General features: G+C 42.0%; 3 protein-coding genes and 1 pseudogene across 8 annotated transcripts; 2 read left to right on the plus strand and 2 right to left on the minus strand.

Annotated features, from left to right (window-relative positions):
• The first annotated feature begins 982 nt into the window (after positions 1-982).
• LOC110534381 (claudin domain-containing protein 1) lies at positions 983-8,216 on the plus strand. Of its 5 annotated transcripts, none has more exons than XM_021619223.3 (5): positions 983-1,249; positions 1,780-2,350; positions 2,876-2,983; positions 5,497-5,634; positions 5,800-8,216. In XM_021619223.3, the coding sequence occupies exons 2-5, from the start codon at positions 2,065-2,067 to the stop codon at positions 6,018-6,020; spliced, it is 753 nt and encodes a 250-aa protein (XP_021474898.1). In that variant the 5' UTR covers positions 983-1,249; positions 1,780-2,064; the 3' UTR covers positions 6,021-8,216. The 5 variants fall into 5 exon arrangements, with proteins under 5 accessions (XP_021474898.1, XP_021474899.1, XP_090043375.1 ...); XM_021619224.3 differs by having other exon boundaries at positions 1,007-1,249; positions 1,783-2,350; XM_090187249.1 differs by having other exon boundaries at positions 1,216-1,338.
• A 1,853-nt stretch (positions 8,217-10,069) lies between these two features.
• LOC110534382 (N-acyl-aromatic-L-amino acid amidohydrolase (carboxylate-forming) B) lies at positions 10,070-21,752 on the minus strand. 2 transcript variants are annotated; one of them, XM_090187247.1, is made up of 8 exons: positions 21,611-21,752; positions 19,636-19,743; positions 18,341-18,561; positions 17,502-17,697; positions 15,072-15,165; positions 14,828-14,935; positions 13,003-13,118; positions 10,070-10,489 (listed from the first exon to the last, which is right to left on the minus strand). In XM_090187247.1, the coding sequence occupies exons 3-8, from the start codon at positions 18,559-18,561 to the stop codon at positions 10,292-10,294; spliced, it is 933 nt and encodes a 310-aa protein (XP_090043373.1). In that variant the 5' UTR covers positions 19,636-19,743; positions 21,611-21,752; the 3' UTR covers positions 10,070-10,291. The 2 variants fall into 2 exon arrangements, with proteins under 2 accessions (XP_090043373.1, XP_090043374.1); XM_090187248.1 differs by having other exon boundaries at positions 18,341-18,564.
• Positions 21,753-28,443: 6,691 nt separating this feature from the next.
• On the plus strand, positions 28,444-56,627 carry LOC110534383 (neuromedin-K receptor). The gene is made up of 5 exons (XM_021619228.3): positions 28,444-29,214; positions 43,438-43,626; positions 46,119-46,269; positions 50,300-50,496; positions 50,762-56,627. The coding sequence occupies exons 1-5, from the start codon at positions 28,847-28,849 to the stop codon at positions 51,078-51,080; spliced, it is 1,224 nt and encodes a 407-aa protein (XP_021474903.3). The 5' UTR covers positions 28,444-28,846; the 3' UTR covers positions 51,081-56,627.
• A 3,343-nt stretch (positions 56,628-59,970) lies between these two features.
• Positions 59,971-60,683, minus strand: LOC149980117 (ecto-ADP-ribosyltransferase 5-like; annotated as a pseudogene).
• Between the last annotated feature and the right edge of the window lie 265 nt (positions 60,684-60,948).

Here is a 60,948-nt window from a genome sequence, read left to right on the forward strand (position 1 = left end):
TACCTGTACACAGCCAATGTGTAAATAGCACACCCAACCACCTCATCACCATATTATTACTTACCCTCTTGCTCATTTACACCCCAGTATCTCTACTTGCACGTCATCATCTGCACATCTATTAATGCTAGATTGTGATTATTTAGCCTCTAGGGCCTATTTATTGCCTACCTTCCTACTCTTCTACATTTTCACACACTGTACATAGTTTTTTCTATTCAATATTTAATTTTTGTATTATTATTATTTTTTTGTGTGTTATTGACAGTACGTTTGTTTATGTGTAACTCTGTGTTGTTGTTTTTGTAGCACTGCTTTGCTTTATCTTGGCCAGGTCGCAGTTGTAAATGAGAACTTGTTCTCAACTGGCCCACCTAGTTAAATAAAGGTGAAATAAAAATAAAATAAATGAAATTACACATATGGAATCATGTAGTAACCAAAAAAAGTGTTAAACAAATCTCAAGATTTGAGAATCTTCAAAGTAGCCACCCTTCGCCTTAATGACAGCTTTTTACACTCTTGGCATTCTTTCAACCAGCTTTACCTGGAATGCTTTTCCAACAGTCTTTAAGGAGCAGTTTCACTCTGCGGTCCAACTCATCCCAATCCATCTCAATTGGGTTGAGGTCGGGTGATTGTGGAGGCCAGGTCAGGTCTAACCACTAGGCTACCCTGGGGCGGCAGGGTAGCCTAGTGGTTAGGTTGCAAGTTCAAACCCCCGAGCTGACAAGGTACAAATCTGTCGTTCTGCCCCTGAACAGGCAGTTAACCCACTGTTCCTAGGTCGTTATTGAAAATAAGAATTTGTTCTTAACTGACTTGCCTAGTTAAAAAATATATATATATATATTTGGAATGCAACCAGTGTATTGAACAGCGAATGTGTAGGCATTCATAGAATCACGTCACTGTATAGAACGGCGAACGTATAGTCAAAAACTACAAAGCCCATGTGGTAGTGGTACACTAGACGCTGTCTGTCTGATGATGCTGCTTTGACAAAAGAACCCACACCCCTCAATAGTTACCACAGCCACGAAGTCGTATTTCTACAATATTCATAAAATCAGATTTTTTTTAAACCTAACCACACTGTCAACCTTATACCTAACCTTAAATTAAGACCAAAAAGCAAAAAAAAAACATTTTTGTTTTCATGAATTGTTTTGCATATTTTGGACCAATTCTGACTTTGTGATTGTGGTAACTAGTGAAAGCCTTAAATCATCCGGAAAAGGAACGCTGAGTGAGTTGAATAGCTATTTAGTATTTGCTTTCAACGTTAGTATCGTTTAAATTCATCTGCTAGGCATTACATTCGTCAATTATTTAAATGTATGTTGGTTGTTTTCATTCACAACAAATATTATTTTTTTTTCAAGAAACATGCCGCTATCGTGGCGGTTTTGCACCAGTTAACGTTAGCTAGCTAGCAATATTAGCCTTTGATGGCAGTCGGTAGATAAAAGGCAATATATGTACTTTTTTGCCACTTTCCTCATAGCAGGGAAATAGATTTCTGTTTAGTAAGCTAGGCAGATAAATGTCATTACTTAATCATTATTACCATATGCTTATTTGCATTCGCCTTAGCAAGATACTGACAGCTAGCTAACTCCCTTTAATTTGTGCTTATACCGGTAACTTTGCTGCTTGTTAGTTAACGTTACAGGATCTTGCTGTCAGAGCCAAAATGTGCCAGTCTAAGAACTGCATTCAAATGTAGGTGAATGACAGTTTGAAATACATTTTCTTCTGATTTGTTCTCCTTCAAAGCAGTGACGCTGGCCTACTTGGTGGTTGTGAGGACCTGGACTACAAGGAAGGCACAGAAGACGACAGGCTGGAAAGCACTAAAACAATCATCATGCTCAGGAACTGTGCTTTCAATGTTAAGGACATCACTGCCATGCTGTCAAGTTCTCACTGACAAGCTGACCTCTTATAGGGCCCTTATCCCCTACTTTTTAACTTCATAGGAGGGCAGAAGTAGACATTAACAAATGAAGTAAGAGGGAAATAATTTTCACCCACAAACAGACACACTCTTGAATTGAAACCATGGTGGATAACCGCTACGCTACGGCCCTGGTCATTGGCTCTGTTCTGAGTCTGCTGGCCACTGTCTATCTCTCCATTGCTGTGGGAACACAGCACTGGTACCAGTACCGAAGTCCACCCGGCAACCATGAGGCCAGCAACGCTTCGGAGCTCCGCGAGGACTTCATCAACGGAGAGTTTGATGAAAAGACCTACAGCGACACGCTGTTCCGCCTCAACGGCACACTGGGGCTGTGGTGGAGGTGTGTGCAGGCGCCAGGCCAGTCACACTGGTTCAAAGAGCCTGGTAAGAACCTACACACACTAGAGTGGAGGAGCAGGGTCACTGACTAAGTCACATTGGTTAAAATCATCTGCTAAATGTCATTTATTATATTACTATATATTATTATGATTATATATGAATATATTATATTTATTACAGCATTCATTGCAGGTGTTGGTACAGAAACGGTGTGCTGGATAGACAGGTGGACCAGTTACACATAGCTGTGCCAATCAGTGTTCAACACCATGCTAATATTGTATTATAAAATAAAGGCCTCCTTTTTTCTGATACCCACACAGGAGCAACACTGGGTTTGATATTAGTATAAATATTTGGTGCTTACTTCCAATGAGTCTGGGGTTCAATATGATCGCAGGTTGTCGACAATGCAGCTTTTTAAAGGCAATCTCTGATTGAGTGGACATCTGCCTCGTTTAACCGTGAATGCAAACGTGTGAACATTGCCTTTTAAAAGCTGCAATGTCGACAACCCACATCAGATTGAATCCCGGTCTAACTCTGTCTCTTCTCTTGTATTCTCAGATCCTAAGATGGTAACACAGTGTGTGAGCTTCACTCTGCCTCAGCAGTTTGTACCCAAGTACAAAGACCCAGGGAATCACAACACTGGGGAGGATGTGCTTCGGACATGTGAGTCTTGCCTTGCAGCCACACACACATACAGTGCCTTTGGAAAGTATTCAGACCCATTGACTTTTTCCAAATTTTGTTACAGCCTTATTCTAAAATGGATTACTTAAAAAAAAATATATATATCCTCAGCGGTCTATACACAATACCCCATAATGACACAGCGAAAACAGGTATTTCAATTTTTTTTGCTAAAAAATGAAATACCATATTTACATAAGTATACAGACCCTTTTCTACTAGACTCAAAATTGAGCTCAGGTGCATCCTGTTTCCATTGATCATCCTTGAGATGTTTCTACAACTTGATTGGAATCCACCTGTGGGAAATTCAATTGATTGGACATGATTTGGAAAGGCACATACCTGTCTATATAAGGTCCCACAGCTGACAGTGCATGTCAGTGCAAAAACCAAGCCATGAGGTTGAAGGAATTGTCCCTAGAGCTCAGAGACAGGATTGTGTCAAGGCACAGATCTCGGGAAGGGTACCAAAACTATTTCTGCAGCATTGAAAGTCCCCAAGAACACAGTGGCCTTTCTTAAATGGAATAAGTTTGGAACCACCAAGACTCTTCCTAGAGCTAGCAGCCCAGCTCTTTGGCTTACTCTTTGGCCTGAATGCCAAGTCTGGAGGAAACCTGGCACCATCCCTACGGTGAAGCATGGTGCTGTGGGGGTGTTTTTCAGCGGCAGAGACTGGGAGGCTAGTCAGGATCGAGGGAAAGATGAATGGAGCAAAGTACAGAGAGATCATTGATGAAAACCTGCTCCAGAGCGCTCAGGGCCTCAGACTGTGGCGAAGGTTCACCTTCCAACAGGACAACGACCCTAAGCACACAGCCAAGACAACGCAGGAGTGGCTTCAGAACAAGTCTCTGAATTTCCTTGATTGGCCCAGCCAGAGCCTGGACTTGAGTCTGATCGAACATCTCTGGAGAGACCTGCAGCAACGCTCCCCATCCAACCTGACAGAGCTTGAGAGGATCTGCAGAGAAGAGCAGGAGAAACTCCCCAAATACACGTGTGCCAAGCTTGTAGCGTCATACCCAAGAAGACTCAAGGCTGTAATTGCTGCCAAAGGTGCTTTAACAAGTACTGAGTAAAGGGTCTGAATACTTATTTAAATGTGATATTTCTGTTTTTTTATTTTTAATTAATTAGCCAAAATTAGAATAAGGCTGTAACCTAACAAAGTGGGAAAAGCCAAGGGGTCTGAATGTTTTCCTAAGGCACTGTACATACACAGAATGTATAAACATACTGTAGTTCAAACAAGGTTCACTGGTTTTATTTAGTTTAAGTTTTATTAAACATTTTTTTCGTTTGTATATTATTTAGAATCTGTTTTAGGGACAGAAAGTAGACTGTGCGTGGGAGGCTAGGAGACTTGTGTTACATAGTTTTTGTGTATTTTGAGATGTCACGTCTTGCCACTGTGGGGTGGGGATGCGTCAGGTGATGGGTCAAGTCATAGGTTAGGTTTTAAAGGTAGACTCCGCCAGTGAGATGATGTAGATGCACGAAGTAAACCAGTAGTAGTGGGTCAATTTCCTCAACAACCAGCAGCATTAAAGAGCGAGGCTAAACTTCTCAGCTGTTTTAGTCCCGTAGCTACCACGTTGTAGAAGCGTGAAGCTCACCCGTATGTATACATGCACAGCTACTTTGTGTTAGAGCAAAGTCTTCCATCACGCTCATTGGATGTGATCGAGTAGTAAGGCTAACGAAGCCGACTGTTGTCGATGAGTGAAGTCTGGGGAGGTACATCTGTGACATTTAGTGGTTTTCAAACAGCAAGGCTCAGATCAACATGATGGCAGTGTCAACAAACCTGCGATTGTTTAGCTTTTTTTTTACATTTATTTTTTATGAAAGTTTAAATGAACTTTTCTAAACTCCCATATCACACACTCACCAGCAGAAAACATAGGCCTAACGTGTACAATGAATTGGTTAGAGGGGTCTAAAAGATCACTTTGATTTGTGTCCCCTTTTCTGCAGTTGCACCTCTGACTTCACTCCTCGACAGTCGGTTGCTTGAACCTTACCACTCAAACCCAATCTGTAACCCACCAGATTCAGAGGCTTGAAAAACCTGTTAGAATTTTTCCCAAAAATTTAGAGAGAAAAAAACGGAACATTTGATTTTATTTGTGTTGTTTTTGAAGTCGTATAAATTTTAGTTTTTCAAACAGGTTTGTTAATTTTATTTCAGTTTCCGGATTAGTTTTCGTTTTTCATTTGCTATAATAACCTTGGTTCAAACTGTGTTTCATAGAAATGAGAGTTTGAAACTTGGTGGTTTCCACTGTTTATTGTTACTGACAGTCATGTGAACTCATCTCTTTCCCTTTCTCTCTCAAGCAAATAGACACAGTAATACATTGGTTTGGCATTATAAAGCTCTTTCTTCAGATATTGTTCATCTGTCTACAAATCTATAAAAATAACTTTACTGGTACTGCACTTTTCTGACATTTCTAAATTGGTTTCTCTCTGTGTCTGAGCAGACCTGTGGAGGTGCCAGTTCCTGCTGCCTCTGGTGTCCCTAGCCTTGGTGTTCATCAGCGGGCTCATCGGTGTGTGCGCCTGCCTCTGCCGCAGCATCACCCCCACCCTGTGTGTAGGAGTGCTCCACCTGCTGGCAGGTTTGAGAACTACATGGATAATCACAATGCCTCTCAACACCCTTAATCCCACCACACACAAACACACTTTACACCCAACAACACATGTAAAAAGTGCTAAGGGATTCATGAAGGTTAAATGTACAATTGCATGAAGTTACATTCATTGTTGTCCTTCCCATCCAGGTCTGTGCTCCCTGGGCACAGTGTGCTGCTTCCTGGCTGGCATGGACCTGCTCCAAGGGGGCTCAGTGCTTCCCGACGGTGTGGACGGCTCCCTGGGCTGGTCCCTCTACCTGGCACTCATCTCCTCACCGCTGCAGATGATGGCGGCCGCCCTCTTCCTGTGGGCCGCCCGGAGCCACCGCCAGAACTACACCCGCATGACTGCCTACCGGGTGGCTTAAAGAGACAGGGGTTTATTTCATATGTCAGGGTTGCGTTCAGTAAGAGCATAACGTTTTGAAATGGAAAATGTGAAGTTGTAGTGTTTCCAGTCACATGCGGACTCCAATTTGTAGAAGGTGAGATTGTTTCTATGAAATGGCTACGTTTCTAAACATTTTACAAACTGCATGTTTTACTGAATGTGACCCTAAACGGCAGTCTACACAACAATGATTCATACTCCTGAGGGGTGTCCTACGAAGCAGATTTGAGTAGTTAGTTAGCAATGTAACTTTGGTCAAGTCTGAGTTCAATTCGGGATACCAGTCATACAAAAGTGGCTCATCTTTTAGCCAAATACGTACATTTCTATGGCAACGAACCCTTCAGAACTAACCTGCTCCGGGGCAGACTAACTTGCAGCTAACTCCACTTATCCTGAATAAAATTACTGAGCCTTGAGTTGAGGACCAATGAAATCAGATTCCCCTCTATCAACGATTGCGTTGTCATCCCTTTCATTTGAGGAAGACAAATGATTCAATAATTTCATCAAATGTTTTGTTTGTGTTGAAAAAAAGAAATGTATTACTTTACACATTTAGTAATAACCGAATGCATTTCAAACTTCAAGCAATGTAACACTTTTGTATATAACATCATAAATATTTTTTTGGGGGGGGTTGGAGTGGGAAGAAAGTGCTTGTGCGTGGACGAGCGCACCAAAGACGGCATTCGCGAGAAGTAATAAAACGAAGATGGCTGGTTAATTTTGGAAAACGCTGAGTAGTTTTAGCTTGCTTCGTTGGACACCCCTCTGCTCTTGGAAGGCGTCTGTCTTCGCCCAGCACCGAAGCTGTTAAAGGTCCTGATCTGGGTCACGTTCAGGGGGGTGCAATGTACTGAAACATTGTGAATAGAAATGGGATAAATAGAGCTGACATTTCTTACTCGTCATGTCAGAATATCCGAAGGCTCCACAACGTTGTGCCCTACTGAACACAACTCGAGTGATTTAGTGCCGGGCTGGGACAAAAGCCTGCACACTTTGGCCTCGCCAGGACGAGGCATGAAGAGCACAGGGTGGCCCAATCATTCACTCTGAAACAGCTACGGATTTACAGTGTTGTCGTCATGACAATCCTCCCCGTTCCTATACCTGAATGACAGATTTTAGGGTGACTGAATCTTCACAACACCTTAACTACACCCCACAGGGTGGCCTAAACGATCACTCCACCTTAAGCACAACTGTTTGACAGCTGACACTAGCCAATAAAACCTCAAACGAGACATCACCTGTATAAACATATCCTAAGAGATTCATAGAGACAAGTGGTCAATTTGATTTTACGATTCATTTCTCCCCAGCAGCATGTACTGTATGTGCATCAGGTATAACAAAACCTGTGGTTGATTATGAGAAGGTGAGGTGCGTTTTCTACATTTTTTTCTTGAAACCATTTGTTTGTAGGTGCATCTTTAGCAATGCTTTTTTTTTATTATTATTCAAGTAAACAACAGTTGGAGTCATATTTTGCCTTTGCTTCTGTTGCCATCTCTACCATTTATGAATGAAAGCTTTTTGCATCACTGCATGGATAGATAATCCTAGCCTTTTTTGTGGGTTTTCCTCAACTAAATGTTTTTTTTTTTTTGTGGTTTTGTATTATGTGATCTATAGCGCGTTGTAGTGACATGACCCCATTTGCCTACATTTCATTTTTTTTGTTCAGCAGATGAGAAATTTCTGCTTAATTTTGTCACATGTTGACTGAATGTCACCTATTGGAATGTAACCACTTCTTTGCCATTGTCATCCATCTTTGTTAACTTAAAACGTTTTGAATGTAAAGACATGTTGCCCTGTGTCGTTTTGACACCACTATAGCTAACCAGTGTTTTGATCTTCCTTTTGATGTTTATGATATTTTTTCGGTTATGTTGAAGTGTACTTACAATACTTAGGTTTTCGGAAGCCTACAGTGTTTTGAAGCCAGCTTGAAACCACCAATCACAAGACTATTGACACTAACTCCAAGTACGCTTGGTAAATGAGCACTCAACAGATATGGTTTACCGGGACACATTTTATGAAGGGTGTTTAAATGTGTTGAAACACCTTGTGGCTTTTGTGTTTTTATATGTCACTATACCTAAAGCACACTGCTTAATTGTTTTCCATAAGAATAAAGTAAACCTATGCTGACCTCCGGTCTGGTTGTCTGAGTGTTAATATTGTATGTGCGTGAGAGTGTGTTGTAAATAATTGAAATGATGTGTGTAACATGAGGAAAGACCACACCTTAAACAATTTACATCTTCCCTCTTGACAATCGAACAATTTACAACTCCCATTCGCCAATCAATGGCTGTATATACTCACCCAATCCAGTTCTTGTTCTCTTGATCTTTGATAGCGTTCCACATCCCTCCACCACCCATCTCCTCCCTTCTCTGCTCTTCTTGTTTTTTCCAGGATACATTAACTCTGCTGAGAAGCAGATACCACTAGGACTCCCACCCCAAACACTGTCTTCATCTCCCGATACCATAACGTCCAAGAAACCATCCTCCCGAAACCACCACGCTCTTTCAACCATTCCGAACCATTATGCTCCTTTAATCATTCAGGGTTCCTCTGCGACACTACCTCTGACGATGCCTACCAAGACAACCACCTATCAATCATCCAACTTCATGCCAAACCCGAGCTGTTTTTTGCATGACGACATTCTGCGTTGATACACTACGTGACCTAAAGTATGTGGACACCTGCTCGTTGAAAATCTTCCAAAATCATGGGAATTAATTTGGAGTTGGTTCCCCCTTTGCTACTGTAACAGCCTCCACTCTTCTGGCAAGGCTTTCCACTAGATGTTGGAACATTGCTACAGGCACTTGCATCCATTCGGCCACAACTGCGTTAGTAAGGTCGGTCACTGATATTGGGCAATTAGGCCTGGCATTCCAATTCATTCCAAATGTGTTTGATGGAGTTGAGGGTAGGGCTCTGTGCGAGCCAGTCAAGTTCTTCCACACCGATTTCGACAAACCATTTCTGTATGGACCTCACTTTGTGCACAGGGTCGATGTCATGATGAAACAGGAAAGGGCCTTCCCCAAATGTATGCCACAAAGTTGGAAGCAAAGAATTGTCTTGAATATCATTGTATGCTGTAGCATTAACATTTCCCTTCACTGGAACTAAGGGGCCTAGCCCGAACCATGAAAAACAACCCCAGACCATTATTCCTCCTCCGCCAAACTTTACAGTTCGCACTATGCATTAGGGTAGGTACCGTTCTGGCATCCGCCAAACACAGATTCGTCCATCAGACTGCCAGATGGTGAAGCGTGGTTCATCACTCCAGAGAACGCGTTTCCACTGCTCCAGAGTCCAATAGCGGCGAGCTTTACAGCACTCCAGCCAACGCTTGGCGTTGCACATGGTGATCTTAGGCTTGTGTGCGGCTGCTCAGTCATTGAAACCCATATCATGAAGCTCCCGATGAACAGTTATTGTGCTGAAGTTGCTCCCAGAGGCAGTTTGAAACTCGGTAGTGAGTGTTGCAACCGAGGACAGGCAATTTTTACCCCTACGAGAGCTTCAGCATTCGCAATCCCATTCTGTGAGCTTGTGTGGCCTACTACTTCATGGCTGAGCCGTTGTTGCTCCTAGATGTTTCCACTTCACAATGACAGCACTTACAGTTGACAGGGACAGCTCTAGCAGGGCAGAAATTTGACACACTGACTTGTTGGAAAGGTGTCATCCTATGACAGTGCCACGTTGAAAGTCACTGAGCTCTTCAGTCAGGCCAATCTACTGCCAATGTTTGCCTATGGACATTGCTAGCTGTGTGCTTGATTTTATATACCTGTCAGCAACGGTTGTGGCTGGAATAGCCAAATACACTCATTTGAAGGGGTGTCCACATAATTTGTATATATAGTGTACCTTGTAACCTTTTCCTGCATTAAACTATCTCAAAGGTGTTGTCTGTACCTAGCACAAACTTAGATGGAGCAATGAAATGCAACATTACATCACTATGAAGACAACTAATTAAACAGAAAATGTACATGTTTAATTGAAATACTAGATTATGGCATTAAACCGTGCATCCTTTCACATACAGTATTCCTGAGAATATTTGGTGATGACTAAAAACAATATAATAAAAAATCTATTGAAAATGAGGTTAGACTAGTAAGTGCTTCTTAAGGCTCTGTGCGTGTTTTTCCTTTAATTCTCCCGCTCTTCAAATGGTCTCTCTTTTCCTCCCCATCAATCTCTCTTCACTCGCAAGGGGGGGATAGTGAGTGTCATCTTTCGTGCCAGGTGGAATGCGATGCTCTTCTCATAGTACGCACACTCGTTCACAAAGTAGGGATGGAGGACTTCTACCCCTTCGTACTTCACTATCTCCCCGGAAAACATCAGGAACATGGGATCTCCCGGATGGAGGAGGCAGAAGTCACGGTCCTGGTGAGAGAGATTCACATCAGCATGCTTTGCATTTAGATCATGTACTACTTCTATGCTGTGAAATTATACTAAAATGAGAACAATGCCTTCCAACATGGAGAAAGTTATCGTTTGTTTTGTTTTAAACCTTCTAATAGGGGGAAAAGCAGAATGTTGCTTGGGAGTGATCAGTGTACATAAGTAGTAGATTGAGAAAGTCTTCCTATTGGGAAGAAGAGAGTCCTGGTTGAAGGAAACAGATTATGGAGACTAGTGAAGGTAACAAGTAAATGGTAATCGGCTTTCAGATAGCAATCCAATAATGCAATATTTTAGTAATTTGAAGAAGATTGAGCATTGGGATTGATATTAAATTAGAGGCCGCTCACTCTTCAAGGCCTGGTCCACTGCTCTCATGTTTAAGTCATCTGTTGTTTGTGATTTAAGATAAGCTTCCTGTGGAACGATAGCTGCCAGTACGTACACACTGAACTCGAACAGGCTGTAAGAGACACCGTGAGGAAATTTGGGACATTTTGTACATCATTGTATGTCTATGCAACAGGTCAAAAAGATTAAGATTACATGGGAGTTGTTTACTTTAGAAGGTGACCAATTCAGCTTTACGGGACACCGTATCATCTGATGTGTCTGAGCAGTGCAGCATGCTATTCAGGTAGGATGCAATTTTTGAACTTTTTTTTTTGTTGGTATCTTTACTGCATATCATTGTTATTATTGTAGGCCTATTTATTCATCTAAACATATTCTTGAAATATGCTAAATGTGTTTTGTTTCATTCTGCTGAGACATTTATGTTGGCTAAATTAAGTTTGAGCTGTCTTTTGAATGATGTGCTCTGTATTTAACTTAAGAGTGTTATAAGTAACTTTTGTAAAATAAATATCATTAGCCTATAGCTGTCAGCATGTGTTGAGTACGGTAGGCACTTGCCTTTCTTGGTCATTTCTGCAATATAGACTGTTTATATCTTCTGTGAAGGTTTTGTTTCATTCTGTTGAGCCATTTTCTTTGGCCAAATTACATTCCAACTGTAATGTTGTGTCTGTCTTGATATAATATTCTACTCATATTTTCCCTGTAAACAATGGCTTGACTTACTTTTGATATTGCCCTAATAAAATGTTGAAACGGTGTGGCTGCTAGCCTATTATACTGCAGGCCTATGATATGAAGGCAGTTCTCTCTCTCTCATATAGTGGACACCTAAGCCTATACGATGCATTTAGCGTACAAATCTCTGACAGCTGAACCGCGAGGTGGACAATTATTGTTTTAGGAAACAAAAAAAAATAATAAAACAATATGCTATGAAGTTTTGCTTATGCTAAACATGGAAACAAAATTAATAGTGTTTTTGTAATTTGTTATAGGCTGTTTTTAAGAGCATGTATACATTTGGCCATTATCCATAGTTTATTGTTGGCGTTGGCTGCGTGGGTGGACGCTCTAATGGATTAAGCACCCAATGCATATGGACTACCGGTAAACTTCTCAAATTTCCGATAAATAAAAACCTTCCCAACGACTTGTCCGGTGTCAATTTGTCATAATCGGAAACCCTGATATGTAGTATACTGTATACAGTATATAGTATAGGCTACAGTAGGCTACAATATACACTTCCCAGTGACACTGATTTACCCAATGATGAAGATGAAGCAGAGGTTACTCACTGGTGATGGCCGATGAGCTCGTGCCAATATCTCAAGATAAGCTACTTTGAAAAACAGTGCTATTTACTCAGACTCATTCAAAAGTTGTTTCAAATTTTTCGGCAGTAAGGCATTTACTTTTCAAACGGTAGGCCTACGTTTTTCTCGAAATTGTATTTTGAAATTTGCGAAAGGCAAACTGGCAGCTGCAACCACCCATAGAAATATAATGCAAAAATGACAGTTCCCATTCATGTCACAACTGGCAGCTGCAACCACCCATAGAAATATAATGCAAAAATGACAGTTCCCATTCATGTCAGAACTGGCAGCTGCAACCACCCATAGAAATATAATGCAAAAATTACAGTTCCCATTCATGTCAGAACTGGCAGCCATTGATAGTGTACCCATGAGTTTAACAGTCAAAGTTCCATGGTTAGAGGTTCTAAATTTGGTTCTAATTTTTGGTTCTAAATTTTGGGGATTATGTCTATGGCCACAACTCAACAACCTGTTTCATACTTGGCTCGCATGCTGCCCAAATTGCGGACTTCCCGACTGTAAGTGCTTGTGATAAAACTTAATCCACAGCTATTTTTTAGAAGCTATTTATCCTCTGTGGCTAAAATATGCACTCTGGTTTAGTATTTTGAATTATGTCATTTATGACTGTTCAGACAGGAGTAATATAACTTTAGGAGAAAACATTTGATTTTTGTTGCCTAATTATGGAAAAAGTATTTCAATTTATCAGGGAGTGCTGCAGCAGCTATGCATTGAAGGGTCCATGTACAGGACTTTAACCAACTGCAGGAAGGTTAAATTATATACAAGGGCAGAAGGTTCCTGAACCTGTAGTTGGGGATGTATGGCAGCAGTGATTTGATTGGTCTCTGGGTCTCTTGGGTAGTCTATACTCTTCACGAAGGTGTACACATCGTCCACCTCGCCACCTTCAAAGGCACTTCCTGGTAGAGATAAGATGAGAGATGGTTTGTAATTGGTTAATGACTAGAATAGAATCGAAAATGTCATTTCTCTTGAAAGGGAACTTGTCTTGATACATACAGTGCCTTGCGAAAGTATTCGGCCCCCTTGAACTTTGCGACCTTTTGCCACATTTCAGGCTTCAAACATAAAGATATAAAACTGTATTTTTTTGTGAAGAATCAACAACAAGTGGGACACAATCATGAAGTGGAACGACATTTATTGGATATTTCAAACTTTTTTAACAAATCAAAAACTGAAAAATTGGGCGTGCAAAATTATTCAGCCCTTTTACTTTCAGTGCAGCAAACTCTCTCCAGAAGTTCAGTGAGGATCTCTGAATGATCCAATGTTGACCTAAATGACTAATGATGATAAATACAATCCACCTGTGTGTAATCAAGTCTCCTCATAAATGCACCTGCACTGTGATAGTCTCAGAGGTCCGTTAAAAGCGCAGAGAGCATCATGAAGAACAAGGAACACACCAGGCAGGTCCGAGACACTGTTGTGAAGAAGTTTAAAGCCGGATTTGGATACAAAAAGATTTCCCAAGCTTTAAACATCCCAAGGAGCACTGTGCAAGCAATAATATTGAAATGGAAGGAGTATCAGACCACTGCAAATCTACCAAGACCTGGCCGTCCCTCTAAACTTTCAGCTCATACAAGGAGAAGACTGATCAGAGATGCAGCCAAGAGGCCCATGATCACTCTGGATGAACTGCAGAGATCTACAGCTGAGGTGGGAGACTCTGTCCATAGGACAACAAATCTGGCCTTTATGGAAGAGTGGCAAGAAGAAAGCCATTTCTTAAAGATATCCATAAAAAGTGTTGTTTAAAGTTTGCCACAAGCCACCTGGGAGACACACCAAACATGTGGAAGAAGGTGCTCTGGTCAGATGAAACCAAAATTGAACTTTTTGGCAACAATGCAAAACGTTATGTTTGGCGTAAAAGCAACACAGCTGAACACACCATCCCCACTGTCAAACATGGTGGTGGCAGCATCATGGTTTGGGCCTGCTTTTCTTCAACAGGGACAGGGAAGATGGTTAAAATTGATGGGAAGATGGATGGAGCCAAATACAGGACCATTCTGGAAGAAAACCTGATGGAGTCTGCAAAAGACCTGAGACTGGGACGGAGATTTGTCTTCCAACAAGACAATGATCCAAAACATAAAGCAAAATCTACAATGGAATGGTTCAAAAATAAACATATCCAGATGTTAGAATGGCCAAGTCAAAGTCCAGACCTGAATCCAATCGAGAATGGAAAGAACTGAAAACTGCTGTTCACAAATGCTCTCCATCCAACCTCACTGAGCTCGAGCTGTTTTGCAAGGAGGAATGGGAAAAAATGTCAGTCTCTCGATGTGCAAAACTGATAGAGACATACCCCAAGCGATTTACAGCTGTAATCGCAGCAAAAGGTGGCGCTACAAAGTATTAACTTAAGGGGGCTGAATAATTTTGCACGCCCAATTTTTCAGTTTTTGATTTGTTAAAAAAGTTTGAAATATCCAATAAATGTGCTAAATGCTTGTAGGTATGAATGATGTTAATGCTATTCTTGTTGTTGACCAAGGCTGTAGGCCAGGTAGCGATGATCAAGGGTTGTGTACTCTGTGTGTAGGGGATGTGAGGGGTCAGCAATGTTTACGGTTGATGGGAGTTCAAGTACCTGAGTTGAAGCACTGGACCCAATCTAGTGTCTGGTCGACTGCCTCCTTCATGATGTTGAAGATGTCGGCTCTGACCACACCATGGGGTTGAGGTCCCACCTCTATCGCTGTGGAGTGACAGCATTTGAATGAATACATTTGTCATGTAAATGGGAAAACATACAGGAAAAAAACACTGGTTTCCTATGACAGGAAGAAGATTGCATGGTGTGTTTCCTATGAACACACAGCACAAGCACTTACAGAAGCCATGCTTGCCCAGGGAGTCCTGGGAGTAGGCGTCAGCTAGTGGTAGATCCAGCAGGATAAACCTCACTGGTGCCGAGGTGATCTTCCTCTGAGAACACAACAGATTAACACTTTACACTCCCATATAACCCAGATTGTAGCAGTAAAATGAAGCCCTTCTCATAGAAACCGGGTCAGATGGTGCATGCACTTCCCCTTTAAGACAGTAATAGAGTCATGTTGAAATTATACACTCCAATCAGTCCAGCCAGCCAACTTAAGTTTCCATCCAATTGGGAACAGAGTTTCATACGAATATTTTAAAATCTGCATAAAGAAAATATGCCAATTTTCCCACCAGTGATGTGTTTCCACCAAATGTACTTTTTCCGCAATGTGTTTCCATCACATTTTCAACTAAAAAAAACTGTTGAGTTAAATAGCAAATGTTCTTGGCACTCGCACTCTAGTAAACCGCAGCGCACAACAGCTTGCAGATACAGTGCGGGTAGGCTATGTGGGTAGGCTAGTCTACGTTACAAGATTATTATGGATAAGAGCAACAAACAAAAAAATATTTGGCAAACGGCAGTCAAGCATCGATCATCATGTCACCAGAATAAGACTCGAGATATTCATTGGAAAGGAGCATCAAGCACTTTCACCATCTGCAACCTAATAAACTGCGAGTCGTAGTGGGAGGACCACACACCATATCACCGTGTGACTCCAAATTGACTTATACATGATGGTTATTATATCAATATTTGCGCATTAAATGTGTTTCCACCGCCATTTCTTTACAATAATACATTTTTTTACGCAAAAAGATCCCACCATATCGAAGGAACATTGATAAATTGTTCCGAATCTTCCTGTTTCCATCACAGCTGTCATGATTATTTTTGTTACACAGTATGACTTTACTCGCATAAAAACTGTGGATGGAAGCATGGTTAAAGACAGCAACAGACAGAGTAATTTCCTTCCCCTTCCAGACAGCAATGCTTCCAACCAGCATATCGTCTCAATGACAGCAACAGTCAGATTAACCATCCACTTTCCCTTTAAAACAGATTGTTTTTTATTTAACCTTTATTTAACCAGTTAGGCTAGTTGAGAACAAGTTCTCATTTAAAATTGCGACCTGGCCAAGAATAAAGCAAAGCAGTTTGACACATACAACACAGAGTTACACATGGAATAAACAAGCATACAGTCAATAATACAGTAGGGAAAAAAAGTCTAAATACAATGTGTGCAAATGAGGTAAGATAAGGGAGGTAAGACAATAAATAGGCCATGGTGGCGAAGTAATTAGGATATACCAATTAAACACTGGAGTGATAGATGTGCAGAAGATGAATGTGCAAGTAGAGATACTGGGGTGCAAAGGAGCGAGATAAATAAATACAGTATGTGAATGAGGTAGATTGGATGGGCTATTTACAGATGAGCTATGTACAAGTGCAGTGATCTGTGAGCTGCTCAGACAGCTGGTGCTTAAAGCTAGTGAGGGAGATATGAGTCTCCAGCTTCAGTGATTTGTGCAGTTCGTTCCAGTCATTGGCAGCAGAGAACTGGAATGAAAGGCGGCCAAATTAGAAATTGGCTTTGGGGGTGACAAGTGAGATATACCTACTGGAGCGCGTGCTACGGGTGGGTGCTGCTATGGTGACCAGTGAGCTGAGATAAGGGGGGCTTTACCTAGCAGAGACTTGTAGATGACCTGATGCCAGTGGGTTTGGCGACGAGTATGAATCGAGGGCCAGCCAACGAGAACGTACAGGTCGCAATGGTGGGTAGTATATGGGGCTTTGGTGACAAAACGATGGCACTGTGATAGACTGCATCCAATTTGTTGAGTAGAGTGTTGGAGGCTATTTTCTAAATGACATCGCTGAAGTCGAGGATCGGTGATGTCAGTTTTACGAGGGTATGTTTGGCAGCATGAGTAAAGGACGCTTTGTTGCAAAATAGGAAGCCGATTCTAGATTTAATTTTGGATTGGAGATGCTTAATGTGAGTCTGGAAGGAGAGTTTACAGTCTAACCAGACACCTAGGTATTTGGTAGTTGTCCACATATTCTAAGTCAGAACCGTCCAGAGTAGTGATGCTGGACGGGAGGGCAGGTGCGGGCAGCGATCGGTTGAAGAGCATGCACTTAGTTTTACTTGCATTTAAGAGCAGTTGGAGGCAACGGAAGGAGAGTTGTATGGCATTGAAGCCCGTCTGGATGTTAGTTAACACAGTGTCCAAAGAAGATCGCTCTTAATTCCCACGCACGGAAACAAAACAACATAGAGAGCCTATTTGATGGCCCACATTGGGGACTGGCAGTACAACTAAGGACAAGCGGACGTTGTTTCAAAGATCAGGTCTTGGATCAGTTTCACCTTGTCCTTAACCCTCATTTGATTTAATTGAATTGAAACTCTGCTCACCTGGATTTGTCTATAGATGTGCAGGATAACCCAGTCTTGGGCAGAGTAGGAGATGAGACTGAGGCCCATGTTGGCTGTGGTGTTGTGGAGATCACACACCAGGTCCATGGCCCCCGCGCTGCCCTTGGGCCCCAGTAGAGTGTTCAGCTCCTGGGCTCGCCTCACCTCGTACGGAGTGGCGTCCGTCACAGGTGAACTAGGGAGGGAGAGAGAATGGAGACAGCGAAAGAGAGAGTGGGAGTGGGAGAGGCAGAAACAGAGAGTGAACATACTAGAAGAAAGGTGTATCGCCTTGGCATGGGAGAATACCAACAACTCATCTATGCTGGTGAGAGACTGAGAGGAGGAAGTAAATGCCACCAAGCTCTGTGGGATGTCATCCCTTCAGCTCTGTAGGGTTGAGTAAATCTTGAGTATCAATAAGTACTAAGAATGAATTATGATATAGTCCCATAAATGCAAAAACTTGAATAGACTGTTCGGATAAGTAGTGGCCTTGGTAGCCAGGCACATAACAACCCAGGCTGCAAGGTTCAGAATATTCCAAAACAAAGTTATCTGGAAATGTTGCCATGACCACATTGTTAATTTACTGACTCCACGGTGGAGGGATATATTATTTGGAAACTATCTTGTGTATGCTTCCTTGTCTCTTTACAATGCATTGTAAGATCTCGTCTTTGATTCATACAGTTCACACCTGAATAGTTAATTTGCCAACAGGTCCATACTTGTTAGTGGTAAGATGATAGGATACATCTGTAGTTGTGGTGGACTATCCCTTGCTGGATCACACTGATTGCATGCGTAGTTTCATTTGTGCTTATGGCAACCTTTACCTGAGTATGGCGTCGGTGAAACAACGGTTGAGGTCCACGTCGGTGTAGCGTTTGCACATTTGAACGGCACGCGGGTTGGATATGACTGTGGTCAAGGTCGCCGACCCTACCTTCTCCAACTTCTGCAGCTCCCTCACCAGATACACGCCCGACATCTCGTTGCCATGGGTGCCGCCGCAGAGGGCGACACGGGACTGCGGTGGGAGAGAGACTGGCTCCATCTGCTGGCCAGAGAGAGAGAGAGAGAGAGAGAGAGAGAGAGAGAGAGAGAGAGAGAGAGAGGTATTGTAAAATAATAACCACAGTGTAAGCAAATAGTCATCTTTGAGCTCTCTATCGCATTACACATTACCAGGGCCATGGTAATGTGGTGAGCAGACATTTGCCTCAGCCCTTTTCACCACTTCTGATTTAGTTTAATAAACTTAATGATCTGCTGATGAGTATTTCTGTCTTCACATACAGGAGCAATAAAGGCCTAGTTCCTAGCATTTCTTATTTGATCAGCCAGTGCTGCAGCCCCCTCAGCACCCCTAGCTATGAATGCCATACATTGTTAATCTTTCACTTAAACAATGGGTATAAACCAGAAAGATAAGTTTTAGGCTAGGCCTACTGTCATTCATTACAGTTTTTTGGGGCAACATTACAGCAGGCTAAACTTGCCCGGCTGCTCAGTTCACTTGCCCCAGAACAAGGTTCCGGAGTTTTACCTGGTTACAATCAGGAAGAAAATAAAATTGAACCACCACTCTGAGACCTGTGGTGCCACCTCTGCTCATTACAGGTACAAGAGTCAGACAATGCCCTAAATAACCCCAGAGGCCCTAGAGGTATTCCCGGCTATTATGTTCACAGTCTACTATGGACAACTCTCCCCAATAAGACCATTACTTATTCTGGTTCCGATATCCTCTGGGGTGGTTATGTGATTCCTCATGGGCTCCTTGGTCCAGGTTTACTGTATGAACTGAGGCTTGTTAAGGTTAAGTTAATTGTTTAGATTCCAGTTAAGGAGCATTGTTAGCATCCAAGCTGTTTACCATTAACCATGGTTACACTAACAACCGATTAGATACAGAAGTCTCTCTCTCTCTCTCTCTCTCTCTCTCTCTCTCTCTCTCTCTCTCTCTCTCTCTCTCTCTCTCTCTCTCTCTCTCTCTCTCTCTCTCTCTCTCTCTCTCTCTCTCTCTCTCTCTCTCTCTCTCTCTCTCTCTCTCTCTCTCTCTCTCTCTCTCTCTCTCTCTCTCTCTCTCTCTCTCTCTCTCTCTCTCATTAACTATGAATGCACCAACCTTTACAGTTTTCGCAAGCTAGTGAGGGTCAGCGGTGTTATTTGAAACAATGGGTAGAGGAGAGTGGGGTAAGTTGAGCCAAAGGGGTAAGTTGAGCCACCGGTGTATCTAGGAAAGCATACACAAAATTAATCATTTGACCAAGTATTTAGGAAGAGGTCATCATTTCATGGAGTCTGTGAAGGAAGAAACCACATGGAAAAAGTTAGTTCCAAAAAAACGTATTTTTACCAAGTAAAATAAATGTTTTGTGTTAAAGGTTTCATGACGCTTATCGAAGCAAAAGTAGATCATTTTAAGATTATTCTATTCATCCGTTGGGGTCTCTATAAGCTTCAATATGAGGTCCGTAAACCTAGTATGAAATGACCATGAGGTAAGTTGAGCCATTGGCAAGTTGACCAAATGTAAGTGTTTAGTTCCTATGCGCAATCCAATTATCACTGGGATATGAGGTAACAATGAGTGTTAATTAAATGCGTTATAATCGTTTGTTAGGTGTTAAGCTAGTGTTAAAAGATACTTACAATTATTAAAAGACAAAAAAGTGATTATGTTGTTTTATTAAATTAACATGGACACTTACCACTCTGCGTTTTGGTCCGATCTTTCCTGTTCCTCAGATGAAGGAGATCGTTACACACAACTCAACTTACCCCATACCTGTGGTAAATTGTGCCAGGAGACAGCTTTTTTTGGACAAACTTTGTTTTCAAAACTGTAATGTTTACATGAATCCATTTGGGGCGGCAGGGTAGCCTAGTGGTTAGAATGTTGGACTAGTACCCAAAAGGTTGCAAGTTCGAGCTGACAAGGTACAAATCTGTCGTTCTACACCTGAACAGGCAGTTAACCCACTGTTCCTAGGCGAGTCATTGAAAATAAGAATTTGTTCTTAACTTGTCTAGTTAAATAAAGGTTAAAAAAAATAATAATAATTAAAGTTGCATTTAGGTAACAACCATTGTAAAACTATTCTATGCAGGAAACTAAGGCCTGACCTCATAGCTTCTATTCATTGTATGTTACTTATCCACAGTTGAAAAATTTGACTCAGATATCCTATCACTGTTTTTTGTGTCACTGGGTTATTGTAAGAGCAGGGGAATCATCTTCAGGTTTCTGTCTCTATCTCTATCACACTCTGTTTTCTCTGTCTTTCTCTGTCCGTCTTTGTCTTTCTCCATGTTATTCTCACTTCCCCTCAATCTAATCCCAATCTACCATAAATTATTCTACTCATCAGCTGCTCACCAGGACATTGATTAGCTGAATCAAGGCTAGAGCAAAAGCCTACATAACCAAGCTCTCCAGAATGGTTGGCCACCTGTGCTCTAATCTATAAGTGGCTTCTCCTAATGTATTTTTTTTTGCATGGCACATTCTATGGAAACCAACTGTGAATATTATAAAGCTATTTTCATAGAGAATGGTGTTTCTGAAATGCTCGATCATAAATATATAAAGTGGCTCTCAGAGCTCATGTTGTATAAATCCACCATGGTGTCACCATACACTGACAACAATGTTTACATCCTGAACTTTAACCCTCTGTCATATAACGTGTCCTGAACTTTAACCCTCTGTCATATAACGTGTCCTGAACTTTAACCCTCTGTCATATAACGTGTCCTGAACTTTAACCCTCTGTCATATGAACAGACCCACTTCGTTTGTCTTCACTGTGCCAGAGAGCAAGGGAAATCTCAATTCCGGACAAACAGGCAAGCAGGAAATGTATCAGCTGATATGCTAGCATGTGTTTTCCGGCCACTCAGTTTCTGCACTTCAAGGCACACATATTGTATGTATACAAAACACCCCTCCCACAAACAAGTGTGCAGTCACACAGACACCAGCTGTGCAAGTATACACACACTCACACTCAGTCACTAACATCCAAAGGAATCCATATGAGAGACAGGTAAGAACTCTCGACATGGTATAGAGAAAGGTGTAAGGCTAGCAGTCTTACCGTGTGGTGTAGGTGAAAGTTCCTTCCCTGGCTGGGACTACAGTCTCCCAAGTTATACTGAGCAGTCAGCAACCTTTGAACTTTTCAACTAGCCCACCCATGCGTGAGCCAAATTTCACAATCTGTAAACAAAGCAAACCAGGCACTACAGCAGGACTTTTCAATGACAGAGAAGAAACAAGAAAGACCTGACACACACACCACGCAAACACTCGCAAGGGTGTGCAAAGACACACAAACACACACAACAGCAGACCACGCCCTTAACAAATCCCCAATTTTCGCAGACGGAACTTTCTTTGATCAATCCCTCCCTTCTTTCCTTTCCCCTCTTCCTGGTGCCTCCTTCCCGTTAATGTTATTCTCAGATCAGATTTCAGTTGGCAACATTTATGATGTAATAGGAACTCCCTCTGCTGGTCCTAAACTACTGCAGTATGAAGTGCTGAGTCTCCCAGAGAGAAAGAGACAGAGAGAGAGAGAGAGAGAGAGGTAAGACATTGATTGTGATCTGAGCCATCATCATACATTTTTCATAAGTTCTTAGGTGCAAGGTTTGTGGGGGGAGAGGACGGGATGGATGAGAAAGAGAAGGTTAGTGGGGGTGGGGGACAGGAAGGGATGGATGAGAAAGATAATGTTTGTGAGGTTGGTGGAAAGGAAGGGATGGATGAGAAAGAGAAGGTTAGTGGGGGGTGGGGGAAAGGAAGGGATGGATGAGAAAGAGAAGGTTAGTGGGGGGTGGGGGAAAGGAAGGGATGGATGAGAAAGAGAAGGTTAGTGGGGGGTGGGGGAAAGGAAGGGATGGATGAGAAAGAGAAGGTTAGTGGGGGGTGGGGGAAAGGAAGGGATGGAAGAGAAAGGCCAGTTTCCAAAATGCAAAGTCAGCAATTGGCGTATCTTAATCTACTGGTGCTTGTAATTCATAGCTTTTTACTATGTAATTACCGTTTTAGTGTCATTTTCAGTAAATACTTGCTAATGTCTATACAGTAAAATTAAGTTTTTCCAAAACATATACTTTCCTTGTGTCAACTAATAACATTCCAAAGTGGGTGTGTTGTACCTCTAATGCTTTCTTCATTTTCTTCCTCATTGCCCTCCCTCTTCGCCTGTTTTGTCCTTCTTTTCCATCTTCCTTTTGTCTCCACCCCTCTCTCTCTCTCGCTCTTTCTCCAAAGCTGTAATTAGCCCACTAATCCTGTTGGGTCAGTCAATCACACATAAAGACTCAAACAGGACAGGAGAGACTAGGAGCAGAGGTGGCACCACAGAGATCTCTTCTTCCTGATGTAACTAGGTAAAACTCCTACATGTAGCAGGAACCTTATGGGTTGCCCTATTGCCTGGGGCAAGTGAACTGAGCATTTAGTAAAACAACAAAACTGTAAAGAATTCCAGTAGGTCTAGCCTAAAACTGATCTTTCTGGTTCATCCCCATTGTGTACGTGAAAGTGGACAATTTATGGCAGCCGGGCAAGCTGAGCCTGCTCGGTGGTTGCCCCATGGAAAGGGAAGAATTGTGGTTGACCCACGGAAACTGTGGTTGACCCATGGAAAGCACTCTGCTTTCTTTGTAGACGTGCGTCATGCCGGCCCGCGTAACCTGGGATTTCCATTAATCTAATTGGTCTGGACACACACACACACACACACACACACAAATCGAATCAGAGTTTATTGGTCGTGTACACAGATTTGCAGATGTTGCAACATGTGCAGAGAAATTCTTCTGCTTCTAGTTCCAACATGCAGTAATAACACCTAGCAATACAAAACAATACACACAAGAGTACAAACAAAGAAATGAAGAAATATCAGAAGCAGCGATTTCAGAGTCTGGAATAAAAAATAAATAAGCATGGGACAACATCCCTGTGGAACGTTTTCGACAACTTGTGAAGTCCTTGCCCCAACAAATTCTGTCTGTTCTGAGAACAAAAGGGGGTGCAACTCAATATTAGGAAGGTGTTGCTAATAATTTATACACTCAGTGCATATATACAGTACTAGTCAAAAGTTTGGACATACCTACTCATTCAAGCGATTTTCTTTATTTTTACTAGTTTCTACATTGTAACACATATGGAGTCATGTAGTAACCAAAAAAGTGTTAATCAAGTGCTTAGCATACGTGGGATCAAAATCAAAATATATTTAAATCAAAATGTCAAAATATATTTAAATATTTCAGATTCTTCAAAGTAGCCCCCCTTTGCCTTTGATGACAGCTTTGCACACTCTTGGCATTCTCTCAACCAGCTTCTTGAGGAATGCTTTTCCAACCGTCTTGAAGGAGATCCCACGTATGCTGAGCACTTTGTTGGCTGCTTTTCCTTTACTCTGCGGTCCAACTCATCACAAACCATCTCAATTGCACCCCCTTTTGCTCTCAGAACAGACTCAATTCGTCAGGGCATGGACTCTACATGGTATCGAAAGCATTCCACAGGGATGCTGGCTCATGTTGATGCTTCCCACAGTTGTGTCAAGTTGGCCGGATGTCCTTCGGGTGATGGACCATTACATACACAAGGGAAACTGTTGAGTGTTTGCAGTTGCAGTTCCCAACACATACCGGTGTGCATGGCACCTACTACCATACCCCGTTCAAAGGCACTTAAATCTGTTGTCTTGCCCATTCACCCTATGAATAGCACACAGACACAATCCATGTCTCAATTGTCTCAAAGCTTCAAAATCCTTATTTAATCCATTTCCTCCCCTTCATCTGCACTGATTGAAGTGAGTTTAACAGGTGGCATCAATAAGGGATCATAGGATTCACATGGACAGGCTGTCATGGAAATAGCAGGTGTTTTGTAATGTAATGTTTTGTACACTCACTGTATGCCATTTAGCAAACATCCAAATCGACATACATTTATTCCCTTCCTATATAAAGCCATTGGTGAGAGACTAATCTCTACACCTCTCCTACACATGAGGCAGGTCAAAGGCTATGTTACCAACCTCTTACCAGCCATTCAATTCCAACTCCATTTTCTCCCAAGGCGAGCTATCGTTCTCCCATGATAGACCATGCCACTTATACCAGGTGGACTGAAAGAACCGATTCATTGTGTGAAACCACTCTGTCAAACAGAATTCAGAACCAGACCCATCTCCCCTGCTGCCGCAATCTATAGAACTACAGACATTAAGTATAGTTGAGGAATAGATGAAGCTATTATAAACAGAGCCTTAAGATTAAGTTTGCATTTTTTTAACCTTTATTTAACTAGGCAAGTCAGTTAAGAACAAATTCTTATTTTCAATGACGGAACAGTGGGTTAACTGCTTGTTCAGGGGTAGAACAACAGATTTGTACCTTGTCTGTCATGTATTGTCATATTATGTCTTGTTCCTGTTCTTTCTCTTCACTCCGTCTCCCTCTGCTGGTCGTATTAGGTTACCTTCTCTTCCCCTCCTTCCCCCAGCTGCTCCTCATCTTCTCTAACTACCTCGTTCACCCTTTTCCCACCTGTTCCCTTTTTTCCCTCTGATTAGGTCTCTATTTCTCTCTCTGTTCCTGCTTCTGTCTTTGTCAGATTCTCGTTTGAGTTTCTCATGCCAGAACCAAACTATCGTCTTGTTTGCTTCTACCTTGTCCTGTCCTGTCGGAATCTGCCTGTTCATCTGAGGCTACGTGTGATCAGGTACCCCTGTCCTCTACAACCCAGCTATTCTCCTCTGCTGCTAGAAGGGGAACTCTTCTGTGATATTCAGAAGGACTTTATGTTTCATTTGTCGCCCTCTCTGCGGGTTGTTTATTTTGCCATCACATATATGTGAAGAGGATCTATGTCTTACCTGTGTGTTGACATTAAAGGACTCTGTTTTTGTTAAACCGCTTTTGGGTCCTCACTCACGTGCATAACATTGTCAGCTCGGGGATTTGAACTTTCAACCTTTCAGTTACTAGTCCAACACACTAACCACTAGGCTACCATGTCACCTCATGTATTGTATTATGCGTTGGAAAAAGAGGGCAAGAGGATAGATAGGCATTGAGCATCCTAATAGTTTTATATGAATTGCCTTTTTAGGGCTTTTGTGTAAAGTATAGGAATGCCATGACGTTGGCCTGGGGGTAGGTTTATGACAGTCATAAATACCTCTTCTCCCCTTTTTCCTCTCTCTACCCTACTGAGGTTACATTTGCAAACCCCTTTGGCTAACATAGAGATTCTGGGAACATCAGAAGGTGGGGGGAAATGAACTATATTCTGGTAATCCGACCAATTGAACATATGCGGTGGTACTTAATGAATATGATGTCAGTTCGGTTGTCATCTGAGACGTTCTCATCAATGATAAGATGACAAACTCTACAGTTGAAAGTCTACACATCAGAGTTATCGGATTCACATGGAATTGTTGTTCAATTTAAATGTTTGAATATGAAATTATTTGTGATGGGATGAAATGTGATTTTAGCTTCTAAAATGTGAGATTTGGGTTTTCATAACTTTAGGGCCCTGCTCAATCAGTGGCCCGCCTCTGTGAATGGACATGGGCTATAAAACTTTTCAAAGACGTCCTCCTCTCCCTTCCTATATAAAGCCTTGACGACAATATAACCTCCTGTTCCGAGGATGTGAGGACGACGGTACGATAGTTCAGATAATAACTACAGAACGAAGCCAACATCAGCGTGAGCTTTGGTTGCGAATGGTATGAACTTTGATCTCTTATTCACTACAGAAGTGATACCTCCTAGCCGTGGAGTTAGCAACAGCAGCTGCAAACGCAGGTTAGGAAGGAACAGACAGAGTATTCCGTCTACCACACAACGACGTTACTACAACGTATCCAATTTACCAGCAGAGACATTCTTCAAAGGACAAAGGACTCGGTTGGGCAACACGGCCTTCCATCTACCACCAACCTATCGAATCGCAGCTCAGAGTAAATATTTATTGCATTTTCCTTTTCCAAATGGCCGGTAATTTAGAATGCATAAGATACTGTATTTACGATAGCACAGCTTCTCCCTGCGTCCCTCAGTCTTCCCGCTCTTTCACTCAAACCCAGACCCTTTTCTTTTGTGTAACCAGCTGTCATATCTGTTCCGCCCGCTAGGGACGTTTTCCTTTATGACGTAATTTCTAATCAAGTTTTGATTAATTATGTGTATGTGTAATTCTGTGTGATTAGTTAGGTATTTAGTAAATAAATAATTCAACCCAATTTTGTATTGCTGATTCAACTTGTTAGTCAGGGTTGGTGCAGATAACCAAGAATTTACAACTTTCAGATGAGACTGAATTAAGGTGACGATTAATATTGACTGCTATTGATGTAAAATATTACTAGGTCTTTAAGAGTTTACTCGGAAGATAACAGCTCTATAAATATTATTTCGTGGTGCCCCCGACTCTCGAGTTAATTACATTTACATGATTAGCTCAATCAGGTAATATTAATTACGGAGAAATTATTTTATAGAATAGCATGTCATATCACTTAATCCGGCATAGCCAAAGACACGACAGGAATGTGTGAGAGATTTGAAATGTTCCATCTTTCCCTTTCAGAGAATGGAATGTAATAGAATACTATGCAATAGAATAGATTACATTTTTCTGTTGGGCCGGTGTGTGTGTGTGACCCCACTCTATTCCCACACCACCAGAAAATGGCCATTTCAGCTCCCCATAAGTAATCCAGCTAGGAAGGAGCGCAGACAGTTATATAACTCATTCAAAGGGGCACATCAGGTGTAATCCTGCCTAATTGCCAGGGGAACCCATCAGGTGTAATCCTGCATAATTGCTAGGGGAACCCACCAGGAGAAGGGGAGAGAGAAGCCTAATTGGCATGACTCCCTCTGCAGTGAACACCTGTGGTCGGGAACATTAATGTCTTAACGTCGGTGTGGCGTCACCGTCTCTACTTTTTATACTGAGCATGTGGATCAGTGGATAAAAGGCACTTTCCCACGTGCCCCTGTGCATGTCCCAAATTGCACCCTATTCCATAGTGCACAACTATTGACCAAAGCCCCTAAAGTTATGCACTATAATGGGAATGGGGTGCCGTTTGGGATGAAGCCCCTCTGTCCTTTCCACGCTGCTTAGGTGACACAAATGAGGGATGCTTGGTGGTTTGGATGCTGTTGAATACCGAGGGGGGCTGTGTATTTTTCAGATAATGTAACTTTTATTATGAGATACAAGGTAATAAGTCACAATGGAGCAAGAACTCCAAAGCTGAAGCTTCAAAAATACATATTGGTTTGGTACCCTGAAAGTTTGATTGATTGTTTTGAATGAGTGCATTAGGATCATAGAGTCAGTCCATCCCGAAAAGGTTGACATATTCCTATTGGGAACTGCATTCATTTTGGTGATAAGGCCTTGGCAGATCCATCTATTGAAAATCGATCTTGGAAATGAAGAGAGTTATTTAGGGTAAAAACAACACATTTTTGGAGATACTAGACACATTTATCAAATATGACTGTTTAATAAACGTAGTCAATAAAGGTATATTTTCAATACTTGCAGTGACAATGACAAAGGCCCTTTGATCACGGAGATGTACCATGAGTGAAATTAGCGACTCAGTCAATGGAGGCAACAGATGCTGCAGGCCTTGAATCAGTGCCTGACACGTGCATGTCGTTCATCGTGATTATGTAAGGCATTTATAAGTGACTCGCCATCAAATTCCATGCTTGCCATATGTTTATGTCTCATTTGTATTAAAGCGTAGCTGATTGATCTACAGTTCAAGTGAATGACAGGTTGTTATTAGAAAGGGGAGGGGAGTGTGACGTAAAGAATTTAATGGAACACCACATGATTGATTCCCTACGCGCAGCGCACGACTCAGCGCAGTCCATCCCTTTGGATCCTTCTGCTGCTCAGAGCTCTAGGATACGTTCACTTATGTGTAGCAAAACAAAGGATAATTTCTGTTTCCAAAGAACTGTTCGAATATTATCGGTAGCCTATTTGAGAAGTACTCTATCATATGGATCAGAAGTGCCGTGCTCTTCAAGTGTCAATTATTTATTGGAGTTGTCACTAGACATTTTGTTACGACTGTCTCCCAAACGCGTTTGCCCTGTAGTGACCGGAACAGCAATATAAATGAAGAGGGACTTAACGTGACCGTATTGAGCAGAGCACTTGCGGGTTTTGGTGCGCTGCGAAGGTGTATGCCAATTCAACGGCTGCCACCTCCAGGCATTGAATCCAAGTAAATATCGGCAGGGTGACTAGAGGAATGGCTGCGGCAAACAACGGATCAAACACAACTAGGACCTTTACAAATCAGTTTGTACAACCGCCTTGGCGCATCGTGCTATGGTCGGTCGCGTACAGCCTTGTGCTCGCCGTGGCAGTTTTTGGGAACCTGATAGTGATTTGGATCGTATTGGCGCACAAGAGGATGCGGACCGTGACAAACTACTTTTTACTCAACTTGGCTTTCTCTGACGCCTCAATGGCCGCGTTCAACACGTTGATTAATTTCATATATGCTGCTCACGGCAATTGGTACTTTGGAGAATCATACTGCAAGTTCCACAACTTTTTCCCAGTCACGGCAGTGTTTTCAAGCATCTATTCAATGAGCGCAATAGCGGTCGACAGGTGAGCTCTGGAGACATCAACTTAATTTTCACACATTCTATTACATTTGGTGAATTTATTTATATTTTTATAGGAAATGTGACAATTTGTTATTATTTGTTTAATGCTACTCCGGTTTAATGTAATGTACTGATTCTATAACCAACCCCCTTAAATCAAATTAGAAAAAGGTAGGCCTAATGCACACACACGGGAAACCAACCCTCTCCTTACATTCTGTCAAAACGAGAATGAACTGAATGTAGCTTTAAATCCACTAATCTAACCAATAAAGATCCTGCGACACAAATTGCATCCCAAATGGCACCCCTTTCCCTATACATTGCATTACCTTTGAGCCCTATGGGTGCTGGGCAAAGGTACTGCACTATAAAGGGAATAGGGTTCCATTTGGGATGCATTCAACATTAGAAAACACTTGAGGTTCTTGAGGATTTGATCAAGCATTTCATTACTCAGTTTGTGTATAAAAGAGCCAGAGTTCTTCTAATGAGCTTCACTGTGCAGCCAACCTATCATTGTGGAGGTACGTGCTGATTAAATCATTTAAAGTGGAGTACCTGCAGTGAAATAATGGCTTTAAGTGCCAAGAGTGCTTATATGAAAGCTATACTCACAACACACAGACACACATGCAAACGCGAAGCGTGTACACACACACTCGCACACACTGGGTTTACCCTGCTGTGCTTCTTCTCGGGGCCAAACATCGCAGGGCCTTATTTATCAAAGGTGCATTTGGATGAAAAATATTAAATCTCGCGTATGCCAGTTTTCCTTTAAAAGTTGGTATTTAGCCATTTTGAACTTGATGGGGAAAGGGTGTACAGTTGAAGTCAGAATTTTACATTTTACATTTCTTGAACGTACTTGTGCGAAAAGTGCAAATCTGTCCCTGAACAACAGCAAAGGACCTTGTGAAGATGCTGGAGGAAAAAAGGTACAAAAGTATCTATATCCACAGTAAAACGAGTCCTATATCAACATAACCTGAAAGGCCGCTCAGCAAGGAAGAAGCCACTGTTCCAAAACCGCCAGAAACAAGCCAGAATACAGTTTGCAACTGCACATGGAGACAAAGATCGTACTTTTTGGCGAAATGTCCTCTGGTCTGTTGAAACAAAAACAGAACTGTTTGGCCATAATGACCATCGTTATTTTTTCAGGAAAAATTGGGACGCTTGCAACCTGAAGAACACCATCCCAACCAAGAAGCACGGTTGTGGCAGCATCATGTTGTGGGGGTGATTTGCTGTAGGAGGGACTGGTGCACTTCACAAAAGAGATCGCATCATGAGGCAGGAAAATGATGTGGATATATTGAAGCAACATCTCAAGACATCCGTCATGAAGTTAAAGCTTGGTCGCAAATGGGTCTACCAAATGGACAATGACCCCAAGCATACTTCCAAAGTTGTGGCAAAATGGCTTAAGGACAACAAAGTCAAGATATTGGAGTGGCTATCACAAATCCCTGACCTCAATCCCATAGAAAATGTATGGGCAGTACTGAAAAACCGTGTGCAAGCAAGGAGGCCTAAAACCTGACTCAGTTACACCAGCTCTGTCAGGAGGAATGGACCAAAATTCACCCAATTTATTTTGGGACGCTTGTGGAATGTACCGAAACGTTTGACCCAAGTTAAACAATTTCAAGGCAATGCTACCAAATATTAATTGAGTGTATGTAAACTTCTGACCCACTGGGAATGTGATGAAAGTCATAAAAGCTGAAATAAATCACTACTACTATTTTGACATTTCACATTCTTAAAATAAAGTGGTGATCCTAACTGACCTAAAACAGGGAATTTTACTTGGATGAAATGTCAGGAATTGTGAAAAACTGAGTTTAAATGAATTCGGCTAAGGTGTATGTAAACTTCCGACTTCAACTGTATCTCCATGCATATCTAATACCATATATACTCAGAACTTCTAGTGGTTGATCAACTGTATTGCAAGCAAATATTGTTATTTTGAGGAAAGTTGAGGTGTTTGATGCACAGGAATTATAATAATGGTAGGCTAATAAAAACACTCAAACGTATGAGTCACGTTCGCCATAATGAGGAGACCAAGGCGCAGCGGGACATGAATACATTCTTTATTTAAACGAAGAACCCTAAAACAAACAAAATAAAAAAAAATGAACGTGAAGCTATGACACGAGTGCTGACATGCAACTACACAGACAATAGCCCACAAAACCAAAATGGAAAATGACAACCTAAATAGGATCCCCAATCAGAGACAACGATAAACAGCTGTCTCTGATTGGGAACCAATTCAGGCCACCATTGACCTACATATACTTAAACACCTAGACAATACAAAAACTAAACCAACCACCCGTGTCACATCCTGACCTAACCAAAATAATAAAGAAAACAAAGATGACTAAGGTCAGGGCATGACAGTGGAGATCCAGAACATAGAGCTGGCTCAATACGTCCTGGCTGGATGCCCGTTCTAGCCCGGCAAATGTGAGGAGCTGGAATAGAGCGCACCGGGCTAGAATAGCGCACTGGAGACCACCATGCGCATCTCTGCATAACATGGTGCCTGACCAGTTACACGCTCCCCACGGTAAGCACGAGGAGTTGGCTCAGGTCTCCTACCTGACTCAGCCAATCTCCTCGTGTTCCCCCCCCCAAAAAAATAATCTTTGGGCTGCCTCTCAGGCTGCCGTGCTAGCGGCACCTTCATATCTTGTACCTTCATATCTTCGCTGTTCCGCTATTCTCCTGTATTTCTCCTCGTAGTATCGCCGTTCCGCTTCCGCTGCCTCTAACTCCTCCTTAGGACGGCGATACTCCCCCGGCTGTGTCCAGGGTCCTGCTCCATCTAATATCTCCTCCCAGGTCCATCTCCCCATTAAGCGCTGTTCCTCCTTTTCACACTGCTTGGTTCTTGTTTGGTGGGTTATTCTGTCACGTTCGTCATAACGAGGAGACCAAGGCGCAGCGTGGTGTGAATACGTTCTTCTTGATTTAAAACGAAGAACACTAAACAAAACGAACGTGGAGCTATAACACAGGTGCTGACATGCAACTACACATAGACAATAACCCACAAAACCAAAATGGAAAATCGCAAGCTATAAATAGGATCCCCAATCAGAGACAACGATAAACAGCTGTCTCTGATTGGGAACCAATTCAGGCCACCATAGACCTACATATACCTAGACATACTAAAACACCTAGACAATACAAAAACTATACCAACCACCCATGTCACACCCTGACCTAACCAAAATAATAAAGAAAACAAAGAGAACTAAGGTCAGGGCGTGACCGTATGCCTATACAAAACAGATGCATTTGCCTTTTGGAAAAAGATTACATAGCAGCATCTCGCCTAATAGCCTATATTTACATATAATTATATAGGCCTAAATCATAATCATAAAGCAAGGGCATGTCTCTACTTTTCTGACATAACTAGTTTCTTCCCTCTATACAACAAATACAAGGCTACCATTTATCCATCGCTCATTTAATACCCGACCATGCTCAAAAGTAAATAGGCCGGTAGCCTATGACAGTAACGTTAGGCTGCAATGTTGCTGTGCGATAGGAGCTCGGCATATACTATTTAATCTCAGAGCCTATACCAAGGTAGGAGATAGAAACACAACCATGTATTGACAAACAAAATATTGAAAAACAATTTGTCTTTTGCATGGAAGCGTGTACTTCTAAATAGTTTAATAGGCAATCTTGCAGAATGTGCAGCCAGTGTTTGGCAACTGCTATATATAAAGTCACGTTCTGCCCACAACTCAACAGAAACATCTGAGGATTTCAGAAAATGTGTTGTGTGTTGGATAGATGTCTGAAGAGGTTCCAGGAGACGGAAATGCAAAGTGTCCCACTTTTTCAGAATTCAATCAAATAACGGTAGCCTGCTAATAATTTGGCGCAGTGCATTATTTATGACAGTTTTATAACCTTAACATCAAAACAGAAATAAATGAGGCCCCAGGTGTCGGGAGGTCAACTCTATACCTTTACAAGTTGTGTTGCACAGTAGGACTACAGTCCAACATCTCTTTTCATCTGACTTTGAAGTTAGTCAAAGGAGATAATCCGCACCTGCATGGGCATGACCACGACCTGACCACTTATAGGCCTACTGTGGGCCTTTGATACACAGAATCAAAGACAGAGCACACACACACACACACACAGCACAGGTATACTCTCATACACACACACACACACACACACACACACACACACACACACACACACACACACACACACACACACACACACACACACACACACACACACAGCACAGGTAAACTCATGCACGCACATACACACACACACACATATATATATATATATACACACACACATAGAGACAAGCAGACAGACAGAGGTAAGGAAAGGTAAGGTAAGGTCTGAGGATGAAACCTGACAGTCTAGCAGTAAATTCTGGGGAAATGGAATCTTTGTATGCTGGAAACCAAACAAACAGCAGTGTTGGATCCAATTAGAGATAGACTGGGAAGAGTCAAAGAGTCAATCAAACATAACTAGCTCCACATAGGGCATCCTTTGTTTTGAGTACCTGAGATACGGCATATTAAAGCAATCTGAAATTGGGCACAGACACACACACACACACACATTACTATCCTAATGGTGGCCGCTCCAGAGAAGATTGGTATCTTATTTACTGTTTGATTTGGCATCGTAGTATTTCAACCTGGTCTCTGGCTTTTGTCAAGAAGAGCTTGTTTAACTCACATTCTGGAAAATGGAGGCCTCAATGTTTGACAACACTTTCCACAACACTCTCCAGTGAGACAGAAACAATACTCGCATCTCATCCTCTTTTTTTTGTCGCTTTTATATTTGATCCAACACAGCCACCGCCAAATATTTTTCTAAATGAGAGCTTATAAAGAATGCAGTTACAATAAGACATTTCCCAATGGGCACAGATGTCAATTCAACATCTATTCCACGTTGGTTCAACTTAATTTCAATGAAATGATGTGGAAATTACATTGATTCAACCAGTGTGTGCCCAGTGGGTCCTGCATACTAAATGGTATTCATTAACTGTAGTTATGGTGTACACTCTATTCCAAATAAATAAAAAGTATAACCTGTAAAGCAAGAAGTGTATGGAGGAATAAAATACCAAATCAACCTTTGAACTTTGACGTAATATCCTTTCACCGGAGACGGAAGCGAGACATATCACTGGGTCCTTATACACAGTCTCTGAACTAAGTAGACCAGACCCAACTTCAATCGTATTGGTGTCTATGGGAGACACACACAGTTTAGTAAACAGTGACACTGTTTTTCATTGGTAAACGGCCTGAGTAAGACATCTTAATTTATCCACCGTCTTTGGTTTCACCCCCTGACTGACCTCTTGAATGGTTATAGAGGCTGTTTTAGAGACTGATGAACAGGGTCTGGTAGTGCTCCAGTCCTCCCTGTCAGAATAAGCAACAGAGGATTTGGAAAGTATATCAAATCCTGTAGAAATGGCTCTATGGTTATTGTGTGTAACCTACTTCATGTTCCTCTAACACTGCGTGTCATATCTTACCATTCTGATAGATTGGAGGGAAAAAGTGGTTGGCATTTCATTGGTTACCTCACGGCAAATGCCCCAGGGGCAGAGTGGTCCATACTCATTGAATATGGCACGTTTAAATCTGAGCGCAATCACTAGTAAAACCTTTCTCGTGAATTACCTCATTACTGAGCGCAAAGTTGATTGCATTTTTCACACTGAAACATGTCTTCAGACTGTAGTGCCGCTCTTATTGAAGCCTCCCTCTACAGCTTTCCGTACTCTATCAGAAAAGGGGAAAAGGGAAAAAGTAAATGGCCACGTTCGAGAGGATCAAAACCCTAATGAATAATAGGTAAATTGACGTAAATGGGGGGTACAGCCTCCATTTTTTACTAATGCTCTCAGCTGTAAGGACTTTTCATTTGACGACTTTGGGTCTTTTGACCATCCTGCTATACTGTTTAAAAGTCAGCCACCAGCGCTGGCTATAACCCTGTCTAGGCCACCAAAGCACTGCCACGCATTATTTTTACTGATTTCTCTGAAGAATTGTCTGTTGTCCTTGAGAACTATGATAGAATTATTGTGTTGGGTGATTTTCATATTCATGTTGACAAAGAGAGTGACTCCAAGGCCATTGAATTGATTTGTCTTTTGAGCTCTACGTACTTTATCCAACATGTTACTGGGCTCATCCATAACTGTGGCCTTACTCTGGACCTGATTATTACCGAGTGGCTAACTATTGATAAATCCTCTATTGTTTATGTTGCTTTATCTGATCACCACAGTGTATTTTTTTTAATGTTCTTGTTGCCGATGGCGCAGGGTAATACTGAACACATTATAAAAAAATGCTATCTTACCTCCGAAGTTTATTGAGTGTATGAACAATACACCATCCCCTATTCTGCCTTCCTCTTGTGATGATTTACAGTTGAAGTCGGAAGTTTACATACACCTCAGCCAAAGACATTTAAAATCAGTTTTTCAAAATTCCTGACATTTAATCCTAGTAAAAATTCCCTGTCTTAGGTCAGTTAGGATCACCACTGTATTTTAAGAATGTGAAATGTCAGAATAATAGTAGAGAGAATTATTTATTTCAGCTTTTATTTATTTCATCACATTCCCAGTGGGTCAGAAGTTTACATACACTCAATTAGTATTTGGTAGCATTGCCTCGAAATTGTTTGACTTGGGTCAAACGTTTCGGGTAGCCTTCCACAAGCTTCCCACAATAAGTTGGGTGAATTGTGGCCCATTCCTCCTGACAGAGCTGGTGTAACTGAGTCAGGTTTGTAGGCCTACTTGCAAGCACACACTTTTTCAGTTCTGCCTACAAGCTTCCTGACTGATGTCTTGAGATGTTGCTTCAATATATCCACATAATTTTCCTCCCTCATGATGCCATCTGTTTTGTGAAGTGCACCAGACCCTCCTGCAGCAAAGCACCCACACAACATGATGCTGCCACCCCTGTGCTTCACGATTGGGAGGGTGTTCTTCAGCTTGCAAGCCTCGCCTTTTTCCTCCAAATATAACGAAAAGTCATTATGGCCAAACAGTTCTATTTTTGTTTCACCAGACAAGAGGACATTTAACCAAAAAGTACAATCTTTGTCCCATTGTGCATGTGCAAACCGTAGTCTGGTATTTTTATGGTGGTTTTGGAGCAGTGGCTTCTTCCTTGCTGAGTAGCCTTTCAGGTTATGTCGATATAGGACTTGTTTTACTGTGGATATAGATACTTTTGTACCTGCTTCCTCCAGCATCTTCACAAGGTCCTTTGCTGTTGATCTGGGATTGATTTGCACTTTTCGCACCAAAGTACGTTCATCTCTAGGAGACAGAAAGCGTCTCCTTCCTGAGCTGTATGACAGCTGTGTGGTCCCATGGTGTTTATACATGCGCACTATTGTTTGTACCGATGAACGTGGTACCTTCAGGCATTTAGACATTTCTCCCAAGGATGAACCAGACTTTTTCTGAGGTCTTGGCTGATTTCTTTTGATTTTCCCATGCTGTAAAGCAAAGAGACACTGAGTTTGAAGGTAGGCCTTGAAATGCATCCACAGGCACACCTCCAATTGAATCAAATGATGCCAATTTGCTTAGCAGAAGCTTCTAAAGCCATGACATAATTTTCTGGAATTGTCCAAGCTGTTTAAAGGCACAGTGAACTTAGTGCATGTAATCTTCTGACCCACTGGAATTGTGAAACAGTGATTTATAAGTGAAATAATCTGTCTGTAAACAATTGTTGGAAAAATTACTTGTGTCATCCACAAAGTAGATGTCCTAACCCGACTTGCCAAAACTATAGTTTGTTAACAAGAAATTTGTGGAGTGGTTGAAAAACGAGTTTTAATGACTCCAACCTAAGTGTATGTAAACTTCCAACTTCAACTGTAGTTGATCACTTGAATTGCAAATTAAGGGCAGTCATTGATGCCATAGCTCCAGCAAGTCTGAAAAAGGCCACATCCAAACGGAGTGAGGAAACATTCAAATGTAAGATAAATTGTAGAAAGGCAGAGCGGAAGTCGAGACAGTCAAAGTTGCAGGTCCATTATTCTGAGAGAGCAACTTGGCATATATCAAGGCAATTTGAAATGCCAGACAAGCTCATTTCTCTAACCTGATCACTAATTATCAGAATAATTTGAGAGTGCTATTCTTGACAATTGATGGGCTGATAAATCCTACCCCCGCAAAACTGTATGAACTTTCCTCCACATCTAAATGTGATGAGTTTGTGGCATATTTCAGAGATAAGATAAGAAAACATTGGGCTGGGTATCAGTCAAGCAAGACCTGATGAGAAGTGTGATGATATGTGCCCTAGCCTACCACGCAAAGGCACTATGGAGTTATTTTCCCTGGTTGACACGGACATGCTCAGGAAAGTGATATCACAACACAACCTGCCTTATCGATCCTATCTATACCCACCACATTCTTCAAAACAGTTTTTAATTACATATCTGAAGAAGTACAAGCTATTGTTGATCACTCACTCCACTTTCCCCACTGCACTAAAAACTGCTATGGTGAAACCGTTCTGAAGAAAAGTAATCTAGATTCTTCAGCTCTATGCAATTTTCAGCTCTTAGCAATCCCCTAGGATTGTGGTCAAGAGAAATGTTAACATTTAATCATGAGCTATTTCTAAATGATTTGGCTGCTGTACCCTGGGAGCTGATTTATCTAGAGGATTATTTAAATCACACTACAGAATGTTTTATTGATTTGCTCACTGAGGTAATGGACCATCATGGCCCTATAAGAAAGAGTACAGTTGGTGCTCGTCCATCTCCATGGATTGATGATGAACTGGGTGAGGCTTTTTCTCAAAGAAATATGGCAGCCAAGTCAAAATTAGAAATTGATGAACAGAATTATAGAACATTAAGTAATTATGCAGTTAAATTTAATCGAAAAAAAAAGTTATTTTACAACAATGCTTTTACTGATTGTAAAAATTATTGTAAAAAGGTATGGAACACAGTTAAGGGCTTACTTGGTACATCTATCTCATCATGCCCATCTAGTGTGGAGGTTGACAGGAGAATAATAACAAAACCAGTTGATATTGCCAATCATTTTGAAACATTTTTTACAAAGAAAATTAATTTACTGAGCAACAATGTAAACATACATTTTTCCAAACAAGCTATTGTCCAATGGATTGATGAACATATTATGAGCAACAAGATCTGCTCTTTTAGTCTGCAAACGGTGTCAGTGGAGGAGGTGTTAAACCTATTGAAGTCATTACCTGATGGTACATCTACAGGTTATGGTCTCATGGGCAATTTTTTGCTTCGCTGTGCTGCTCCCCAGATTGCAGTTCCACTGGGATACATTGATCACTGGAAAAGGGGATGTTTGCAAATGTATGGAAGCATGCGAAACAGTGTCCTATTCCAACAGACTGCAAAGAACCCATTACTCCTGCCAATAGTCGACCAATTAGTCTACTCCCTACACTCAGTAAGATATTGGAGGGTATTGTGAGGAGACAAATATGGGAGTACATGGAAAATAATGATCTGATTACAGCCAATCAGCATGCTTATCGCAAAAACCATTCCACTACCACTGCATTGGTTGACATGACTGACCAGTGGCTCAATGCTATGGATAATGGCAAGTTTGTGGGTGTACTATTTTTAGATTTCAGTGCAGCATTTGATTTAGTGGATCGTGAAATAATTTTGACAAAATTAATGCATTATGGTTTTAAGGAGCTAGCATTGAAATGGGTACAGTCATATCTAACTGACAGGAAACAGTCCACCTATATCAATGGTTCATTTTCTTCCCCTCATGTGTTAAACTGTGGAATACCGCAGGGCAGCTGCCTTGGGCCACTTCTTTATTTAATATATACCACCGACCTTCCCTATGCCTTAGCTGAAAGTCAAGCTACTATATTTGCAGATGATACTACAATTTATGCAACAAGACAATCGGTTCAACAGGTACAGCAAGCTACAAGGAGATTTGGAGAATATTGGGGAGTGGGTTTGCCAAAACAAACTTGTTTTAAACACCAAGAAAACCAAAGTTATGTCGGTCTGTTCCACTAGGAAGGCCAAAACAGCATGGGATACAATTAAGTATGGGAGGAGTACAAATTGAAGAAGTGGCAGAAACCAAACTATTGGGAGTACAGCTAGACAACTGCTTATCATGGTCGTCTCAAATAACTAATCTATGTGAAAAAAATATTTAAACAGCATGCATAATCAGAAGGGTAGCTAAATATTTACCAGGAAAAATTATTCAGCAAAAAACACAAGCATTAATTGAGAGTCAGGTGCACTACTGTTCTGTGGTCTGGGGAAATGCATCATCAAGTGAAGTTAGGAGGCTGCAGAATGCACAGAAAAAAGCAGCAAGGATTGTTTTAAGTTGGAGATATGGTTATTCTGTTGCAGTCAAGCGCAATGTTCTTGGTTGGTCATCAATCGATAAGATAATTGAAAAAAACATGCTTATTTTATTTCATAATATACATCATTTAAAACGGCCAAGTTCTATTCACAATGTTATTCAGTTGGTAAGAGACAGACATTCCGTAAATACTAGGAATAGATTGTCCACCATCTATGCGTTATCCTGACAGAAAAGAGAAATAGGCAAAAAAAAACATTTAGAGCAATAAAAAAATTGAATAAATTAACTGAGCAAACCAGAAACCTTTCAATATATAAGTTTAAACATAATATAATATGTAGAAATGTTGTGGGACTATAGTAGATGAAGAATCAATATTTTTTACATTGAGTATTTATTGGGTCATTATGTTAGTATATTATGTATGTTTGTAATAGTGTGTTATATGAGGAAATGTGTTCGTATTATAAATTGAAGTTTAATGTTTAAGGACTCTTGGAAGATTAGTCCAAATGGGGACTAAAAGAGATCCAAATCAAAATCCAATCAATCAGCCAATCTCCATGTCAGGTGCGTGAATGAGGACCCAAAAGCGAATTAACAAACAGAGTTTCTTTAATTATGAACACACGTGGGCTCAGATGGACAGGTAGATTCCGACAGGACAGGACAAGGTTGCAGCAAACACGATGATAGTCTGGTTCAGGCATGAGACACACAAACAAGAATCCGACAAGGACAGGAACAAAAACAGAGAGAGATATAGAGGACTAATCAGAGGGAAAAAGGGAACAGGTGGGAAAAGGGGTGATGAGGTAGTTAGGAGGAGACAAGGAACAGCTGGGGGAAAGCGGGGGAGAAAAGGTAACCTAATACGACCAGCAGAGGGAGACAGGGTGAAAGGAAAGGACAGAAAGACACAACATGACAATACATGACACTCCAACCTTCCATTCTTAAGCAAAATTCTGGAGAAATTGTTTTTTTAAACAACTAAAAAAAAATCTAACCTGGTTTTCTTGCCCACCACAGCACAGACAGCCTAAGATAAAGTGGCAAATGATCTGAGAGCCAGACGCTGAACAGCTCTCTGTCCTTGGGTGTGGGTTGGTCTCTCCGGTCCAGTTCTAAATTGGTTTAGGACCTCTTAAACCGGTCAAGAGCTTTTTATCACCCTTAGTGAACATAACTCAGAGAAAATACATATCCCATGTGGTGTTCCACAAGGATCGATTTTCGGTTCAGTTTATATGTTGCCCCTTGGCACCGTCATCAGAAAGCACAACATTGATTTTCACTGCTGTGCAGACGATACACAGCTTTACACTTCTGTGTCACCAGAGCATTTTAGCTCCACAGATAAATTATTAGACTGTATTAGTGATTTAAATACTTGTATGGTTCACAGCTTCCTCCAGCTAAATCAAGATAAGAACGAGGTACTTATTATTGGAGCCAAAGCACACAGAATCTGGCCGCGTATTTTAATTCACGGTCAAATAAGATAAAACACCAGGTAAAAACGTAGGTGTCACTTTAGATTCTGAACTAAACTTAGAATCACACATTAGGAATGTGACCAAATAGCATTTTACCACCTGAGGAACATTGCCATGGTACGGCCGTTTCTCTCTCAGGCTGATACAGCGAGACTGTAATGCTCTCCTGTCTGGTCTACCAAAGAAAGCCATTGGCCAACGTCAAAACGCAGAACGCTGCAGCATGGCCAGACAGAGAGCACACATTACACCAGTTTTAAAGTCTCTGCACTGGCTGCCTGTGAGTTTAACAATTCATTTTAAGATTATTCTATTGGTTTTTAAATCAATCCACAACTGTGCACCCCAATACATATCAGACATGCTTTTGAGTTATGTACCCAGTAGGTCTCTCATGTCCTTTGGCACTGACCTTTAAACTATCCCAAAGCCCAGGACCAAGAGGCATGGAGAGGCAGCCTATAGTTACTATGCCCCCAGCCTCTGGAATAGCCTTCCAAAGAACCTGGGGGGGGCTGAAACTGGGAACATACAGTACCAAAGTTTGGATACACCTACTCATTCAGGGGTTTTTCTTTATTTTTACTATTTTCTGCATTGTATAATAACAGTGAAAACATCAAAACTATGAAATAACACATATGAAATCATATACTAACCAAAAAAGTGTTAAACAAATCAAAATATATTTTATATTTGAGATTCGTCAAAGTAGCCAGCGTTTGCCTTGATGACAGCTTTGCACACTCTTAGCCTTCTCTCCAGCTTCACCTAGAGTGCTTTTCCAACAGTCTTGAAGGAGTTCTCACATATGCTGAGCACTTGTTGGCTGATTTTCTTTTTTTTTCCTTTTTTCTTTTTTACCCCTTTTTCTCCCCAATTTCGTGGTATCCAATTGTTGTAGTAGCTACTATCTTGTCTCATCGCTACAACTCCCGTACGGGCTCGGGAGAGACGAAGGTTGAAAGTCATGCGTCCTCCGATACACAACCCAGCCAGCCGTACTGCTTCTTAACACAGCGCGCATCCAACCCGGAAGCCAGCCGCACCAATGTGTCAGAGGCTACACCGTGCACCTGGCAACCTTGGTTAGCGCGCACTGTGCCCGGCCCGCCACAGGAGTCGCTGGTGCGCGATGAGACAAGGACATCCCTACCGACCAAGCCCTCCCTAACCCGGACGACACTAGGCCAATTGTGCGTCGCCCCACGGACCTCCCGGTCGCGTCCGGTTACGACAGAGCCTGGGCGCGAACCCAGGGACTCTGATGGCACAGCTGGCGCTGCAGTACAGCGCCCTTAACCACTGCGCCAGTTGGCTGCTTTTCCTTCACTCTGCGGTCCAACTCATCCCAAACCATCTCAATTGGGTTGAGGTCGGGTGATTGTGGAGGCCAGGTCATCTGAAGCAGTACGCCATCACTTTCCTTCGTGGTCAAATAGCCCTTACACAGCCTGGAAGTGTGTTGGGTCATTGTCCTGTTGAAAAACAAATTTGGACTCATCAGACAATAGGACAGATTTCCACCGGTCTAATGTCCATTGCTCGTGTTTCTTGGCCCAAACAAGTCTCTCTTTCTTATTGATGTCCTTTAGTAGTGGTTTACTTGCAGCAATTCGACTATGAAGGCCTGATTCACGCAGTCTCCTCTGAACAGTTGATGTTTGAGGCTGGTAACTAATGAACTTGTCCTTTGCAGCAGAGGTAACTCTGGGTCTTCCTTTCCTGTGGCTGACCTCATGAGAGACAGTTTCAACAAAGAGCTTGATTGTTTTTGCGACTGCACTTGAAGAAACTTTAAAAGTTCTTGAAATGTTCCATATTGACTGACCTTCATGTCAAAAAATAAAGTAATGAATGAATGTAATTTCTCTTTGCTTATTTGAACTGTTCTTGCCATAATATGGACTTGGTCTTTTATCAAATAGGGCTATCTTCTGTATGCCAACCCTACCTTGTCACAACACAACTGATTGGCTCAAACGCATTAAGAAGGAAAGAAATTCCACAAATGAACTTTTAACAAGGCACATCTGTCAATTGAAATGCATTCCAGGTGACTACCTCATGAAGCTGGTTGAGAGAATGCTACGAGTGTGCAAAGCTGTCATCAAGGCAAAGGGTGGCTATTTTGAAGAATCTCAAATAGAAAATATATTTTGATTTGTTGTTTTATTAATGTTTTTCCTGTGAAGCGCATTGCGTCATATTCATGTCTGAAATGTGTTGTATAAATAACGCTTGATTTGATTTGACACCCTTGCAGGTACATGGCCATCATCCACCCGCTGAAACCCAGGCTGTCGGCCACAGCCACCAAGGTGGTGATCTTGTGTATCTGGGCGCTGGCCGTGGTGCTGGCCTTCCCTCTCTGCTTCTACTCCACGATCCGCATCCTGCCCCGCCGGACAATCTGCTACGTGGCTTGGCCCCGGTCATCAGATGACTCCTTCATGTGAGTGAGACACTCTGGGTGCATCTCAATAGTCGGAAGTGGGTTCCTTTAACTCACCTCCTCTTGTTCATCTTCGCTGATCTGAAAACAGCTTTGGGTTGATTGGTAATGAAACTGTATATTGAAGTGAACATGCTGCTGGTGGTTTGGGTGTGGGCTACCGTGGCTGTGTATTGATAAGAACACTGGGAGTTGGAGGTACACTTCAAATGGGCTAATTCCCAGTGTATTCATACCAACCCTAATCTAGCGAACCTGATTCTAATAATTAGCTGGTTGAAAAACTGAATCAGGTTAGTTACAACTGGGGTTGGATTGAAAACCTACAGGAGGGTAGCTCTCCAGGAACAGGTTTGGAGAGCCCTGATGTAAGGTAAATAACTTGGCCAATTATACAGGCACTAGTCAAAAGCACATACATCCAAAAATACTCAAAACTCAATAGTATCTACAATATGAAAAAGGATCTAAGTAATATCTACACAAACAAACCTACTTAGGCATTGGAGTTACTTACATACCAACAAATAATACGATCAATAATGGCGCATAGACAATCATAGAAAACGTGCTCAAATCAAAAGTACACGATAAAGGAGCACAAACATATACTGAACAAAAATGCAAATGCAACATGTAAAGTGTTGGTCCAATGTTTCATGAGCTGAAATAAAAGTTAATAGAAATGTTCCATTTGCACAAAAAGTTTATTTCTCAAAACAAATGTACATCCCTGTTAGTGAGCATTTCTCCTTTGCCAAGATAATCCATCCACCTGACAGGTGTGGCAAGAAGCTGATTAAACAGCATGATCATTACACAGGTGCACCTTGTGCTGGGGGCAATAAAAGGTTACTCTAAAATGTGTAGTTTTGTCACACAACACAATGCCACAGATGTCTCAAGTTTTGAGGGAGCGTGCAATTGGCATGCTGACTGCAGGAATGTGCACCAGAGCTGTTGCCGGATAATTAAATGTTAATTTCTCATAAGCCACATCCAACATCATGTTAGAGAATTTGGCAGTTCGTGTGCCCAACGTCGTTTAAGAGAATTTGGCAGTACGTCCCACCGGTCTCACAACCGCAGACCATGTGCAACCATACCAATCCAGGACCTCCACATCCTGCTTCTTCACCTACGGGATTGTCTGAGACCAGCCACCTGGACAGCTGATGAAACTGTGAGTTTACACAACTGAAGAATTTCTGCATAAACTGTGAAAAACCATCTCAGGGAAACTCATCTGCGTGATCGTTGTCCTCATCGGGGTCTTGACTTGACTGCGGCGTCCTAACCAACTTCAGTGGGCAAATGCTCACCTTCGATGGCCACTGGCACACTGGAGAAGTGTGCTCTTCACGCATTAATCCGTTTTCAACTGCAGATGGAAGACCGTGTGTATGGCATCATGTGGGAGAGCAGTTTGCTGATGTCAATGATGTGAACAGAGTGCCCCATGGTGACAGTGGGGTTATGGTATGGGCAGGCATAAGCTACGGACAAAACACAATTGCATTTTGTCAATGGCAATTTGAATGCACATAGATCCTGAAGCCCATTGTCGTGCCATTCCTCCTCTGCCATCACCTCATGTTTCAGCAGGATAATGCATGGCCCCATGTCCCAATGATGTGTGCACAATTCTTTGAAGCTGAAAATGTCCCAGTTCTTCCATGGTCTGAATACTCACCAGACATGCCACCCATTGAGCATGTTTGGGATGCTCAGGATTGACGTGTAAGAGCGTGTTCTAGTTCCCACCAATATCCAGCAACTTCTCACAGCCATTGAAGAGGAGTGGGACAACATTCCATAGGCCACAATCAACAGCCTGGTCAACTCTATGCAAAGGAGATGTGTCGCACTGCATGAGGCAAATGGTGGTCACACCAGATAGTGATTGGTTTTTTGATCCACGGACATACCGTTTTTTTTCAAGATATCTGTGACCACAGATGCATATCTGTATTTCCAGTCATGTGAAATCTATAGATGAGGGCCTAATGAATTTATTTCAATTGAATGATTTCCTTATATGATCTCAATAAAATCGTATAAATTGTTGCATGTTGCGTTTTATATTTTTGTTCAGTGTACTTTGAATGAACGCATCCTTGAATAATTGTTTGTATCAACTGGAATTAACTGAAAGTTTGTCAGGTTGCCACATTGATTGCATACAGGTTAATTAATATAAGGTGGTGAGTGTCCCGCTTCTGGAGAACTGGGTGGTGATTGGGTAATTGGAATGTCAGTCCGTATGAGTAGAGGAATTTCATACACACAGGACAGCTAGCCTAGAGAGAGAGATAGATAGATAGACAGACAACCAATGCAGACTAGTTAACGAAGAGAGCAACCTAGACTAATGCATATAAATGTGAATTAGATTAAATATAATTTGCAGAATTACCATGTTTTCCCATTACATTCACAGGAATGCTCTGCTTTTCCTTCCCGACAGCTATCTATTCTTCTCTGGTAAACAGGTATCATATCATTGTGACGGTGCTGGTGTATGTGCTGCCCCTAGTGGTGATGGGTATCACCTACACCATTGTGGGCGTGACGCTGTGGGGAGGAGAGATCCCGGGGGAAGCATCAGATAACTACCACAGCCAGCTCGCAGCCAAGAGGAAGGTAACGCAAAAATACAACTCCATTATACACATAACGTCCTTTGGTAAAGCCATGTGTATTCCATTTGTAAACCAATGTGGCGACCATTAATTGAATGCAGTAGATTCAGCCAGTCATTTTAACTGGCACGGTCACGAGATGTCCCAATTGTCTCAGTTTCATTTTCTCCCGTTTATTTGGTGTGAGAAGTAGAATACTGTAGGCCTTTTAAAAATGCGGATGGGAAAAGAATTTCTGCAAACAATAATGATAATAATAATAAACTGAATATGCGCTTCTGGTGGATTTGAGGGTTTATCCGTGTTTGACCCAATACATTGTCATTACAATAATTGATGTAGCTATACCATTGAAATGAATAACTGACCCTGTACATGGCACAATGATCTCTCTGTATTCCCCACTGGATTTGGCTACCCATCAGGTAATCCAGCGTTATGCAGGCAAACAACAGAGATTGGTCTCCTCTTTAGAGATGACAATGCATTCAATTAACTGGACACAGTGTATCTCATCATTGATCTTTGAATTAGAGTCCAGGCTCCGTATGTATCAAGCGTCACCGGGTAGGAGCGCTGATCTAGGATCAGGTTCCCCCTGTCCATGTTATCTAATTCATTGTGGTCTAAAAAGCAAAACTGGTCATAAATCAGCACTTCTATTCGGAGATGCTTCATATATATGGACCCTGGTCCCCACAGTTATCCATAAGGATTCAGGTAATGTGAACCAGTATGACTAACATCTATTAGGCCAGATGTGGGTTTAACAGGTGTGGGTCAGATTATAGATAGGCGACGGCCAATCCGACAGGTCTAGATATGGGAATTATTGGGATTATTCCAGGACACCCTGTGAGTAAACCCAGACTGTATTTCTGGGTTGTTATTGTTTTATTCATGAGGATTACACTCAGATTACGGGGGATCAGCACACCTGGTTCTTTGTTTTGGACAGATAGCCGAGGCCATGACACCGTATTCGTTTACAGTGATTTATCCGGTGATGTAGCCTGTGATCCTGCCTGACATTTGACCTCGGCGCCAGCACACGTTTGGTGTTGTTACTTGCTCTTGTCTTATTTCAGAACTGGTTCTCTTTTTGATTGTTTTTAGTTTTTGTCGTGAAATGCACCTCCATATAAACTTGATTTCATTTGAGCAATGCAGTGATGGAGGGTTAGTTAACCTTGCACTTATACACAGTTCCAATTCCCCAGTGGGTTTGAATGGGCCACAAATACAGACTAGAAGTAATTTAGGATAAAAGCGTCCGCTAAAAATGATTGGATTTATTGGATTAGCCAATAAAGTCCCTGCCAAACCCTTTTTACCGAAGCTAGACGAGGGCTGAGAGAGGTTCATTAGGCTGAATGTCACCCATTGTCATACCGTCAGGTCCTATTCGGTGGTTAGTTTAAAAGCAATTGCTAATGAGGTCAGCGATCTGTTCCCAGCCAGCTCAATTGACCCATGCTGTGACCTCTTCAGCAGACCACCAGTGCTCTCGCGTCAACTACCTGCGACCTGCTATGTCATGCGTCATGGACACCCTTTCTCCTGCTTTAAGTAGCTCCGGAAAGGATTCTACCAGACACCGTTTGTTCGTCATTAGACTCAGTGTCCCAGACACACTGTACATACCAAAGAGATGACACGTCTTCATAAGCTTTCTGCCACATTGTTAATCATCCAGAAGATGATGCAGGTGGCGCTAGTTGATCCTTGATTTATAAGATCCTAATTGTTATTGTTCATAAACAAGGTAACGGACAGCTTGATCGATCACTTAATCAAGAGGCTGAAGTATACAGCTAGTAGTAGTTAAAAGGATAGTTCGGCCAAATGACAAAATTACATATTAGTTTCCTTTACCCTGTAAGCAGTCTATGCTCAAGGTAAAAGAGCAATCCATGCTTTGTTTTTGTTTACATGGCCACTATCTCCAAATGCGAACTTGTTTTTGCATTCTTGGCCCATAACCAATGCAAGTCAATATTCCTGATGTTAGCATAAACATGACCAAGCCCAGAGACATACTGTAGTTAAATCTAAGTCTTTAGGATGTCTACATCTGTGGGATGTTAAATCGGAATATAAAGACTTTCCCACCATTTAGTGCTTTGCATGCAACACCACTGTACATTAGTTTCCTAAGCCTAGTGCTAGACTAAAAGGCATGCTCAATGGAGAATCTCAAAGGTTTAGCGAATGTAGGTTAAATCTAACGAGTAAAGTGACAGAATGGAATCTATATGAAAGGCTTTGGGGAGTTTCTTGGAGCTCAGACTGTTTGACGGACAGACTGACCATTCATTGGAGATCACAATCACTAATGCTCTATGGGCTGGCAGCCATCTTGTCACATGACATTGTGAGCATAGTTCACTTGATGAGACTATGGCTGAGTTTCAAACTCATAAAATACACACCCTCGTCCACTTACCCTCACCTTATGCCCTTGGGGGAATCCCCGTCACCATATTTGACATCGGTCCAAACGATTATCCAAACAAGGGAAGTTCGCAACGTAAGCCCCTCAGCCCTCGTTTTTGATCGAGTTTGCGAGTGTACAATTATGTTCACTTCGGGCCATAATTCAATTCGCGAGGATTATACATCCGCGAAGAAAAGTCAGCCGAAATTAAAACCTCAACGTCAATATGGAGTCAACATACAAGTGTAAGTAAAAACAAATGTAAATAAGGTAGAAATTGTGCTACTAACACGTCTGGTAAAAGTAATATTGTTTTTGTTTCGGTTAGCTTATGGAAATTGTAGAAATAAAACATTTTCCTTCTTCAGATGTTCCAGCTAGGCAGGCTAACATTAGTTAGCTAATTCATTGGCTAGCTATCATACAGTAGGCGTATATTAATTATGATTTATATAGTTAATAAAAGTAGACATGCAATCACAATTGACTGTAGCGCATATAATGCAACCACAAGCTACCTACCGGTGGCTGAAAACATAATCGTCGCGGGATGAACGAGTGACGAATTTCCGGGCAAGGGCGGTCCATTACAAAATCATTCCTTCCTCCCTCGCCCCTTGTCCTGCAAGTGTATAGTCGTCAGATGTTATCAGAAGTGTCCACTTAATTTGAGGGCTGAGGGGATAGGGTGTGTCTTTTAAGTGTTCGGAATGCAGCCTATATCATGAGATGATCGACCGTACCTGCTATAGTGATGACACAGTAGTAACACAATAGTGAACACAACAGTGAGGATACATGGACAAAGATCTTCCTCGCTGACAAGACGGACAAATTGCAGTTTGCATTGTCCAGGCGTGTCTGAGCTTTGATTTTCAGGTAGTCTAAAAAGAGACAAAATTCTATCAGATGAAATTTGTCACAACTCCTCCATACAAGGCAACAAAGTACAAACTTTTTGAGATCTGATTTCAAGTTTCGAAATGCTCTTTGAGGATTTTAAGTGACACAATCAGTTCATGGAATTCACAGGATCTTTGAAGTGAGTTGCTTCCTTCGTGTTGGCTCTAGATCGTCAGGATATGGAATACAATCTCAAATGTATCACACCGTTGGACCATCAATGGTAGTCCTGACCATTTATGTGTAAATGAAGCAATTATATTTTGAGGGTGTTGTGAATGGCTCTTTTGAAAGGTGTTGTCGTGATGAAAAAAGTATATCCTAAACTGCTGTGGCTTCTAGGACGGAATGAAAATGCCAACCTGAGGACGAATCAATCATGGTGCCCACACTTGTGAGAATCTATTGAGCGTCACACAGTCTGTCCATCTCAGAATCAGGTACTTTGTGAAACCAAACATGAAGTGGCCGTCCAAATGTTGATTTTTTGATCGACATCTTGTCTCAGAGCTACACAGAATAAAGACAACGTACTTTATTTTTCCTCTCTTTCTCTCTCTCACTCCTATTTTCTTATTCTCTCCTCTCTTTCTCTCATTGCTTTCTCCCCCTCCCTCTCTTCCACCCGGTCTCCCCCATCCCTGTCGCTCTATTCCTCCTATCCTCCCACTATCCCCTTCCTAACCCCCAGGTGGTGAAGATGATGATCATTGTGGTGGTGACCTTCGCCCTCTGCTGGCTGCCGTACCACGTCTACTTCATCGTGACGGGCGTCAACAAGGCTCTGATGAGGTGGAAGTCCATCCAGCAGGTCTACCTGTCAGTGCTGTGGCTGGCCATGAGCTCCACCATGTACAATCCCATCATCTACTGCTGCCTCAACAGCAGGTAGGATCCAGCACCTGGGCACTGTTAAGAAGGCACCAAAGCATAGAATGAAGATAAGCCTTACCCATAACTCATTTATATTTTCAGTTTAAAAATGTTTTTTTCTTTGTTCCTACTTTGTTCCTAGGTAACCACTGGCTAGATGGATAAGACCAGATGAGAAAGATACCAGTGTACCTTCTTTAGAATTCATAAGCCACCTCTCAAATGTTAAAAATCTAACAATGCACTCATCTGTCTGGTTTGGGTTGTGGTTTGGATACAGGTTCCGGGCGGGCTTCAAGCGGGCGTTCTGTTGGTGCCCGTTCGTCCGGGTATCCAGCTATGACGAGCTGGAGTTGCGCAACAACACTACCCGCCACCGATCCGGCCACCTGGGCAGCATGTGCACCCTCTCCCGCGTGAACACTGGGACCAACAGTACCAACAATCGCCAACACAGCATCAAAAAGGCAGTCTCCAGCTGCCATGGCAATGCCGGTGTTAACGGAGATAACAATGGTAACCATGGCAACCAACCGGCGGTAGCCAAGTCCAACCTTTACAGTGACCCCGATGATGTGGCCGACGATCAGTTCTCCTGAGATGTTTATGATGACCATGACCACATTCTAGAGTGTTCACGAGTGGTTTGGAAAGTCGTTGTCAACATTTCGCCTTCCGAACTTCCCTCAAACATTCCAAGCAAGCCTTTAGATTTTAATTTTATTTTACCAAGCATAAGTATTTCATGTGAGTTTGTTGCAAACGCGGTTGTTCTGTATAAAGTATTTTATGCTGGCTTGATGCAGTGAGATTTTTTTGATTTTATTTGTATTTTGCTTAGCTTTCGAAAAGCATTTGTTTCTGCCTTTTCTCATTTCCAAACCCCCCTCACGACACTGACTGGACATCTGGTAGGCTGCTGTCTCGACGGGCAGATTTGTGGGCAGATTTGTGACATCTGGACTAAGCAATGAAGGCAGAGCTTACCAGTAGTTTACCAGTGTGGGCATGCATCTATTACTCAGGCAGGCTCCCCTTGAAAGAATGTTAGGAGTGGTTGGAGGTTGGGCATATATATATATATATATAACACATAATAATGAAAAGGGAAGGTTGTTGCACACAGATGGTTTATTAATGTGTCTTTCTGTACCATAATCATACACCCTTTATCAGCTTGTCATCAGTTATGCAGACTGATACCCCACAGATTGAAATAGCTGTGGACTGTATGTCCTGAAATGGTATTATTTTTTTTAGAGAGAGAGAGAGGCACCTGGGGCAAGAGATTATTCAGTGTTTCTCTTTCAGCCTGCAATTTCCTGAGGATAAATGAGAATGATAGGATGTTCCATTTTGTTATTGACATTTCTCTCATAAGCTGCTTTTGTCGTTATAGGAATTGTACAGTGCCATTTATTTTTTAAATGTACGAGATATATGTCTTATGTAAGCAGAGGATTGGTCTTTGCTTTTGTGATATACCGTGGTGTATACTTACTGTGGTTAAGGCCATTTTTAGCACTTTAGTCATTGAGGGATAAACGCAGACAAACACACGCACACACTCAGACATGCACAGACACATTCAGCCATCAACATGAAAGTATTTCACGGAGACGTACTGTGAAGTACTGTGCACTGTGTACTAAAACTAATCATCATGGGAAATGGTGCCGTATTAAAACACAATCTGAGAGCTTTTTTTTAAATAAAAACCCACCCATCCATCTCTTTGATTCCATGAAGACCTTTAATCCAGAGCTCATGGCTCTTACATAAACATGCCAGTACTCACTCTCCCTCTCTCTGATAAGCGTCTCGTCACCTTATCACACACATTTGCACACACACGTATGCATGTACACACGTGCGGTCGCATGCACACACACTCGCACGGACGAGCGCACACACACCCACGTGAGGGTGCACGCACCCACATACACACACACACACTAATCCCAGTGAAAGGATACTGCAGTTATTTATTGTGTAGTGGGATTATCACTGTAATGTAAATTGGCAATATAGGTCCTTCTGGTATTGTACTACAAAATACTGCAAGTTAATCATGACATTTAATCATAGTAAAAGTTCCCTCTCTTAGGTCAGTTAGGATCACCACTTTATTTTAAGAATGTGAAATGTCAGAATAATAGTAGAGAGAATTATTTATTTCAGCTTTTATTTCTTTCATCACATTCCCAGTGGGTCAGAAGTTTACATACACTCAATTAGTATTTGGTAGCATTGCCTTGAAATTGTTTAACTTGGGTCAAATGTTTTGGCCCATTCTTCCTGACAGAGCTGGTGTAACTGAATCAGGTTTGTTGGCCTCCTTGCTCGCACACCATTTTTTAGTTCTGCCCACACATTTTCTATGGGATTGAGGTTAGGGCTTTGTGATGGCCACTCCAATATCGTGACTTTGTTGTCCTTTAGTCATTTTGTCACAACTTTGGAAGTATGCTTGGGGTCATTGTCTATTTGGACGACCAAGCTTTAACTTCCTGACTGATGTCTTGAGATGTTGCTTCAAAATATACACATAATTTTCCTGCCTCATGATGCCATTTATTTTGTGAAGTGCACCAGTCCCTCCTGCAGCAGAGCACCCCCACAACATGATGCTGCCACCCCCGTGCTTCACGGTTGGGATGGTGTTCTTCGGCTTGCAAGCCTCCCCCTTTGTCCTCCAAACATAACGATGGTCATAATGGCCAAACAGTTCTATTTTTGTTTCATCAGACCAGAGGACATTTCTTCAAAAAGTACGATCTTTGTCCCCATGTGCAGTTGCAAACCGTAGTCTGGCTTTTTTATGGCGGTTATGGAACAGTGGCTTCTTCCTTGCTGAGCGGTCTTTCAGGTTATGTTGAAAATGACTCGTTCTACTGTGGATATTGATACATTTGTACCGGTTTCCTCCAGCATCTTCACAAGGTACTTTGCTGTTGTTCTGGGATTAATTTGCACTTTTCGCACCAAAGTACGTTCATCTCTAGAAGACAGAACCTGTCTCCTTCCTGAGCGGTATGACGGCTGCGTGGTCCCATGGTGTTTATACTTGCGTACTATTGTTTGTACAGATGAACCTGGTACCTTCAGGCGTTTGGAAATTGCTCCCAAGGATGAACCAGACTTGTGGAAGTCTACAATTTTTGGCTGATTTCTTTTGATTTTCCCATGATGTCAAGCAAAGAGGCACTGAGTTTGAAGGTAGGCCTTGAAATACACCCACAGGTACACCTCCAATTGACTCAAATGATGTCAATTAGCCTATCAGAAGCTTCTAAAGCCATTACATAATTTTCTGGAATTTTCCAAACTGTTAAAAGGCACAGTGAACTTAGTGTATGTAAACTTCTGACCCACTGGAATTGTGTTATAGTGAATTATAAGTGAAATAACCTGTCTCTAAACAATTGTTGGAAAAATTACTTGTGGCATTCGCAAAGTAAATGTCCTAACCGAATTGCCAAAACTATAGTGTGTTAACAAGAAATTTGTGGAGTGGTTGAAAAATGAGTTTTAATGACTCCAACCTAAGTGTAAGTAAAGTTCCGACTTCAACTGTACACCACACAGGAGTTTGATGGAATCTTAATTGGGGAGGACGGGCTCGTGGTAACGGCTGCAGCGGAATCAGTGAAACGGTATCAAATACACCAAACCTGTGGTTTCCATGTGTTTGATGCCATTCCATTTGCTCCGTTCCAGCTATTCGTATGAGCCGTCCTCCCCTCAGCAGCCTCCCCTGATACATTGATTACACCAAATATTAGGTACACCTACCGAATACTAAGTTGAACCCTTTAAAAGGCCACAATAAAATGTGTAGTTTTGTCATATCACACAATGCCACAGATGTCTCAAGTATTGAGGGAGCATGCAATTGGCATGCTGACTGCAGGAATGTCCACTAGGGGTGTTGCTAGAGAATTCAATGTTCCTTTCGCTACCAAAAGCCACCTTAAAGGTCATTTTATGGAATTTGGCCCTCACAGAGGCTGGTGTATGGCGTTGTGTGGGCAAGCGGTTTGTTGACATCTGCAATCATCACCTCATGTTTCAACATGATAATGCATGGCCCCATGTCGCAAGGATCTGTACACAATTCCTGGAAGCTGAAAATGTTTCAGTTATTCCATGGCCTGCATATACTCACCAGATATGTCATCCATTATGTCATCCATTGAGCATGTTTGTGATGCTCTGGATCGACGTGTACGACAGAGTGTTCCAGTTCCCGCCAATATTTAGCAACTTTGCACAGCCATTGAAGAGGAGTGGGACAACATTCCACAGGCCACAATCAACAGCCTGATCAACTATATGTGAATGAGATGTTGCGTTGCATGAGGCAAATGGTGGACACATCAGATACTGACTGTTTTTCTGATCCACGCCCCTACTTTTTTTGTACATTATATACACAAAACCCCATAAAATTAGTGAATTCGGCTATTTCAACCACACCCGTTGCTAACAAACATTTGCAGTAGAATGGCCTTACTGCTCAGTGACTTTCAACATTGCACCGTCACAGGATGCCACCTTTCCAACAAGTCACTTCATCAAATTTCTGCCCTGCTAGAGCTCCCCCGGTCAACTGTAAGTGCTGTTATTGTGATGTGGAAATGTCTAGGAGCAACAACGGCTCAGCTGCGAAGTGGTAGGCCAAACAAGCTCACAGAACAGGACTATCGAGTGCTGAAAAGCGTAGTGTGTAAAACACCTCTGTCCTCGGTTGCAACACTCACTACCAAGTTCCAAACTGACACTGGAAGCAACGTCAGCGCAATAACTGTTCGTCAAGAGCTTCATGATATGAGTTTCCATGGCGCACACAAGCCTAAGATCACCATGCGCAATGCCAAGCATCGGCTGGAGTGGTGTAAAGCTCGACTCTGGAACAGTGGCAACGTTCTCTGGAGTTACGAATCATGCTTCGCCATCTGGCAGTCCAACGGATGAATCTGGGTTTGGCGGATAACAGGACAACCCTGACTGCCCCAATGATAGTTTCAACTGTAAAGTTTGGTGAAGGAGGAATAATGGTCTGGGGCTGTTTTTCATGGTTCGGTCTAGGCCCCTTAGTTCCTATAAAGGGAAATCTTAACGCTACAGGATACAATGACATTCTAGATGATTCTGTGCTTCCAACTTTGTGGCAAAAGTTTGTAGAAGGCCCTTTCCTGTTTCAGTATGACAATGACCCATGCATAAACTGTGATCCATACAGAAATGGTTTGTCAAGATCTGTGTGGAAGAACTCGACTGGCCTTTGGGATGAATTGAAACGCCGACTGCGAGCCAGGCCTAATCGCCCTCTTATAGCTGAATGGAAGCAAGTCCCAGCAACAATGTTCCAACATCTAGTGGAAAACCTTCCCAGAAGAGTGGAAGCTGTTATAGCATCAAAGGGAGGACCAACTCCATATTAATGCCCATGATTTTGGAATGAGATACTCAATGAGCAGTATAGATATGAAGGTTCTTTCTCCATCTTCCTCACATTCCTCTCTCTCTCTCTGCCCATATGAATGTACAGTAATGCTTTTTTTTAAAGTATTAAAATGTGCGTATATTTGCCAAAACGTAACAGCGGTAAAACGTTTATTTTCAAGGTTATTAAAAAAAAAATACATACAATGTTTACCTAAATTATAGTGAATATTGTAGGTTCAGCTACTGCAATGCATAGTCAGAAATGTTCAGGTTTATGTTGTGCAGCTTTGATGGGTGCACAGTTCAATCACATGTACAAAAAAATACCTGTTTTATCCCCATGGAATAGTGTTTACTGGCTTGTTAAGGCAGTGTGCATATTGCAATGTTTAGATTAATTTAAAGAGGCTCACTTACACCACAATCAAACTCCAGCATTTTGGATAATATGTGTATTTTCTCATAATTGTCATTTAGTACCCATCCATTTATTTTCAAACACAGACACTTGACGTAAAACTCATGCTAGCTTGCATATTCATGAATGTACCAAAGCATATAAATTGTGCAAATAACTGTTAAAACTTGCAATTTTTCAATTACAGAATGCCTCTAGTCTATTTGCCTATTCTGGCTACTGTGTGAGTATGCATCGATTGAATAAAGGTGTTTGCTGACCAATGCTTGTGATTTAACACCATCTTCAATCCCTACTTTAAACAGTTGCACCATTTTGCAGGGTGTTCATCGTTCACTTGATCTATTCACTGTTCAAGAAATGACAGCAACATGGGTGATGTTTCTCTAAACTGCCCCAAATGACATATCTGAGAGGTCCGTTTGGACTGTGAAGCACTAGTTTTTGAGATCTGTTTCGAGAGGCTCTTAAAGTGCAAAGGCAATGCTACTGTATTTCGAACACAATGTTCACTCACACCAGTCTATAGATAATCATTGCTCATGCTATTGTGGCCCTCAACAAGCTCTCCCCTATAATCATTGCTCACGCTACAGTGGCCCTCCCAACAAGCTCTCCCCTACACTAATACACCCCTAGAGAGTGTCAGTGTGTCATCCATGATTACAGCCTGATGTCGGGTATGCTTCTATCTCTCCATCTGGAGACAGATTGGCGTTGCTGCACAGGAAAGGGAAAGGGAAAGGGAAAGGAGGGATACCTAGTCAGTTGTACAATGGAACGCATTCAACTGAAATGTGTCTTCAGTGGTCTCATTACGTTCTTCTGACTGTGCGGATGAGCGATGAATGTGTCTCAGTGGTTTTCAAAAAGTAACTTTCCCTCCCTAATAACTGTTGGATGGACTGAAAATAAGAAACTCACGTACTGTGTGTGTGTGTGTGTGTGTGTGTGTGTGTGTGTGTGTGTGTGTGTGTGTGCGTGCGTGTGCCTGTTTATGTGCATGCTGTTTGTCTCTGTGTGTGTCCTGCAATAATTCAGTAAACCGGCGGAACTATCTGGACGTCCGCGCAGTCGTCAACCACATGTTGACCTCCTGTCAGGCTGAGCATACCTCAGACAGGAAAAGACAGCTGGGAAAACAGAGGAGTCTCATTTGGCTCTGAAACACCTCCTATAGAGTCATTTCCAAGTGTCAATGTCATTTACTTTCTTTACCCCTCTGGAAGAAATAGTGCCCTGGAGAAACAGTTTCACGTACATATAGTGCCCCAAAAAAACAGTGTCACGTACAAATAGTGCCCCAAAAAAAACAGTGTCACGTACAAATAGTGCCCCAGAGAAACTGTCATGGACAAATAGTGCCCTGGAGATATGGATGGTGTTAACAGATACACTACCGTTCAAAAGTTTGGGGTCACTTAGAAATGTCCTTGTTTTTGAAAGAAAAGCACGTTTCTTGTCCATTAAAATAACATCAAATTGATCAGAAATACAGTGTAGACATTGTTAAATTTGTAAATGACTATTGCAGCTGGAAACGGCTGATTTTTATGGAATATCTACATAGGACGTACCGAGGTCCATTATCAGCAACCATCACTCCTGTGTTCCAATGGCACGTTGTGTTAGCTAATCCAAGTTTATCATTTTAAAAGGCTAATTGATCATTAGAAAACCCTTTTGCAATTATGTTAGCACAGCTGAAAACTGTTTTTCTGATTAAAGAAGCAATAAAACTGGCCTTCTTTAGACTAGTTGAGTATCTGGAGCATCAACATTTGTGGGTTCGATTACAGGTGCAAAATGGCCAGAAACAAATAACTTTCTTCTGAAACTCGTCAGTCTATTCTTGTTCTGAGAAATGAAGGCTATTCCATGCGAGAAATTGCCAAGAAACTGAAGATCTCATACGACGCTGTGTACTACTCCCTTCACAGAACAGAGCAAACCGTCTCTAACCAGAATAGAAAGAGGAGTGGGAGGCCCCGGTGCACAACTGAGCAAGAGGACAAGTACATTAGAGTGTCTAGTTTGAGAAACAGACGCTTCACAAGTCCTCAACTGGCAGCTTCATTAAATAGTACCCACAAAACACCAGTCTCAACTTCAACAGTGAAGAAGCGACACCGGGATGCTGGACTTCTAGGCAGAGTTGCAAAGAAAAAGCCATATCTCAGACTGGCCAATAAATAGAAAATATTAAAATGGGCAAAAGACACAGACACTGGACAGAGGACCAACACTTTGGATGTCATGTTTATATTTTTGTTCAGTATAACAGACTTTCAGCAGGCTTATAGGGAAAGGGAATTCAACACGTACGGCACGTAGACAAAGAAATGGATAATATGACGATTTTGTGGCAGCTGTTTTGTTCGACTTCAGTGCAGCTTTTGACATTATCAATCATAATCTGCTGCCGGGAAGAAAAAAAAAAATGTTTTAATGCAGTGGCGATTTTAGAATGACAATCTAGGTGGGGCAAACATATACAAATAAATTGTGGGATGCATGGCAGCAAAGCCACTACACAACACAACACTAACTATCACATTAGTTGCACTATAACGGTGACAAACGGTGCCCACAAACTGTTAGGGCCTACACAAAAGCTGTCCCAACAGCAGAGCTTTCCATTCAGCACCACGGAGTGAATCCTTACCACCGCTACACCTGGCTCTCTGCGGAGCCTTGTCTGGCAGCGAAATAGTTCATTCAGCCTCATTTACTGCCTTTTAAAAAACATGTGGTCAAGTGCCACAAAGAGGGACATATGCAAATTGGCCCAGAAGAGAGCAGTACATGGCGAGCCTACATTGATAATATGCATGTCAACCTCTCCTGGCTCAGGGTGGAAGAAAGATTGACTGCGTCACTGCTTGTCTTTGTGAGAGGTATAGATAGACATGTTGAAACCACCGAGCCGTCTGTTTAAGCGACTAACGCACGGCTCAGACAACCCTTCATGCCCAAGACATGCCACCAGAACAGACTACGGGAAATGCACAGTACTACATAGTAGAGCCATGACTACATCCTGAAACTCAGTCAAGCAGTAAAATCAGATTAAAAAAACGGATAAAACGACAACTCATGGAACAGTGCGGACTATGACGAGACACTCAACGGCACACACAGCATACTCAAACACATGCTAACACATCAGCCACTGGCACTGAGTAAAGCCTGTCTGTCTATGTATGCTGATGACTGAACACTGTGCACACATACATTTTAATATTGTTATTTTGCTGTAAGTTATTTTTATTGATTTTGTAGTGTCGATATGTTATGGGTAGTTTCGTGTAGTAATGTGTTGTGTTATGAATCGTTTTATTGTATGTAATTGTGATTGGACCCCAGGAAGAGAAGCTGCTGCCTTGGCAACCGCTAATGAGGATCCGGAATAAATACAAATGCAAAAAGGTGAATTAGTACCTAAGCTACTGTACATACAAGGAATTGTTTGTTTGTTTGTGTGTGTGTGCATGCATGCATGTCTTGCAAACCTTCAGTTTGTTGGAGGTCAGTCCCGATGGTCAGGAAAACCGAGAAATGCAGCCATTGCTCAGCAACCTACTAGAGGAGCCTTCAGAGGTTAAAGTAAGAGATAAAAAGAGAGAACGAGAGGGGGGGGAGAGAGAGAGAGCCAGGGGTTGTGGAAGGGGGGTTCATTTCCAATCAGCAAGATCGCTGTACATGCTGAACAGAGTTGAGTCTGAACATTTCACACACTAGAATCTAGGCCGGGCCTAACCTGGAAAGGAGGTAACAGTCGTGATTGCCGTGAATCCTTGAAATTGTCAAAACGATCTCGCTGTATTCCTCATCATAATTGTTTACTACTTCAGGCATACTAAAGACCCCTGCTGGAGAAAACAGCTGCTCAATGCTTTCTGAGTCACAAGTGTGGGCATCCACATTGACTACAGTGCCGGAAGTGATGCTGAAAATGGTCCCATTTTTTTGTAGCAGCTTCCTCCAAATCGGAACGTTTGGCCTTGGTTGTGGTAAATCTCCCAAATGGCACTTCTGAAACTACTTGTGCCTCATACTCTTTGCTTGAGCCACGAAACACAGTTTGTCAGTTCTCAGTTTTGAAAAGCCTCATGGCATCCATCATCAGGAAGTGGAGGGATTTTAACCGGAAGTCACCGTTGTAGACATTGACATTCCCACCCTGAGTTTCCACTCAATCGTTGAAAGTCTTTCGGAAATCCTCTCCCCCATGTCCATAAGCCACAAATGCAGCCGTGTGTTCCTTGACACTTCCTGGGATTAACTTTGCACACTGCTTTGCCTCCCATGTAGCATGATATGCCATACTGACATTTAGCTCTGCTTTCAATAGACCCCCTTCTTTAGCATCTGTTCTAGACATTGAATGGTCATCCACTGCATTAAAAGCCATGTCCATTTTCTTTACCACAGTAGTAACTTAAAGAATGGAGAGTAGTTAAACATTATTTCAACCCAGAGAAACTGGCAAACTACCCATGTGGGACCCAACTTTTCAATACAGCAATCTAATTTAGCAATTTTGTGCCATCTGACCTTATATCAATATTTTCCGTGACCGGTTGATTTTGGGAAAA

This window comes from Oncorhynchus mykiss, chromosome 10 (genome assembly GCF_057628025.1).
Source record: "Oncorhynchus mykiss isolate SJ-2025 chromosome 10, ASM5762802v1, whole genome shotgun sequence".
Classification (NCBI taxonomy): Eukaryota; Metazoa; Chordata; class Actinopteri; order Salmoniformes; family Salmonidae; genus Oncorhynchus; species Oncorhynchus mykiss.

Bases quoted from the DNA above. Each gene is read 5' to 3' on its own strand.
- LOC110534381 (XM_021619223.3), top strand. From the start codon at position 2,065: ATGGTGGATAACCGCTACGCTACGGCCCTGGTCATTGGCTCTGTTCTG. The intron at 2,351-2,875 runs GTAAGAACCTAC...TTGTATTCTCAG, and splicing joins ACACTGGTTCAAAGAGCCTG to ATCCTAAGATGGTAACACAG. The intron at 2,984-5,496 runs GTGAGTCTTGCC...GTGTCTGAGCAG, and splicing joins GGAGGATGTGCTTCGGACAT to ACCTGTGGAGGTGCCAGTTC.
- LOC110534383 (XM_021619228.3), top strand. From the start codon at position 28,847: ATGGCTGCGGCAAACAACGGATCAAACACAACTAGGACCTTTACAAAT. The intron at 29,215-43,437 runs GTGAGCTCTGGA...ACACCCTTGCAG, and splicing joins AGCGCAATAGCGGTCGACAG to GTACATGGCCATCATCCACC. The intron at 46,270-50,299 runs GTAACGCAAAAA...CCTAACCCCCAG, and splicing joins AGCTCGCAGCCAAGAGGAAG to GTGGTGAAGATGATGATCAT.
- LOC110534382 (XM_090187247.1), bottom strand. From the start codon at position 18,561: ATGGAGCCAGTCTCTCTCCCACCGCAGTCCCGTGTCGCCCTCTGCGGC. The intron at 17,698-18,340 runs GTAAAGGTTGCC...CTCCCTCCCTAG, and splicing joins TTCACCGACGCCATACTCAG to TTCACCTGTGACGGACGCCA. The intron at 14,936-15,071 runs GTAAGTGCTTGT...GTCACTCCACAG, and splicing joins CCTGGGCAAGCATGGCTTCT to CGATAGAGGTGGGACCTCAA.